The sequence below is a fragment of the Musa acuminata genome, chromosome BXJ1-4, assembly GCF_036884655.1.
Source record: "Musa acuminata AAA Group cultivar baxijiao chromosome BXJ1-4, Cavendish_Baxijiao_AAA, whole genome shotgun sequence".
NCBI lineage: Eukaryota > Viridiplantae > Streptophyta > Magnoliopsida > Zingiberales > Musaceae > Musa > Musa acuminata.
Window position 1 is genome coordinate 11,734,775 of NC_088330.1, and position 70,657 is coordinate 11,805,431.

At 39.9% G+C, this 70,657-nt stretch overlaps 5 protein-coding genes and 1 long non-coding RNA gene across 16 annotated transcripts; 4 read left to right on the forward strand and 2 right to left on the reverse strand.

The window, feature by feature from the left end:
- Positions 1–1,900: 1,900 nt before the first annotated feature.
- Positions 1,901–7,601, forward strand: LOC135649022 (uncharacterized). Its single transcript, XM_065167118.1, has 9 exons — positions 1,901–2,172; positions 2,273–2,482; positions 2,661–2,758; positions 3,598–3,676; positions 3,775–3,975; positions 4,047–4,303; positions 6,365–6,455; positions 6,538–6,754; positions 7,161–7,601. Exons 1-9 carry the CDS (start codon positions 2,023–2,025, stop codon positions 7,370–7,372), a joined length of 1,515 nt encoding a protein of 504 aa, XP_065023190.1. The 5' UTR covers positions 1,901–2,022; the 3' UTR covers positions 7,373–7,601.
- Positions 7,602–7,826: 225 nt separating this feature from the next.
- LOC103981454 (lysine histidine transporter-like 8) lies at positions 7,827–10,450 on the reverse strand. Its single transcript, XM_065180915.1, has 5 exons — positions 10,019–10,450; positions 9,230–9,363; positions 8,713–9,140; positions 8,508–8,639; positions 7,827–8,429 (listed from the first exon to the last, which is right to left on the reverse strand). Exons 1-5 carry the CDS (start codon positions 10,423–10,425, stop codon positions 7,944–7,946), a joined length of 1,587 nt encoding a protein of 528 aa, XP_065036987.1. The 5' UTR covers positions 10,426–10,450; the 3' UTR covers positions 7,827–7,943.
- A 967-nt stretch (positions 10,451–11,417) lies between these two features.
- LOC103981455 (uncharacterized) lies at positions 11,418–12,116 on the reverse strand. Its single transcript, XR_010501164.1, has 2 exons — positions 11,812–12,116; positions 11,418–11,739 (listed from the first exon to the last, which is right to left on the reverse strand). It is a non-coding gene; the product is annotated as an uncharacterized LOC103981455 (long non-coding RNA).
- Positions 12,117–12,281: 165 nt separating this feature from the next.
- Positions 12,282–21,578, forward strand: LOC135583739 (inositol 3-kinase-like). 4 transcript variants are annotated; one of them, XM_065167131.1, is made up of 3 exons: positions 12,282–13,333; positions 15,909–16,089; positions 16,167–16,332. In XM_065167131.1, exons 1-2 carry the CDS (start codon positions 12,449–12,451, stop codon positions 16,086–16,088), a joined length of 1,065 nt encoding a protein of 354 aa, XP_065023203.1. In that variant the 5' UTR covers positions 12,282–12,448; the 3' UTR covers position 16,089; positions 16,167–16,332. The 4 variants fall into 4 exon arrangements, with proteins under 4 accessions (XP_065023203.1, XP_065023197.1, XP_065023208.1 ...); XM_065167125.1 differs by having other exon boundaries at positions 15,909–16,332; XM_065167136.1 differs by lacking the exons at positions 15,909–16,089; positions 16,167–16,332 and adding an exon at positions 21,226–21,578 and having other exon boundaries at positions 12,292–13,333.
- Positions 21,579–21,705: 127 nt separating this feature from the next.
- On the forward strand, positions 21,706–22,786 carry LOC103981457 (putative RING-H2 finger protein ATL69). Its single transcript, XM_009398187.3, has one exon. The coding sequence runs from the start codon at positions 21,887–21,889 to the stop codon at positions 22,508–22,510; it is 624 nt and encodes a 207-aa protein (XP_009396462.2). The 5' UTR covers positions 21,706–21,886; the 3' UTR covers positions 22,511–22,786.
- A 920-nt stretch (positions 22,787–23,706) lies between these two features.
- Positions 23,707–38,555, forward strand: LOC135583752 (replication factor C subunit 1-like). Of its 8 annotated transcripts, none has more exons than XM_065167193.1 (24): positions 23,707–23,919; positions 24,055–24,108; positions 24,192–24,249; positions 24,371–24,496; positions 24,948–25,451; positions 25,531–25,598; positions 25,767–25,842; positions 25,922–25,983; positions 26,068–26,219; positions 26,907–27,070; positions 27,152–27,340; positions 27,465–27,586; positions 27,664–27,874; positions 28,924–28,977; positions 29,246–29,415; positions 31,579–31,669; positions 33,129–33,310; positions 33,420–33,459; positions 34,901–35,025; positions 36,360–36,432; positions 36,531–36,623; positions 37,652–37,895; positions 38,059–38,127; positions 38,247–38,555. In XM_065167193.1, the coding sequence occupies exons 3-24, from the start codon at positions 24,247–24,249 to the stop codon at positions 38,381–38,383; spliced, it is 2,955 nt and encodes a 984-aa protein (XP_065023265.1). In that variant the 5' UTR covers positions 23,707–23,919; positions 24,055–24,108; positions 24,192–24,246; the 3' UTR covers positions 38,384–38,555. The 8 variants fall into 8 exon arrangements, with proteins under 8 accessions (XP_065023265.1, XP_065023258.1, XP_065023273.1 ...); XM_065167167.1 differs by having other exon boundaries at positions 23,737–23,919; positions 24,942–25,451; XM_065167173.1 differs by having other exon boundaries at positions 23,835–23,919; positions 24,062–24,108; positions 24,942–25,451.
- Positions 38,556–70,657: the final 32,102 nt, after the last annotated feature.

Sequence of the window (70,657 nt, forward strand, 5' to 3'; positions counted from 1 at the left end):
GCAACGTCATCTACTAGAATTCGTCGCTTTTTAGTGCTCCCAAACGAGGATAAGTCTTCTTGTTGAATTGATTTCATTAGGTTTTATTCTGTCTTGTGAAGATTCTTATCTGATAACTTTATTAAGTTAAGCATTTGAATCAGAACCATCCAAATTAACATACCAATTATGAGAGAGATATGGGCGACTAGAAAAGGCAATAAATAAAACAGGGATCCAATAATAAATTTACTACTAATAAAATACTAATATTTTACTCGTATAATATTTCAATTAAATTCTACAGTAAATTAATGAATATACTATCAATAACCTAAATGTAACCCATCTAAATTCATGATTCGTATTAACGATTAATATGATACGTTGAAGTATCTATATAAGTTTTTAGATAGAGATTTCTATCAATCATGTAATAAAAAATTATACAGTCAAATCAATTATTTAAATCTATGATTAATAAAAAATTATATATTCAAATCAATTATTTAAATCTATGATTAATCCTCGATAGAACAGTAGAGAGATTACTATCATCGGAAAAGTTTTACTCGACGCAACACAAGAGAAGCTCTAATACCATATTAAATCTAAGAATATGTTGTGAAAGAGATGAAATCATATATTCAGATCAATTACTCAAATCAGATTAATTATTCAAATTCATGATCCTTAAATCATAAATTGATTAAAGATATAATATATAAAAAATAATATAAAAAAATATCATAACATATGTACCCATGTATCTTCGATTATTACGATCAATCTTGATGATATAAAATTTATAACAAAAAAAAATATTTTTTGGCCATACATCGTGAGAGGTTTAGGTCAACATATTACATTGCAATTTTCTGCAAAGCTCGATCGACCACCTATGGCAGGAGTGGAAAGGCCTCATGTTCGTTTCTTCGTCACAAGGCCCAACAGCTCTTGCTTATTTAGTGGAACAGAACTCACTAAGAAACAGAGTGGCGCAAATTCCAGCTTCAAGTGCCCAGCAATCAGATAAGAGATCAACCCATAGATATGTATACAGAGATAGATATCTATATACAATGACTCTGAGCTCTTAGCAGTAGCAGTAGCAGTAGCAGTAGCAGTTTTGCGGGCGCACTCCAACCTATGGGCTGACGCAGTCGACGAGCATGGACACGGCAGCTTCCGTGCAAGGCAAAGGCAGCCAGGGGCGAGGCTTGATCCTGATCGCCTGGCTCAAAGGAAGCTCCTGCGGCTCACCGCCTCCCTCCATCTCCGCCTTCGGTCTCGAACTCCCTGAGAAGGCAGCACGACCCTTCTCCCGAAGCTTCGCGAGCTCGGCCGTCCACGTATCCACCAAGTTGGACATTGTGATCAGAGACTGCAGCAACGACGACGATGGCTGACAAGCGACAGTCCAAGGAGAAGAAACAACACCAAGAGGAACAACTTACGATGGAAGGATGAGGCCTAGGGAGGTTGATAAGGAGCAGCAGACGAGCTTATCCATTCCAAAACCAGGGCCTTTGGAATCCTGGAGCCGCCAGTCTATGGGAGGGAGCCCGCAGCTTCATAAGAGCCCGAGGTATATGGCATCAAAGCCATTACAGAACGAGTCTTCCTTTTGTGCATCACATCACATCCATCATCTCTCTCTCTCTCTCTCTCGCGTCTTCTGATCCTTTCAGTTTTCGGTAAATATAAAAATGTGGTTAAATTGTCTTAAAATTAGATTCAAGTAGTTGTAAACTGAAGAAAATCCCAGACCGTCGGATCTGCGGAGCCTCCTGACGACTAAGTCATGTGCTTTATCCACGTGTCTTAGCTTGGCGCGTTGGATCAGGTCAGGCACTCCTTAATCACCCTCCATCCAACGCCAAAAGATTACACGGCAGTAGGCCACCTGCACCGCCTCATGGGGAAGCAGGAGAAGAGATCGGGGGATGCAGATGGATCCTTCTCGTGAACGCCTAAGGCGGATAGGAGGTGGGTGAGAAGGGATCGGTAGCGAATCGATCGGGTAGATCTAAGCCCTACCGAATGGAGGAGGAGGTGGGTGAGAAGAGTCCTCGCAAGAATCAGGAAGACAAGCCGGAAGGGGGCGGCGGCGGAGGATGGGGCGGCTGGGGCATCTCTTCTTTCTCCATGTTCTCGGATCTACATAAGGCCGCGGAAGAGATCTCCAAAAATGTACATGATCTCTTGCTGTTTCTTATTCGATTAATTTGTCTACTGTTACATCCTAAAACGAAGTGAATTTGGTAAAAGGATTGTCCTTGTTTGGGATCAGGCAGTTGAAGTGGTCAAGAATGCGGCCAAAGGCATCACTGAACTGGAGATTGCGGATTCTGATTCTGAATCGGCTGATGAGGTTGCGAAGAAGGGACCCGAAGGGGGAGAAGTAGAAGAAAAGGAGGAGGAGGAGAGTGAGGAGGATAGGCTTCGCAAGTCCGCGCTTGATAAACTGGAGAAAGCCAGTGAGGATTCTCTGTTCGGTCAGGTGAGTCAATAAAACAGAAGATTGGAGATCCACTGCAGTGGTTTTAGGTGACTTCTTATTGGGATACATGTTTTCTTATTAACTTTTACATCTTTTAGGAACGATGAAGTCGTTGTTATATGTTGCTTCCTGTCCTTTGGTGGTGATTCCTTAACATTCTCGTTTTTGTGGCATCTAGGGTCTCAAGGTGCTCGATAGTTCAGTGGAAACTTTTGCTTCGGGAGCTTGGAGTGCATTGGGTGGTGCTTGGAAAGGGGGTTCAACTCTGGTCAGCAGGTATGCAATGTCATTTCTTTTGTATCTAGCCGTTCTGCAGTACAATTTACTACATTGAGTATGTTATATATTACGTAGTCTCCAAAGCAGAGACGCGTCTCTGTTAAAGAGATGTGATAAATATGTGGATTGTGCATTTTTAAACACCTGCCGCTCCGTAGCCCTATTGTCCCTGATTGGTCTACTGCATCAACTTCTAGAGGATCTGTACTTTGTTACAGTAATCCTGTAAAGTCTGTACATGATAGTGGACTAACCTGATTGGTGTGTCCTAATTGATACAAAGGGCCTGCATTACATGATGTACCACATTGTAAAGTTTGCCGGTACTTTTGCCCACTATTGTTTAATCCTTTGCAGTCGTTACTGTCTAAGTGTCACATTTGGATAAATTTACTTAAGTTGAAAAATTATTTTGACAGGCCTTGGTGTAACCCAATCTATTATTAACCTAGCCCTTCATTTGGAGAATGATTGACAATTGGCTTTAGGCACATCATATGCTAAGTACCAGGAATGTTGGTTATGAATTTTTATTTCATGGCTGACATTACAATTGTCAGTTGTCAAACTTCTATGTGCTTTTGATTACCTTTCATGTTCAAACCAGCTGGTTATGGCTGCAAGTTATTCGAAAATTTTTAAATGCAAAATATATTATTAGCATATATTCTGTATTAGAGCAACAGTTTCTGGATAGGTTCTGCTTTTGGAGCTAATCAGTTTTCACTAGTACCTTGTATGCTGCAATCGCTACTTTCTTAAACTGTAAAACTATATGGGTTTTATACATTGATTTTTCAGTAAATTTAACCATTTATCATCAAGCTGTCTTACAGGTTGGAACATTCTGCGGTGAGTCTAGCTGATGCCATTCAGCATGGAAACCTTCCTGGCCAAACCCCATCAATTATAGAGGTTTTTCAATTAACAGATACAGTGACATGTATCACTAGTGTTTTCTCTCTCTCTCTCTCTCTAGGTTGATCCTTTCATTCTTGTTTTTTGCAATATAGACCGGGAGGACTTTTACAACTAAGGGCATGGAAGTGCTTGAGCGGGTTGGAAAAGAAGCCATAGAGTTGCTCATTGCAGAGACTGGTCTTGAAGTTGAGAAAGATCCTGGTGAGGTCGACCCTCAAGATGATGAGGAGCAGTTTGAGGAAGTTACATTTGACAGGTGCTTTTACATTTATGGAGGTCCTGATCTGCTCGAGGTACAGTTTCTGTAGGTTTCTTACCAGCTGTGGTCGACTCTTCCTAATGTTCACTGAATATTTGGATGCAGGAATTGGAAGCATTGTCAAGCCATCATGCGTTGTTATTTAACAGGAAAAAGGCAAAACTTTTGGCAGAACAGAAATCTCTCTATGACGCTAAACTGCAACAGATCCAGCAAATCTTCAGTCTGGGCACTGATGTTGAAGAAAATGAAGTAGATTCAGATAAAGGAAAGAATATCGAGTCATTAGGTGGTGACAATGATGTTGAAATGATAAGGTTGCGTGACTCAAGTGTCAGGAGGGCTGCTGAAATTGCTTCAGGGTAATACAAACAGACTGATCAATGGATAACGTATCGACAGTCTGTTGCTAATAAATTCACTTGATATTGTTTTTTAGCTTAACTCAAATTCATGCTAGTTAACTGATTTTTTCATGTGATTGCACCTGCAAAATTGAAAATTATGGCTTACTAAAAGTAGCATGCGATTGCAGGTATCCAATCTGAATTTCGTCTGCTGACCATATCTAAACAATGATACTTAGAATACAGGCTGTAACAAGGAAATTTCATTAGGCATGGAAATGACAAGGGTGCACATTGCAGTGTCTCTTTCTGCATTCCTTCTAGTGTTGACCCTTACTGGCTATTCCCTGAAAGTCGTGTTAAGCTTTGATTCATGCGTTTGATACGCCTATTATTTTGATATTCTACATTGATAAAGATATGTGTTGACAATGGAAATATGACTGTGGTGTTAATGCACAAGAAATATTACAAAAGATTATCGGTAGAATACGTTCGTCTTTTTTCATGATTATGCATCTCGATCTGTTAGGTTCATCGTGCTTTGTTTCACACTCAATATTATGCTGCAATACTCACTGTGAAAATTGCCACATGTTGAGTTGACTGGAATGCAACTAGCAAAAAGCTTGAAAGTGCATGGTGAGTGATTCAATAATGTGCTGAGAGGTCCAGATGCTCTCACCGAGACCTTTTGCCCATAACAAAATATTTGTTCTCTCTGTTGGATGTGCATGATCAAAAGAAAACTAAAGTTAAGGGCAACCAGTAATTATGAGAAGGGACCAATGAATGCTTGAAAAGCTCAGGGACTGGGATCTTCATGGCCATGCTAGCTTCTGTTTAGTTTATTTTCACTCTGCAGAAGTTCAGCACATTAAATATGACTGTTGATTATAAGTAAAAGAAGCTTTCTCTAATGGTTGCTTTTGAACTTACTTTTAATGTGCTTACCGAATGACTTAAGATTCTTTGTTTCTTTCTCAAGAATTTCCTTCTTTGTGTGATGTCTGGTGTCACTTGTGAAGTCTGTTTTAGTTGCCTATGTATTGGCTACCCTAGCATCTCATTTTTTATTTGTTTTACAATCTCAAATGATTGTGTTGTTTGTAGTTGTTTTGTTCTTATGGCAAAGGATTTCCCCTGTTTAGGTGCATTATGTGATAGTTTCAAACATTCAACTTATGGAAGCAACTCATGAATTCCAAACTTTTTGCATCAAATTGTCAAACAAATTTCAAATGACACCATGAAAAATTATAGTATCTGACAGATATACATATTCCTATTTGTCAATTTCCTTAGATTTGATAACGCACTGTCGGCTTCGAGATTTTTCTCATAATTAAGGATATTATGGACATGATCCAATTATGTAGTTGATGTTCTTTGCTTATCTTTGATGCTCAATGTTGTTGTACCAATATACTTGCATAGGCAAGCCAGACTGATATTCATAATCTTATCTTGCTCAAGAGAGTACTACTATGTTGATTCAGACACCATATGCTATCTTTTGATGAGCTAATATAATTTCATAAACACCTTCAGAGTGGTTCATAAAGTCATTTAGGCTGGTAGTTAATTCACTCCTAATCAGTTATAGTTAGATTTGAACTTCTTTCTTTAAGCCCTTCAGATGGCAGGTAATAGTGTGGCACTGTATGTTCAATTCTAAAGGGCAAATCAGATGTTCCCAGCAAAATTTTGTTTTCAATAACTATGTGTCTTTGATTAATTTCATAATGTACCTACTTCGCTGATCTCATCTTACAAGTTACAAGCATGTACAAAGCGGACATTCTTGTCAGGGTATTTGAAGCTTGCTTCCAATTTGCTTATTTTAGCTATTTGTTTTACATTGCTGTGCTGTTAATGGAATGTTTACATTTTTGTATTGATTGTTCATTCATTGTGTATTAGCATCATCATTTCTTCATCATCATTGTTAATGGCAACCTCATTGAGCTCGAAGTAGCTATTAGCTATTATATCACATCCTGCTAATTTAAGGATTCCAGAAAGTTAAATTTGCTCGCCCTTCTTTTTTTATTATTATGGTAATTCCTTGTGCAGGTTCACATCCGCTCTCGGGGGACTCTCTGCAAATGATACAATTCAACGAGCTACTGATAGACTCGAGACAATTCACTCAGAGTGTATCCATGTACAGATAATTTGGTTAACTATATTTTCTTTAGTACTTCTGTATTGTACTAAGTTACTGATTCATTGCATTTCAAATGCAGAGACTGTCAGAACTCTGTTGTTCTGCAGTATCTCAACTTCTTTTTCTTGGAAAATCGGTCATCTCTAGTGCAAACAAAGGAAGGAGTGAAGAGATAGACGGAGATATCCCAAAGATTGATTGGCCTGAAGACCCTCTCTCAAAAGCTAAGATTATCAGATACAAGGCCAAGTCCATGTCTGCAGACATGGAAACAATTTCAAAAAGTTTTATCACAGGTGAGTGTTACAAGTATGAGTTAAATTAAGTTGTTTATTATACCCGTTGTTTGTGCTTTCTTTGAGAGAACAATCACTAGTAAAAGTCTTTTTCTGCTTATGCACTAAAACCTTAGGACAAATTGTCTTGTAAATGCTTTCAATAATGAACAAGTGCGTCGATATATTTCTCTTTCAAGGAGTTTTTTTTTTCTGGTATAAATTGCTGCTAACCATCCAGACAGAGTAATAGTTATGGAAGCAGATGCTAAGTAGCACAAATAGCATCACTAACTTGTACTCTCTTTTCATTTATTAACTTTTCTCTTCCTGCCGGAATGATCTAAATAAGGTAGCTATTTCCTTGCTCCATTTTGGATTGGAGTGGACTTTTTCTAATTAGCATTTATGGGTGTTATTTTTGTAGGAACCTCAGACATAGTAGAAGCTTTCTTGGCAACCATACAAAGTGTTTCTTCTGATAAACAAGACGGTGTCCCACGCGCTGTGGTACAGGAAAAGGCAAATGCTATTACGGACCATCTTCGAGCTGATGGAACCAGTGCTGTCGAGAAGATTCAGGATGCTGTGCAGTTCCTGGCGTATGTACTTCTCTCTACATCCATGCCAACCGTATGATATTATTCCTCACACTGGCGTATGTGGTTCTCTATTGATGTCTCTGTACATGGTTTAGTTAGCCACATTGGAGTCAGTTGGATTCCTCATACGAACTGGCTTCCAGTTGTAGATTATGCTTCTGCATGGTTTTGTCGTTCTTTAAATCTTGTTATGGTTTGTGATTGTTGCTCTAGATGATTTGTTTGAGACAAACTCATGAAGAGATATGGTCTATATATTGATCTCATATGGTGGATTATTTGGTGTCCGAAACACTCATGGATCGTTAGTTTATTGAACTTATAGCAGAATAATAATCGTGAATACTAAGTCGTCTTAAGATTATGTGGTCATTATTGTCAATTAATCGGGATTCCACATCTTCTAGGATGCAGTAAGATGGATTCTTCTTTTTCTCTCATGTGGCACAATATTTACGGATCATGTTTCTGGTCGGCGGTAGGCGAAGTGATTTCAATACATCTAACGTTTTATGCAGAATCTATCAAGCCTGACTTCATCAAAAGTAAACGTCCGACATGATAAAACACCAGAAGTTACCGCGACGAACATCCAAAGTAACTGGAGCTTAGTTAGGCTTGAAGAACTTAAGCTGGATCCCGCTGTTGATCATGCTCCAAACACCGCCTACAGAGAAAGCTAAGCTGAAAGCCATGCCGACGATGCCCAGGCTCCAGTTGAGATACCAGTCGAAGCTGAACCTTGGAGGCTGCTTCATGCGAATCCACATGAAACAAGGGTAAGCAAACGTGACCGGAAGAGAGAGTCCACCCAACAGCCCAGCGAGGCTCGAGAGGAAGGGAAGTGCCACTCCGACGAAGAAGGAGATGAGGCCGTAGAAGACTCGGAAGCCGGATCGGACCCAAATGGAGCAGGGCCGGTTGGTTCGACTCGTGTAACCCGCTTCGAAGCTGTCGAACACCGGCATGGAGTATATCTGGAAACTGGTGAGGCAGTGGAACACAACCAACAGAAATGTTGTGGCCAGAAGTCCCCTGGAGATATCACGGCTGTGAAATGCGTATAGAGCATTCAGTATTCCTCCTGCGGGCATCTGGAAGAGAGATTAATGGGTTTATACATTTCGATACTCGCCAACCTGCAGCGTGTTAAAGCCTCGATATATACTCACCAGGTTTCCATACGCCCAGAAGCCTCCGATGGCAATGGGGAAGAAGCACATGGCTATCAGCAGGTAAGCGACTTTGGCTCCTCTCCACATTGGAACATGCGCAGGATGCTTGAAGGTCGACGGCATCGTTGCCTGGAGATCACGCAACAGCAGTAAGTCCATAAACCTTTCGAAAGCAATTACGGCATCGAGGGAGTCGGACGACCTGAATCTCCAACGCAAGGTTGTGTCCTCTGAATGCATATGCTATTATGCCGAGAGCATTCGAGACCGAGTAAGCTGCAGCCCCCAAGGAAGGGGATGACAGGGGCTGATAAGAGACGGAAGGTGGCCTTTCTTGGCCAACGGAGAGTAGCCAAGCCATGCAAGTGTAAGTGATTGCTGTGAGAGCTCCGATGAGAGAGAGGCCAGCGATGGAGTTGAGATTTGGGAGCTGAGACAGGACGATGCACAGAAACGTAAACACTAGATACCATTCCACGGTCGAAAGCGGGTTCGATGAACACAGAGATCCACAGACTATCTGGAAGAAGAGCTTCAAGGTTTCCCCTCCGATCAGAATCAGTGCTGCTGCAGTCCCTGCTGATAAGTATATTGTCGGGAACAAAGCCAGCCAAACACCAAACCTTTCTCCTGAACAAAGAGATAGTTTAGTCATTAGCAGTGCAAAAGATCAGGGACAAACAATTCAGAAGGAAGAAGAAGAAGAAGAGCGGTCTCACCAAATGCAGCCTGTGCAAGTTCCACATATCGATTGTATCTTCTACCAGGTAGAGCTTCATGTAGCTTAACCAGAATCCAGAGAGTGTAAAGTTGCCAAAAGTAGGCAACGGTCAGAGCTATTATCCCCCAACTCCTGCAGTCCAAGAGATAGCTTAGAATGGCTCACCTTTGACATCAGACTATTTCTGTTCACTGTGAACTCTTCTATTAAAACAAAGCTTTCTTCTTCATGTAAGCTACAAAAAAAGATGTGCAATTTGTCATTCTTGTGGTGTTGATGAACTCACTCAACACATAATAACTCTGTCGAAGAACTCTGAGCTAAGCCTCAGATCGATGCTGAACTCTCACCAACTACTTACAAGAGCTACAGTCATGTAGGCAACTGTAGGAGGTGATCTTTGGAGTGGAATATGGCTTTATCAAAGCAGCTAAAAAGTACAAGAAATCCAATTCTATTGTATTTTTCATCCATCTCATTCAACTCGTGACGACTTTAAGCTGATGACAGCACGCAATCAGACCCATCACATCTATCCCACAGTAAAATTAGGCATCGTTCGCCATCTACCATGGAGCATCAATTTACCGGGTGGACTTCTCTTGCTCATGCACAAAATGTGTTGAACCGATCTACCGCTTCTCACCATGCATGCCTAAGGCCATGTGATGTATGGAAGTATCATGTTGTGTTCAGCAGCAGAGAAGCCTGATGATGGAAGTAGGAAAGAAATGGAAAGCATTAAGCGGATGGAGAAGAGAAGAGGGGGGGAGGGAGAGAAGGTGACCATCCGAGGAAGGCGAAGGCGACGGGGAGGAGGAGCGCCTGGAAGCCGATGCCGGCGTTGAGGTTGTGGAATGCGGCGTAGTGGGCGTTGCCGTGGCGGGACTCGGTGATGGGGAGCCATGCGTCCTGGGGGTTGAGCTTCGTCAGGTGGCCCACCTCCTCCAAGTAGCCCCGTAGATTCACCAGCACGCGCTTCATCGGCGTCCCCAACGCCGAAGACATCGACGGGCTCAGGAACCGCGGCGATGCCGTGCCCGACTTGGCCGAGACGGGCTCCCCTTCGCCACCGCGCGACCGCTGGCCCGTCGGGGTCACCGCCTCCGGCGTGGAGGCCCCCCGAGGGCTCGCCGGGATCGAGACCAGCTCCGGCTCCAGCCCCTGCGACGTCCCCATTCCCCTTTCCTCCATTTGTCTCAGAACGAAAGAAAGAGCGGTGTGAGAAGAGAGCAGAACGCGGGTAAAGGTTAATAAAGGTATTCTTATTTCTAATACGAAATGACCAAATCGTCCTTCTATGAGATGGGTGATATGTTACGTGCATATAATAACCGTACGTACATTTTAGTTCAGGTCATGTCAACTCTGGTCTGAAGTAGCATTCATTAGAATCAACGTGACATGTTTTTGATCAGCTTAAGATCTGATTCGGTCAATTCAACCCAAAGTATCAGTTATTTAAACTCGATTTGGTAGTACAGAATTCTTTAAGCTAATTGTGGTTTCATTCGTGCACCCATCCATTAGGACGACAGCCATTGGCCAATTCTTTACGTCGCAGAGTTGACTTGGTGGACACAGAATCTGAGAGGAGATCTGACATCACGCAACCTGCTTTAATGGTCAATTCTATTTATGATTATTAATAATAGAATGAGAATAGATAATACACCCGTTAATAGCATATTAATGCATAACAATTCTGTAAGAGGATGTATACTTGATGGTGAATGGTTTGTATCCCGATGTCGTCGAGGCACATTTAGATCGAGTTGGTGCATCAGACATGCTGGCTATAATTTAGACCCATGGAGTTATCGACAAGTTGCATGGACAAACAGCCGGCCAAACAGGGAAATGCTAGTAGTAGATATGGTCCTGACCGAGATGAAGCTCCAAACAATTAAGTGTGAAGGCAATAATGCGTGTACAATTTTTCAAGTAGATGACATGATTTATTTATTCGGGTTTTAAATGTGCAAGATACGGAATTTTGTCTGCATAGCAAGAGAGCTCCTAAGAAACTTCCTAAGGGGTGGTTAAGGCATGGAGTAAATATTGTGCAATAGTTACAATAGATTTTTGAGTATTTAACATTGGCGGCTTAGATTCCAAACCGAACCAATTGTGTTCACTTCTGAGCTCGCCGTCAGGTTTCTGTATGATGATTTAGATCAAAGGTGTACCCAATAAAATTTCTCTAATATTTAAATTAGTAAAGATTTAGAAAGTTCAATCAAATATTGAGTTCAGCAAGTGATAATTAAGCCTATGTGAATTAAGAATACACCATATTTTTCACCATGAAGAAAAGTTCAAGCAGACGAGGGTGGATGATTCACTGCAGGACCCAAGTGCCGCAGGTCTCGTTCACTTCCCTTGAAAGACGAAGAGCCAAAATGGCAATTAAGTTACCACGACGAGTACTTCCCACCATCGACGCTGCGCTGCCCAGCTTCCGTGAACGCGTCGTCCTGAGCGCACAGGATGTAGATTTGCTCCACCCTGGAAAAGGGTGGCCACTGTGAGATCCTTTGGGGCATTCATGCAAACACATGTTGGACAAGGATTACGTACGTATTGCGGAGCACGCAGACACGGATGTACACATCCCTGGAACGGACGACGCTGGTAAGGCTTCGACGAATCCATTCAAGGTTGTGGCGGCAGGTCCTCTCTGCGCGAATGAGATGCTTATATCGCCTCCCAAACTCGAAGAAGACCTGTAATTGTGGGATCCAATTTCCACTGAAACAACCGACCACGTCGAGCACATTCATCCGCCGGTGGTCGGGCAATCCATTCGACCAGTGATGGAGGAGTCGTGTCATTACTCCTTCCCACGTAGACACCTCGACGGACCGACGTTATTAATTGCATATGGAGGCGTGGGCCCGCTAGGGGTAATTGTAAATGGGCCAAACATTGACGGGAGAACGTTGGGGCTCACCAACATTGACGGCAAAGGCCGACTCGTGGGTCGATCCACATGTTTGGCACCGCCTCATTCGAACGGACGAGTGAGCCGCATCTGTCAACCTTCTTCTATCTTTGCGCGGTGCGCGTGTCGTGATTCTTCTCCTCTTTAGAGAAACCGACGGCCGACGATGGTCCCTCGTAATGGAGGATCGCCACCTCCTCCAGTCTCGGCACCGCCGCTGCAGACCCCAACGAGACCAGCCCGAGTAGCCGCAGCCGCCAGCTGTGGTCCGCGATGGTGCGTGAGGAGGGGGCGGACGGGGAGCTGCATCAGCACAGGTGCCTGGGCGGCCTAGTCGTCGGCAGCTACTGCCACGACGTCCTCTTTCGCGACGGCGTCCCCGTCGGCGAGACCCTCGGCGGCGCCGCCGCCTTTGTCTCCAACGTCCTCGACGGCCTCACCCCATCCCCTCCTCTCTACGTCGCCAAGGTCGGCGCCGACTTCGCCTACGCCGCCTCCCACTTGCCCCTCCTCGCCGCCCCCTCCGCACCCACCACCCTCTTTCACGCCCACTTTCCACCCGCCTCCGCCGTCGGAAGGTACCACGGAGATCGTGTTCTTCGGCGTCTCCGAACGTGCGACCCGATCTACGCCTCCGACCTCCCCGACGACGCCCGGTTCGACTTCGGCCTTGCGGTCGGCGTCGCGGGGGAGATCCTTCCAGAGACCCTCGCCCGCATGATCGACCTCTGCCGTGTCGTCCTCGTCGACGCCCAGGGGATGATCCGGTCCTTCGACCCGATCGATGGCACCGTCGGGCTCCTGCCGCTCAGGAGCTCCGGATTCTTCCACCTCCTCCCGCGAATTGGGTTCCTCAAAGCCTCCGCGGAGGAGGCGCCCTTCGTGGACGTCGAGGAGGCGCGGAAGTGGTGCTGCGTCATCGTGACCCATGGGAAGGACGGGTGCCGAGTCTACTGGAAGGACGGGGAGCTTCGCGTATCCCCGTTCCTAGCAGAGGAGGTCGATCCCACGGGCGCAGGTGATGGTTTCTTGGGTGGGTTTGTCGCTGGGTTGATTTGGGGGCTGGCGGTGTCGGATGCGGCGCTCCTAGGGAACTTTTTTGGTTCGCTCACTGTTACGCAGATTGGGGTTCCCAAATTTGACCAGAGGATGTTGCAGGTTTGTCTTCTCGCCCTTTTTCTGATTCTTGATTGTTCATTAGAACTATATGTCCCTTGCGTACTTTTCTAGGTTACTTCTTCCTCTGCAAGCTGCTGGCTTTGAAGTGCTTATACCGTGTATCATTACTTGGTGGATTCAGATTGAAAGTCCAGTTTTACTAATCTTGTCTCAACGTTAATAATATATGAAGCAGATGGTGGGTAATCAGATAAATTAGAGACAATGTAGTGTGTTTCCTTGAAGAACAAGCATAGAAGGTGCAACGAAGGTCATAAATTGCTTTTGATCATTTTGGATTTCATCTTTCTCTCAGTATTTAGACTATAGATGCTACCCATCTATCTTATTTACGTTTAGGATAGTTTTTGCAGTTGTTGGTTCTTGGTAGGTCCATTGGAATGACTTTGGTACATAATATCAAAATGGCTACCTTTTATGGCAAGGTTGAATCTTGAAATGACTTTGGTACATAACTTCTACATGACTTCAAGATGGACACTTTTAAAGCATGTCCTAATCGTTGTATGGAGAGTTGATTTGCACTTTGCTTGGTGAAAACTAAGCATTCAGAATGCACCCAATTCATCTCTTAAGCTGAATAACAGATATTAAGATTACTTTGTAAGTTCTGTATCCAAACCTGTTAAATGCTTGCATAACAGAAATTGAATAATCGTGTTTCCTATCAAATTTCACAAAGTGCAAGACCGGAATGATTTACCTTAATGTAGAGTCTTAGATTCTAGATGTGAATTTGACAAATTTAAGGCATATTATGGTGATCATAACAATTTCCAAATATATTATATGTTTACAGGAGTTGAGAATTGCTGGGAAAATCGGGATTGTGAAGATTATAAAAGGAATAAGTTAATAGATCAACCTACAGGCCACAACCATCAGGTTGCAATAAATCAATCCAAACAGAGCAACTGTTTGATCAATCAGCTTGGTTATCATGTTTAAGATTGTAATCATACACTGATTGGTAATTCATCACTTCATATGTTATTATCATATGATTTTCATCATTTCAAGAGCCATTGGATTAGTGGTCACTTTTGTTCCCTAATTTCTTCCATCCCATGGCCATTCTTGCAAAAGAATTTGCGGTATTAATTGGCATACTTTTGTGAATGTAGAGTCCTTACAGGTGCTGGTATCCCTTGACTGTACATCTTTGGCTCTATTCATAAGTCATCAGTTGTGAGAGCGATTCTTAAGTTTGAGTGATTTTTCATAGCGTTAAGATCTTTACCCTAGAACATGCCAAGTTTGCTTTAGATATTGTATGGAAGGTCTATTCTATACTGATGGAGTGCCAGAGGACTATAGCGGTGTCGATGTTTAAACTTCATAGGTTCACCTGTGAATAAAATTTGGTTGGGTGGTTTGATATCCTTATGAAGAGGCATTAAGAAGTCATGTAGGGCATGCATATCAAAGCACTATAAACACTATTGTTTCTTTGGTCTCTCTCTCTCTCTCTCTCTCTCTCTCTCTCTGGTCTATAAACACTATTGTTTGATATCCTTGACTATTTTCTCACTTGAATATCAATTTATGCTTTTAGGTTGGTCTGTTTATTGTTGCTCCAATTATAAATGTTGTGTGTTGTGATATGAAATTATCTTGATCATTCTTTTTTCTCCTTTATTTTGTTTACTTGAATTTGTGCTGCTTAGCTTGTTAATTTATGTTGCTAGAGTTGAGTTGTATGGCTAAACCTGCATTGTTTTTATTCAATCTAATCCCCTGCTCCCTCTTAGGTTCTTCTAACCTGACCAACTATAAAATGTTTGAGGCTGTTGTCTCATAGTAGATGTCGTTCTTTTATAGTTATCCTCCATTTTTTTAGGCCTTTGCATATTGTAAGCTTTTCTTATCTCAAATATATTCTAAATGATATTAGTAAAAGATGTGGGACTTTTGAGATGTCTTTCAGAAATTGAGATTTATATGTCACTAATTTCATGTTCCAGAATTTGACATTTTATACTCTCTAACTGAAAAAGAAAATGTTAGTTGGTGTTCTTCGTGATGATTGAAGTAATGAATGTGTCGTTATGGGATATATAAAAGAACTAAGGTGTTCTTTTTTCAGTATTTGTGTTAGTGAAATGCCAAGCATTTGTAGATGCAGACATTTGTTCAAGCGATACAACACCTTGACATATGCAACTTTGTTTGTGAACTTAGTTAATTTTGTTAGTCATTCTTCGATGAGCAATGTTGGATCTAGATCTACTAGACAGATAGTCAACAAACTTATGTGCACCTGTTGCAGAAAATGTTTGGTTATATGACCTGATTATGGAGTTGTTTCTTCAGATATTATGGTTCCGTGTAAACCAATTTTTTTTTACAATCATTTGAAGCTTGATCTAATATGCTAAATGCTCTCTCGATTTAAATTTCAGTATGAATCAGACATCTGACTGACTTTTACTATTTTAAGCAAAGTCAACTAGCGTTTGGTCTTCTTATCATTGTCATCGTCATTGATTCAAGATAATTATGTATTTTTTTAGTTTTTGTTACAAAGCCTTTTTCTCATTTGTTTTTGTCACAGCATGTCAAAGAAGAATTAAAGAGAAGGGCAAATGAGTGTGATGGATCATGTAGAAGTAGTATTTCATTGGATTTCCAGAAGTCAGCTATGCATGAAGCCTTCCGAGAATCCCTTACTGAAGTGGCCAAACTAACATGCACCAGCAACCCAACTTGCTTGCCTACTGATCATTACAAATAATGTCAGTAAATGTTTAATCTTCAACTTCTAGAGGCTGTCGATCAAACAGTATGTTAACTTATTAATAATTTGAAGCAGATCTAAAGGAAAGTGATGCACATGCTTTAGAGACCTGGAGATGTCTTGAAACTGAAACGGAAAAACCAGAGTTCAAGATGCCCTAATTGTCACTGCGTAAGCAATTTCACTTGGCTATTCACTGATTGCAGGAGAAGTAATACTTATCTTGAATTTGTCCCTCCCATCAATTTCTTCCTTTTATTTTTTTTTTCTTCTTTTGTCAAGAATTTTGTTGTCATTTCTATGGCATCAGTTATCTACTCCCCATGTGGCTCCAGGTATATAGCTCCGTGAAGCTACAAAACTCATTAGGCATTAGTTATATTCCGTATTGTCACGGACTTAGCTGGTTTTGTCTTAATCGTGCGGCACCCTTGCGTGTTCATCCGTAAAGGTCAGCCTCCCCGAAGCCTCCTATGTCCCTTAGGACCCACAAAATAGAGAACGGGTTAGAGAAAACGTCTCATTCGGGATCCACAAGCAAACATCTTCGAAAACACTTCATAGACAATGTAAATTACAAACAGATTTTACAAGCTCTGAACAATTGCACAACAAAGGGTAAAATGGTCTATTATAGACCGAACTAAAATGAGACTATTAAGCCTTCGGTTGTCCCTCTACATGTTAGTCAAAGTATGAACATACCAATAGACACGGACATACATAAGCATTACATCAAACATCCTGTTTAGAAGTTTGTCTGTGACATTCTCCCCCACTTATTCCTTCGACGTGCTCGTCGAAGCCTTTGTCGTCACTGCAACTCCTCGCCTTTGTTGAGTCTTCAATCTTCTGCTCCAGTTGCAATGCGTCTCTTGGCTCCCAACTGCTCTTCGCTGCTGTTTTTGAGTAGTCGAACCTTTGATCCGCCATGTTGCTTCAACTCGCCAATGACTCTGACTCTGGTGTGGGGTTGGCTGAGTTGTGTTGATCCCTGTTGATTTCTGTTGATCCCTGTTGATTTCTGTGGATCCTCCAGATGAAGGAAAAGACCATCCTTACTGTGCCAGTCTCTCAAATGCCTCATGCTGTTTAAACTGGGTGGATGCTTGTTGGAGCTTTTAACGAGCATTGTCTCGCAAACTTCTGAAGTTTTGGGTCCTTCCTCAACAAAATTTACCCATTGACTCTTCTTTCACTTAGTTGTCGCTTCCAAGTAGGTTCGCATCACTCCCGCTTTCGATTGGCATTTCGTTGGGAAATGAAGCGGACAATCTACTCTCAGTAGTACTACTGATCATCGTTGGTGAGGATTTGATAACTATTGTCTTCCATTATCTTCGAAGAGTCTTTGAACTTGTGCAGAGCTCCTCTGCTGGATAGATAAGAGAATTGGGGTACTCGGTTTCTCCCATTCTCTTAAGGATTGAGAAGGCAAAGGTTACTTGACTTCGCCCGCCTCCTCGAGGTTGTACTCCATGCATCGAGCTGGTTACTGGCCTTCGCCAGCTCTTTACTCACACTTCTGAAGCACTTGAAGTGTTTACACTCCTTGTGTTGAGTTAGCTACTGTGATTCACCTTCTCAATGCCATCGAACTTCTGGAATGCAGGAAGTTTTCACCCCAACTTGGAGTAATTCTCTAATAGATTTGGTCGTCTCTAGGATTGTACCGTCTTCTCCATCAACCCTGTCGCCTACTCCCTTGAGTAGCAAAGGTACAACACCGCGTACTGCCTGCTTCGTTCCTTGGTCGTGCACTCTTGCATGACCCGAAGTCCTTCACTTTTGGCTATCTTGATGAGAAGCTCGTTGACATCGGTCTTACGAAGTTCCTTGGCCTCTGCCCTTCAGCCTTGTCTCGGTACTTGGAGATTTGCCTCTGCATGCTCCGCCTCCTCGACCCCTTTTACGACCATGCGCTCTCCCTCCATGAGAGCAAGGGATCAATGCCTTTCACGGAAGTCCCGCCTCTGCGGTACCATAGCGCTGCCATGCCCATGACCCTACTATCCGTCGCCTCGCATTTGCATCCCTTTTCTTCACGATCAGTAGATATGTCTCCGTGGCGCTCCTCTGAGTCCACCTTCATTCTAACTGATGCTTGATTTTGGGTAGCTAAGTCTCTCTGGACTCATCGTTGCTTCCTTGCCCTTTTCGACCCCCTACTTCAACACCTCTGTGTTATCCAAGCAGCTCCCTTTAGTCAATGGAAAGACAGACTGCAACTCTCTTGCATGGCCTCTGTCATCACATTGTAGGGTTTGCACCGATTCTGTTCTCCTTAGCTTCCTTGGTAGCAACGTTCGCTTACTCGACCTTGTCCTCTAACTTGTCAGGCACCCTTAAGCGAATATGAGCTCTGGAGCAATCCAATTCTCTAGCTGCTTCAATCATACCTCTGTATGATCAAGTCTCTCCCATGGGACTCACTAGTACTTGCATTCGAACTTTACCCTTGGTGGAACACATCCCCCATATGTTGATGACCAAGGCTTTCATCCGATGCAAAAATCGATGCACGCACGGAAGATCCACATCTGCGGTACCATGGCCTTCACTCCTTGAATCCATAGCCATTCTTGCCATCGTGTTTGTTTACCGAAGTGGAACTTCCAATAGCTCCCGATCATGCCTCCGTATGATCTAGTCCCTCACGGGACTCATTCATGTGTATCGCATAGTCATTCACGGGACTCCGTATGATCTAGTCCCTCACGGGACTCATTCATGTGTATCGCATTGCCATGAACTGTTTCACCACGATCCGCTGCACCATGTCGCCTCCTAGTGATATCTCCATTGCATTCTGATCCTTGTGGGATGAACTCGAATTATGGTCCCTCCATGTGTGACCTCTGCCAATACATCGCAGGGTCTCTTCCACCTTCGATTTTGTTCGCTCCTTTGGCAATCGACCTTCATCCACTCACTCTTGGGTCACACCTAGATGAAGCACCGCTCTAGGACAGTCCGTCGCCTAGTAGCTCCCGAAGTCCCCCGACTTCGCTGCAATTAGTGCACCATTGTCTGGATCCTGGGCCTCTGCCCCTACCAACACAATCTTCGTTGCACACCGTTTCCTTCATGGCAACTTGAATGACAACACTATGGCATATTCTTCAAGAGTGCCCGCTTCTGCGTCCTCTTGCCCCGTGCTAAGGCCTTCCGAACCCAACTTCGCCTCCGCAAATTGAGTCGCCTTAGTTCCTCCATCACATGCTTTTCCGAGATAAGGTGCATGTGCCTAGAAGCTCCCTTCGTCTTTGGCACAATGCAAGATGAGTCCGCTCCGTCAGAATGAATGACCCATGGAACAACATGATCCTACTCTTGCCTCTACAAGAGTTCATGTCCTTGACCTTTATCCAAGGAAATCACTATGCCTCTGCTCCATGTTCCATCTTCTATGCTGGCTCCCTTCATGCGGCTTGGGTACATTGCCAAGTTACACCCAAGTTGCTCCGCTCCTCGTTTTTGCATTGAGTTGATGGTGGCTCTCGCGCCCACCATTCCACGGGTCAGCCCTCCCTTGAGTCCGATCTCCATAACGACTCCAAGTGTGCCTTCATTTAAGTTGCTTTGGGTCGCTCCCCCACTTGATCTCGCAATGCATCCACCAATGCATTCTCTCAAGCGAGATCATGCGACGACTCCTCGTCGCTTGCTCAGTCCATTGAGCTTCGTGGAGTTGTTGTTTGTTGAGGTACTCCTCAACATGTGAGGTCCGTCCCATATGATTCTCCCTCTGGAGAGCCAAGACTTATCCCTCCTGGATAACTGTCCCATTGGAGCAACATCTCTCTTCGTTTCGAAAACCACCATCTTGTTCTGCCTCCTACAAACGCACTTGCTAGATTGCGACTCCACGGCAATACAACCCCCGCTACACCACTCAAGGCCTAGCAACATGTTGAACTCGTTGCACACTTCAGCCTCCTACGGACGTATCCTTCACATGCCGAAGAGAAAGTTTCAATGCTCCATGGCGCCGAGTTTCGGTCGCCTTGGGATGGCCGCGAACATTCCATCGTCCGCATACAAGCCCATGCATGAGTACCGAATTCTTTGAGTTAGCAATTCCTCTCATCTCTATGAGTTTTGCACAACTCTTTCGATCGCTGAGCAACTCATTCCACCTTGCATAGTCTCATCCTTTACCAAACGCCTCGCTTGCCTTGAGTACCATCAAGTATGGTTGTCAACGTTGAGCCGTAGCTCAAACTCAACCATCCCAACCTTTGTGCGCTCCGCATTCTTCCAGGCTTGCCTGTTCTCGTGGTGCCTCTTGCGCGAAGGGTTGGTCATTCCTCTGAATGCCAATCTCATATGCCCGCTCCTCCGAGCGACTCATTTTCCCTACATCTCCATGCCCGTTTTCCCCCAAACGGTCGTGCGTGTGCTGACTGCCCTCAACGCAGCCCCACTAGGTCCCCCACATTTGCATGCTAAGTGTTTCTATGAGTGCTTGTCCCGCTCTGATACCATCTGTCACGGACTTAGCTGGTTTTGCCTAAGTTGTGCGGCACCCTTACGTGTCCGTCCGCAAAGGTCAGCCTCCCCGAAGCCTCTCATGTCCCTTAGGACCCACAAAAGAGAAAACGGGTTAGAGAAAACGCCTCATTCGGGATCCACAAGCAAATATCTCCGAAAACACTTCATAGACAATGCAAATTACAAACAGACTTTACAAGCTTTGAACAGTTGCACAACAAAAGGTAAAATGGTCAATTATAGACCGAACTAAAATGAGACTATTAAGCATTCGGCTGTCCCTCTACATGCTAGTCAAAGTATGAACATACCAATAGACACGGACATACATAAGCATTACATCAAACATCCTGTTTAGAAATTTGTCCGTGACAGTATATTCTAACCTTTTGTCATTGCTTTCTAAACTATACCTTCCGAGAGGCTTTAGTACACAATACAAGAGACTTCCAAGTTTTAGATTTGATACTATCCGGGCATAGTTTTCATTAATGTCTTAAGTTGGTGTCCCCAATTTTTTTCGGTGTGATATGGTCTTCCATCATCTGAACTTAAAAAATTGTGCTTTTGGTTCAAGACATTCTTTATGCAAACATCATGGCAGGAGGACAATTAGTACACTTGGTTTAACTTGGACCAGGCTATTACTTCTCCAAAGCCTCGTGGAACATGCATCTGGAAAATTCACAGATCGAGAACTGGGCATGCAGATGACGGTGCTTGTGATCCTTTTCTTTTGAAGTTGGTGGGGAGTGGTTTCTTCCCATGACTCGTCAAAGTTAACATCTTTGTGCAGATTCAACTGTTTTCCAAATTTTCAGATATATCCACCAAATTTAAATGCTTGTTATTTGATTTGCTCCGTAGATCGAGTCAATTTGACTCGTTTGATAATACTTTAGTATGACATATGGCAATGTCAAATTACTGTACTCCTGAGGACTGGTTAAGCTTGTGAAGAAAGAAAACCAATTGCTCTTTCTTTTCCTTCAACTACTCATGAATTGCCTTTACGATGCTTGTTTTCAAGTAAATGTTTGTGTGGATGACAATTGTAGATTTAGAAAAGTTTTCTCCTTCAAGTGAAATTCTTCCTTCTGTTCATTTGACTTTTGTGAAGTCAAAGTCAAAGTTCTTGAGCAGAGGCGTAATTCCATGGGAGGGAGGGAGGAAGCAGAGAGAGTAACAGATGGGTCCACAAACACAAGATAACCGTTGACTTGTGGAGTTTCCAGCGGATAACCGGTGGTTGTGTGCTTCTCCACGACTCTTCACATCTTGTTTACTGCTGCGTCTGCGTCATGTTGTTTTCCTTTGACCACAAGAAATCTAGCTTGGAGTTTTTTAGCCTACTTTTTCGCGAGACGATGCCGCGGTGTTGCCAGTGTTCCCCTTCTTCACCAAACTCGATGAGTGGCAGCGGCGTCAACGGCTCGAGCTTCCTCCCGCCCGATGACAACTCCAACGGGCGGCCGGCTGGGTTGGCCTACGGCCTCCCCGCCTCGGTGGGGATCCTGATGGTGATCACCGCCGCCCTTCTTGCGTCCTATCTGTGCACCCGAGCAAGAACCACGGCCGCGAACCGGCGGTCCGGCGACGTTGCAGCGACGCCCACTGACCTCGAGGCCGGCATCGACGAGGCGACCCTGACGAGCTACCCGAAGGTCACGTACTCGCAGGCTAAGCTGGAGGAGAAGGGCACCACCACCGCGGCGTGCTGCTCCATATGCCTGAGCGACTACGAGGACGCTGACGTGCTGCGACTGTTGCCGGACTGCGGGCACCTCTTCCACCTCGACTGCGTCGACCCGTGGCTGAGGGCGCACCGGTCGTGCCCCAACTGCCGCTCGTCGCCGGCCCCCAGCTCCATGCCCACGCCTCTCTCGGAGGTGGTGCCATTGGCACGGGCGAGACAGTCGCAGTGAACGTGATCGTACATAACACGCCTCAAATGTGTCGTCCGGTGTCTTCGGTGAATCAAATGATCGGTATATGCTGGAGAAAGAATTCCTTCTTGCATCATTCAGCCAACCGGATCATTACTCGATCCATACTTGCATAGTCTTTGAAGAACACCAGTTCAAATTTAGGAGGTTCTCCGAAGCTTTTTGGCTGATACTTCTTGTATGCATACCAGCTCAAAAACCTGCTGTTTTGATTTTTTCTTCGCAAATAAATACGAAAAAAAATAAATTTTGTTAATATTTTTAAATAGTCAAAGGAATATATGTAGTTACTCAGCATCTATCTTTTATTCTTATATTTATTTTTATGACCAAGTTTTTGAAAAAACCCTTACTTTTTAAAATTTTTAACATAGTGCCCTTTGAAAATTTTATAAAAGATAAAAAGATCATTTTATCTTTTTTTCGTCTGACCCATGGTAGCATAAGAGTTACCTCTACTAATCTCACTAGCTTTATCATTACATGTCTCGCTTACTACCCATATATGAGACAATGACGGTGAGGGCATGCAGACCGCTCATTTTCTTTTCTTGCCCATAGTTGATGATGTGAGAGGGGCTCGTAGGTGATGGCAAAACCCCCCACCCCCTCTTCCTTCCTCTCTTGTGGTTGATGACGAAGGTGTTTTGCCTTCTCTTATTCCTCACTCATGTTGATGACCCTTCTATCATCCTTTATAATTGATGATAAGGGTAGGTTGTGAGTGAGAGGAGAAGACGAGTATCCAAGAGTTACGAGCAATGAGTCAAGGGTTGTAAGTAATATGAGCTCTCGTATGAGAGTTACGAGCAATTATGATCGATGAGGCAAACGAGCACGATAATTATTTACAAGAAATTATAAAAAATAGTTTTTTTCATGAATTCGCCCCAATTTTATTCTTGGACGGCTCGGAAATTGTTATGATCATGGTTATCGAACTCGCGATTTGGACCGTGGGATCCTGCGATCATACGGTCCAGATCAAGTCCGGCCAGTTTATGTGCTGCGTCGGGGCATAACGCAGGGCTCTTGTTTTAGGCGGTTCGATCAGTCCGGGGAAGATCGCATCGCGGCCGTTCGATGCGATGATTCGTCGATCGCCACTCTGCCTGACCCAGATCAAGCCATCCGATTTAAGGAAGGAGCACCTGGGAGCCGATTGATCCGGTGGGCAAGACACGGGCACGAATCACCGTCCTTGGACGACGATGGGCATCGAGATGCGCACCACGTTGTGATGGTACCTCCGGAAGGGAGAAAGCAAATATTGTATCTCCGTCGCCTTAAGCCGTCGAGTGTTTTTCGTTCTTCCCGTCGCCTCGCGTTGTCGACGAAGCCATAGGAAGACGACGAAACGATCGATTCGTATCGCCTTCGTGCAACGGGTTTCCCTTCAACTGGCGTTCGATTGGTTTCTTTAGATTCTTTCACGCCTTGTCTTCCTCCGTCTCTTCAAGAACCCTAGTTCTTTTCTCCTTCTTCACCACCTTATCTCGATCGTTTTTTCTTTGTTTATGGAGCCTCAAGAATCCGCTAGGTGGTCATATAGGTGCTAAAGATCCGATCTTTAAAGGGTTTGTTCTTTTTTAACCCTTTTTTTGGGTATGCATTCAGTGCAGACTTCTTTGCCATTTTATGGTGTCATCTCCTTTATTAGGGCTTTTGATAAGAGAAAACTAGCCCGGCGTTGGTGAGCGGGACTGAAGTTGGAAATGGTGAGTCGTGTATCAGGGTTTGTTCCTGCATCGTCTTCTGTTGCTGCGGATTTCTTGATAAATTTGCTTTCTTCTCGTTCCATTTTGTTGTTTTAAATCTATATCTCTTTGTTTGATGCAGTCGTCCGATATAAGGAAATGGTTCATGAAGCAACACGACAAGGGGAGTGGGTCTGTATCAAAGCCTGCGTCAAAGCCTGCTACAGCTGTTCCGGATAAACCTTCTCCGCTGAGCTCACAGAAACCGGTAATTGGCATGGTTTCTTTGCCCTTATTCTCCTTCATTTGCATATTTATATGATTTTATGCGGCTGTAAGGTTAATTGGCATACACCTCCATCAGTTTTTGTTACCGTGCATCCATGTCTAGATCGATGCCAATTATTGAGCCTCCTTCTTCCAACTCATTCATTTTCGCCTTTTTCTGTATTTTGTTTATGTGTGACAAGATGATAATAAGGCACAGCCATTGCATTACTAGTGGGTTTTTTTTAAAAGAAGAGTGACTAGGAAGCAGAAGAATATGTTTTGTACATTCCACAATAATTCAATGTGGTTTACATGTCTAACGAACAAAGGAAAGCTGAACAAATTATGACTGATACACTTTGCCTTTGTAATGGTGTGCTGGAAGATTTATGTTTATACTTTATAACATGATATGAACAATGTCGTTGACTTTTTCATGGAAGAATCAGGTGCAAGCAACACAAGAGAACTCTGGCAGAAGAAAAACTAGCAAATATTTCACAACATCTACAGCCAAGGAAGTGAACTCAAAGGAAACGGTAAAGGAAAAAGTAGAAGCTAAAACACCACCAAAAAGGAAGACTCGAAAATCCATTGAGGATCTCCCAGATGATATTAAGCCGTCACCTGCAAAGAAGTTGCATAGGAATGATGATGATGATGATGATGACTTTGTGCCACCTAGTAAGGATAAAAGGTCAGCTGAGGTCAAACCTACCAAGAAAATGAAGACTGGCTCTGGTATACAGATTATCAGTAGTTCTCATGAAGTTGATGATCATCTTGAAGATGAAACCGATGAAAATGATTATGAAACTCCTCTTAAAGCTGGTGGGAGGGGTAAGGGTGGAAGAGGGTCTGGAGCTACTGCAGGAGGAAGAGGGAGAGGTGGTGGCAGAGGTGGGTATATGAATTTTGGAGAGAGGAAGGATCCTCCACACAAAGGGGAAAAGGTACTTGATATTTAACATACTGCTGTATCACCAAATTGGCAAGTTCCAAGGTTTCACTCTTGTTTTTCTTGCTGATTAGGAAGTTCCGGAAGGTTCTCCTGAATGTTTAAATAGTCTGACATTCGTCATAAGTGGTACACTTGACAGGTAATCTGCATCAATGATAAAGATTTTCTTGATCTTTTGTCTATGAGATTTATACACCTTGTTTGCTGATTTCCTAGTATAATTGATGGGTGTGTAGTGTTCTTTGCTCCAGAATATGTTAATATTATTGCACCATTATGACATTCAGACGATACATGTAATTTGTAGTTTGGAACGTGAGGAAGCTGAAGATTTAATTAAACGCCATGGTGGTAGGGTCACTAGTGCTGTCAGCAAAAAGACGGTAATTAACATTCTGAAGATCTTTATTTTGGATTTTGTATATGATGTTATAAGTTATAACCATCTTGACTTTGCTGTAGAGTTTTCTTTTAGCTGATGAGGATGTTGGTGGGAGGAAATCTTCAAAAGCCAAGGAGCTGGGGTCCGTTTTATTAGCATTGTCTTTATAGATACTCTTGGTCACTGGTCATCAAAGTTTCTTTAACCTAGTCTGTGTTCTTGGTAGTATTCCCTTCCTTACTGAGGATGGATTATTTGATAAGATCCGGAAATCAAAGCCTGCTAAAGCACAGATGCAAGAAGAGAAAAAGAAGAGATCCCCAGAAAAGATGGACAAACCAATTATCAATAAAAGCCCTCGCAAAGTTGAAGTGAAAGGTATTTTTAATCTGTCTTTTTTGTTCGTGGCATGGAAGACATGATATTTGTTTTCATAGTCTACATATGGTACTTGATATATACATTGATATTACTTTACATAGTATTGCTTATTTAAAAGGTTTTTTTCTTTTGTTATGATGGTGATATCAGCTAATGATGGCTAGACCGTTTAGTATTAATTGACTAGCTCATTAGGATTTTATGACTTATTCTTGTGGTTTTATGGGAGAAGACAGAAATGATATATATCTAAAAGCGAAAGAGAAAGAGCATGGCTTATATAGTTTGGTGTGCCATGGTAGCTGGTCCCACAATCTGTTTCAGACAAGTACTTTGTTTAGGTTCATGCTATATTACTAGATTTGAGATTTTGGAATATTGATGATATAAATCATTTAATTGAATGCAGCAACTTGTTCTGCCATACAGTCATGCAAAATTCAATCTTTGATGTTCTTCTATTGTTTCCTATTATTTGTTGTTATATTTAAGTAAAAAGCTGACAGTTTTTACAAATATATGACTTCAATGCTGAGCCACGTATTTCTTTGAACACTTTTTAACTCACTAAACTAGTTATCCTGTGTCTGACCTCCATGTAAGTGCTATATGTTCTTTTTTAGCAGACTATCGTTGTTCATGTGACCACTCTAAATATGATCAATGTCCTTTATCACTTTCTAGATGATAAAGCTGTTTCTATTGGAAGAAAAGATGCTGCAAAAAATGTTAAATCAGGCATCTCGCCTGACAAAAGAAAAAGTCAGTCTGGTGATCGGAGTTCATTGACATGGACTGAGAAGTATCGTCCGAAGCTTCCAAATGACATCATTGGCAATCAGTCAATCGTATGTTGATCTTTGTTTCTTTTTCCCTATGTTTCTTTAATCTTTGTTTGCAAACAACTTGAACTTGGTTACTATGAACAGGTTAAGCAACTTCATGACTGGTTAATGACCTGGGATGAACATTTCTTGCATGCTGGCCAGAAAGGAAAAGGGAAAAAGCAATCTGACAGTGGATCTAAAAAAGCCGTGCTGCTGAGTGGATCACCTGGAATTGGGAAAAGCACTTCAGCAAAGTTAGTCAGTCAGATGATTGGTTTCCAAGCTATTGAGGTGCCTTTTGTTTTATTTCTTTTATTGTACAATCACTGTGGTTCCAAGAAAATGTTTTTGGCCAAGTTGGATTGTGGTAAAATTAGTTTTCTTGTTGATTTTTAATTTACTTAAATTTTGCTAGGTTAATGCAAGTGATAGCCGTGGCAAGGCAGATGCCAAAATTGGTAAAGGAATTGGTGGAAGTACATCAAATTCTATCAAAGAACTTGTTAGCAATGAAATAGTAAATTCTAGCAGTGACTGGTTAGTGTTACATGATTGACTGTGGGTTTTGCAAAGATCAATTGTCTGTTTGATATATGTTTTTAGAATTGAAATAGCAGGTCAAAGCGTCAAAAATCTGTGTTAATCATGGATGAGGTTGATGGCATGTCTGCTGGAGATAGAGGTGGAGTGGCTGATCTTATTGCTAGCATAAAGATTTCTAAGATTCCTATCATCTGCATCTGTAATGATCGCTACAGTCAAAAGCTCAAGAGTCTTGTCAACTACTGCTTGCCACTTAACTACAGGAAACCTACTAAGCAGCAGGTTACATGCATTTAACTTTTTTTCTTTACATAGCAACATTTATTGGTTGTCTACTTCCATCCTAGTCACTTGAATACCTATTGTATCTAGTTGTCTGTTATGTTCCTGAAGATGTAAATAAAGGTTAAAACTTGGCAAATACTAGAGGCCTCATGTTAGGAGCCACACATCCCACCTTGCATGAATTGATTGGCTAAGTGACAGGGCCTGTGGCGCAGGCCTTCTTTGCTTTCATTTGAAGAGAAGTCGCCCCTAGAAACTTTTTTTAATGGCAAATTATGGCTAGCTTGCTCTACAATTGGGATCGGGTTGTGGCCAGGTGTTTGACTTTGAGGGCCGAGGATATGAGAGAAAGAGATGGTGCTTTTAAATGAGCTGTTGATTGTTTCTGTTTCTCCCCAAACCATAAAAGAATCTCTGATTTGTCAAATGCACACAATAAGATAGAAGCCCAAAATCTTTGGTTTTTTTTAGATAAAAAATTGTAGACAGTTGCGACACTGGCTTGGATCCTGTATTGTAACAAACTATGGAAATTGTGTTGCTGAGTTAAGAGTGTTGAGACAGATGATTGGTACACTAACAAATTTGAGTAACAGTTGTCTACGTATTACCAAAACCAATTGTGAATAAAGTGGGAGAAAAATGATATTGGGGTATATGTTTATAAGGAGGTTTATGAATGGATTAGTGAGAGGTGAGTTAATTCAGGTTAGTGATCCAAAGAGAGGTGAGGAAGTCCTATAAATTTTTTTTAGAGATTGATTTCTCTTAATCTGATTAAGTAGATGGCCACCCTGTAGCTCAATGTTGGGGAAGGATCCATGATTTGACCTCTAGTGTGGTTTACGTTTTGCATGTTCTTACTATAATTTGCTTTATCCATGCATCATTGCCACTGCTGAATGATAGTTGACCAGGAACTTCTTAATTAATTTGTGGGTGTATGTGTAGCCTGGTATGTCAGTATGTTCATATTAGTGTTTTAGCTGTATCTTATGTTGGAATTTGGAAAGATGTGTATCTGATTTGTAGATTTTGCTATGCAGATGGCTAAAAGGTTGAAGCAAATTGCAGATGCTGAAGGTCTCCAAATTAATGAGGTACACCACAAAGCTAACATAGTTTAATAATTTTTCTCTTAAGGTGTTACTTACAAGAGGCCATGTAAAGATGAACTTGGATATAAGTAATGTGTAGATGCTTTTGGCTTGTGTTTTTAATCTTCCTATCTCATTATGTTGGAAGTTGTAATTAGCATTATGATGCACGATCTCTTTTGGAGTTGATGTTGCATAAACTTTATGTTTAGGAGACAATAATTATTTCTTTATTTCTTCATGTTTGTTGGTCTCTCCGTCCACATAATAGGTTGCACTTGAAGAACTTGCAGAAAGAGTAAATGGAGATATGCGCATGGCAATAAATCAATTGCAGTACATGAGCATCTCAAAGTCAGCAATCAATTATGACGATATAAGACAGCGCCTTCTTTCTAGTGCAAAGGATGAAGATATTTCACCCTTTACAGCCGTTGACAAGTACTTTCTGCATCCTGACTTCTTCGCAAGTTTGCTTCCAATAAGCTAATTGCAATTGCCTGGATGAGGCTTGTTATTCACTCATTGTTATATTTTAGGTCCTTTTTATGTTGCTGATCTCATGAGCTAATATGTTGTAACTCTTTCACGATCTTGATCTTGAGGTAGCCAACTTTTTATGAAATTTGATAGCATTTACAGATATCTGGACTAGATTATTCTTAGATGATGATAGGGACATCATTTGGTATTCTTAGATTATCTGGATACTGGCAATCATTTGGTATGCTTCTTAGTTCTTTTGGGATTCTTCATAAAATATTGCTTCTAGTGAAAGTGTTCAAGTTTGACAGTGTTTTGAGAATGGTCTTTTGATGTCAAATCTCGGCGCTGATCGCCAAAAGTTTGGTTATAGACTAAGTAGCCGCAAAGTTGGGGAAAATGACATCTCAATTTTTGAAGCCAACAAGAGCAGAAATGAACCCAGTAATTCCTAATTGGAGCAGATAGAAAACATTGTAGTAGAGTATGTGGATTTGAGACAGCTGTTTTTTGTGCTGAGGGTAATTATGAGTGTTTTTCCTTAATGTGGTTCATATGGATGTCTAAAGCCTATATAATGAGGATCTAGGAAGCATATAATGCTGTTGATGATTCGAACAGATGTTTATGTTTTAGAGAGTATCAACATCTATAAGGTCTTGAGATTATAAATGGGCTCATGTCCAGCTGGAAACATGTATTTTCACACCTGTTGGCATGTTGTATATGCTTTCTAAACTCTTGAATTTTGTTTCAAAAATTAGCTGCAAACACATTTTTTTCCTCTTTATGTTTTCACTTAATTGGGCTGGATCTTGGTTGATGATATATGGGTATTAACTATTAAGTACTTTGAGGATGGTTGCAAAATCTTGAAACTGCACCAACTTATCCATTCATGTTCCTTCACTTTGGAGGGGTCAGGTTAATGACAGCTTGTAACAGAAATGTATTGAACCATATCTGATATCACATTTCACTTGGTTGAGCAATTTGAGCAAAGATGCTTTCATTTTCGTCATGATTCAGGCTCATGTCTGGTTGAAACTTATTTGAAGTGGGTTGTTTGGCTGAAATTAAAGTCATGATAATATGTGAATCATCTGCATTATGGTAATACAAGGCCTTCTTGATCTGTTTGGAATCAAATATAAGATCGACTGAATATATATTTTTTTGAAGATGTGTCAGATTTAGTGATTGGCTTTTAACCTCAGTGTTGTGAAGTCCTAGCCAAAGCCAAGTTTAACACATGGTGATGCATAGAGGCTTTCAGGTTGCCCTAATATGATTTTAGTTTTATACAAGTGAGGCAGTAACATTATGTGCCAAATGAGGTAGGTAGAAAATTAGAGATGGAAGCTGGAAGTATAAGAGCTAGCCAGCCCTTGGTTATACATTATTAAAGAAATTCAGTCATCCTGTCTACCCGATTTGGAAAGGGTCACATTCTATCGATCAATGATGTAAGTAAAAACAGTTAAAATTTGGATAATATTTATATGAATTCTTATGATTTGATACCTTAAAAACCCTGATTCTCGTATTCGAGACATTCAAATCCCTGAAGATAATATCTCTTAGGCGCTTGTACATGAAATCATAAATATTTAAAATCTGTCTATTGTTAAAACTCAATTATTAGTCAGTGTAATGACAAATGAGACTCAAAATGTTGAATAAATACACCATATACAATAATGTGGGTATATACAATATATTCTTGGAAAACAGTTGTTAATTCTTTTACTATGTGATCACATATCATGCTCTTCTACTTGATGTTCCTATCTATTGCTGAATATTGTAGCTTAACACCTTGCATGATGTGTTACTACTTACTAATGATCTGCCAATTTTGTTTGCTGAATTCAGACTTTAAACTGGAACTTTCTGGTAAGGTAACTTGTAGGCTCAATTTGCTCAATCTAGTGAGAGATGGTCTCTAGCATGCTTGAGAGCCTCTTCTCTAGTTCTGTTATTTGTTCTCTACTAACAGAAGTAAATTGTTTGTAGAATTATCTGTTGATAGCATGATTGAAATAGCAACTAGACATCCTAAAATCATTGGTTCACATTTTTTTTTTTCAGAATTCTATTAACATTGCCTTTGTATCGTAGGCTCTTTGGATTCAATGGTGGGAAGCTGCGTATGGATGAAAGAATTGATTTAAGCATGAGTGATCCTGACTTGGTTCCCCTTATTGTTCAGGTTTGTTATGTGTTCTAACTTGACTAACTTTTTAGGTCATTTCATATTTACAACAATGCATGATATTGTATCTTCCTTGGTTGGTTACTTAAGTGGATTTTATATGTGCAACTATATGTGACATCTTATGCATCTGAAATATAGCTCTTATTATGTGAGGTTGAGTTTGCCTTAGGCCATTGTAGAAAAATACAAATCATATGTTTAGTTCTTACTGTGATATCTTACACTTCCATCAATTGATATGGAGGGCTGTATTATCAAAAACACAACTGAATCACTTTAGAAGCAGCATTTTAGCAACAAACATTATGTGCTGTCACTTGCAGAGGTTCCTAGGAGAGCTTTACCTGGAATACTATGCTAGGACATGTAATTGTTTGTTGTTTGTTTTTATAAATTTGTGAAAATGTTACAGATATGCTGGATTACTAATAAGGTAAAAACCATGCTGGACCAAAAGGGGACTTTAAGTTAGACATTAAAACGACATAATGATAACTAATGTGTTTACCTTTTTGTTTCATGCTCTGGAGCATTTATAAATTAATAATCCAATGAAATAACATGAAAATATGAACACCATAGCCAAGTAGTAAAATATGAATGATCAAGTGCTTTTGTACTACATTCATCATCTAGGTGGCCTGGCGTTGACCTAAGCAATAGGATAGATCCATCTCTTTTTGGTGGCTTCAGCTATTTATTGATTACCCCGAAGGATCTGGAAATCATCAGATAAGCTTAGCTATTTGTCCTGCATTTATCTACCTATTGATTACTGTTCATAGATAGAAATTAACCGAGAGAAACGAATAGTTCACAACAAGCCCATGATCTCCAGTTTGTGGCTCTCTGAATGTTTTTTGTGCTTTCTTTAGGTTTTCTTTTGTAATTATAAGGGAATGTCATTCCTCGTATACATTCTTTGGTAGGATGGAAATAATGGTAGTTCTCTCCATATTACCAGAAAAATTTGAAGGCCTTAATTATAAACTTGCAGTTACATATTCTCTTAGTTTGTTGTATGTCACTATTTTGTAGCAATGTTACGAGCAAGGTTTGTCATATCGTGACGTCTTGCTCGATATGGGTGGTATATATCACTTGGATAGGGGACCGGTATAGGCGGTACATATCAGTTTATTAGTATGCCCCGTCATATAATGTGTCAGTATGTCGGTACATATTATACCGATAGCCGGTCAGTACATTGGTACTAACCGGTAAGGTGAACCATGATTACGAGAATTGATCCATGGATCATGCATGACACTCGGCTTGGTAATTTTGCCAGATGATTATTTTTTTGTTGTCATTACAAGTTTCCCAGAAAATGTCATTGACCTACCAACTATAAAAGTGTTTTTGGCAAGGAATAAACAATTATATAATTTAATGAATATTTTATATTTTCTGAACTTTGTATTACATAACTGACTTTTTTATTAAATGCCAGGAAAATTATATCAACTATCGACCAACTTCTATTGGCAAGGATGAGAATGGAGTTAAAAGAATGCAATTCCTTGCACAGGCTGCTGAGTCTATAGGGGATGGTGATATATTCAATGTTCAGATCAGAAGATATCGGCAGTGGCAGCTTTCGCAATCTAGTTCATTTGCATCCTGTATAATCCCGTATGTCAAACTATAACTTGACGATTCTCTCGTTCGTGACATTGCTCAACTTACTGCATAGGATGACGAATCTTAAGTTTGTCTATTTGTTTGTATTTTATTTTGCCAGGGCTGCTTTGATGCATGGGCATCGAGAGACCCTTGAACCGGTACTTTTCCTTGTTCTTATTCCAACTGAAAACTCTTACCTGGAAATGAAAGTCTCTTGAAGTTTTTTTTCTCCTGTAGTTGCTTAGTTTATCAGTCATCTCTTGGAGTATATCATCTTGACTCTTGAGGCATTTTTACTGCCAGCATTTGTCTTAATTTTGCATCAGGAAGCATGCTATCAAGATTCTTCTCACATAATAATTATCATAGGGTCACCAAGAAAATTTTATATGATTGCCATTCGACATGGGCTTACGGCTGCTGCTAGATTTTACCTTCAACCCTTCATGGGTTTACTAAGAAAATTTTATTGTGACGTTGGGTTTTATCTGTGCGACTACTACTATAATAACCACCTTATATACTTTTAAGTGAATTTTATGGAGACCAATGTTGTTTGCTCATTCTATATTGAGGTTGAATTCATGGTAAAAAGGAAATTGATATTTCTATTCATAGGTATCTTAACATGTTGTCTTGACAGATTGCCTTGCACCAGTGAAATTATTTGATAAGATTTTGGTAGCCTCATTCTAGTTGGGGTTCAACTTTCCTATTTCTCAAATTATTTGTTCTTTTGAACTTATTTCCATGCTTTGTGTCAGTGTCATCACTAGAAATTCTACAAATCGGTACCTTTCATGTTATTTTCTGTATATGTCAAAGAATGCATGATTCTTTTTCGAAAATCTGAACAGCAATATGAAACTCAGGCATTTTGAGTTTAACATGGTCTAAAATGAAAACAGGGTAAAACATCTAGTTGTGGTTTAACCAGCATTGATATCTTGGTCTGATAATTACTGTTGGGATACAGAATTGTAAATTCGTGTCAGTTTGTTCTGTAAATTATGAACTTCACATACTTTTGTGGGTTGGTTGGATTTTTCTTTTCTTTTTTTGGCAGATGTTGAGTGGTGAGGATGGGATTTAATCATTGGACCATGCTATCAACAGTCAAAGTGGTTGTATTTTGATTCTATGTGCCTATTTGATTGTCTTGCTTCTGCATATCATTTCCTCATCCTGGTAGATGTTTCAGATATGTGACCAATGAAGATGTTCTTCTTGTTCATAATTTGCATTTGCCAAGTTTTCACCCTCATTAATTAACTTCTATATTATACAAGCTTACCTGCTGGCAATTGCAATTATGAAAAATTGCTATAGCCTGCTTTAGTAGGAGCATTTCTGTAGCTGATCCAGCCTAATGGGAGGTAGACCTGATAATGATGAGATCCAATTCAATACAAAATACGACACTTTGGACTAAATTCACGATGCAGGAAATATGATCTCTTGCTTCTTGCCATTATTGGACTGATGTAATGCTTGTTTATTTTTCTGTCTTCTGGTTTTTGACTGTCTATGATTGTACCAATTTTGTAGGTCTGTGTGAATCAAGAAGTCTTTTTACTCACAGATTTACTTGGTTTGCAGGGAGAACGCAACTTTAATAGGTTTGGCGGATGGCTAGGGAAGAACTCGACAATGGGAAAGAATTTGCGACTTTTGGAAGATGTTCATGTTCACTTTCTTGCATCACAGGAAGCTAAGTTGGATAGGTAGCATATATGATTTCTCATATTAAGTATGTTTACTGTATATGTTTTGAGAAAATGAGTGTCTTTAGAATCTTCTGGTTCTTTTTTGTTATTGCTATCGTTTGCAAAGTTATGGTCAAAATGTAGTTCTTTATTTTGATGTGTCTGTTGGTTTTTAGTCTTTTGAAATCAAAAGAACAGTTTTCCTACCTTCCAATGACTTACCTGCCTCTCCTAGCTGCCTCATGACAGGAGTGGGCCTTACATTGGACCACACCTGGGGCCTTTGCTGCGTCCAAATACAAGGCTGGTAGGTGGGAATGGAGAAGTATATTTCAGATTAAAAATAGTGGTTTACTATCTGATCATTTGTTTTTGCTTCGAGCACATCGTGCTATTTTTTTTGTTCTTTTAATAGTTTATCCTTTTTGTAGGACAGACTTGTGGAGGGATTTATTAAGGATTTAGGATTGAAGAAATGTGAGAATATAACAAGGAATTTGCTGGAATTTTTAAGCTAAATTTATTCCAAAAATCAGATTCAGTTGGATTGTCAGCGAAAACTGTTGTCAGAAAACACAATAGATAGAATGTCAAAAAGGTGAAATAGAAAAGTTACTGGAAAGGGACAGAGAATGGTAGGTTACGACTCTAGTGTAACAATAGAATGATGGACAAAAAATCATTAAAAAATAATTTGAAAAATAGAAAATACAATTTGATTTGACTTAAAATACACTTTACTAATTCCAAATTCCAAAGATTAACTCCAGAGTTTGGCTTGGACTCATCCGTTAGCTCTACTTGAACACTATGATCTTCCTTTATAAAAAAACAAAAAACAAAATTTCGGATGAAACTCAATAACTATTGGCATCCATTTATTTTAGATCAATCATGAGTTTTAGATGATTCACAATAACCATGGACAAAAGTATTTGCCTTTTGATGCAATGGTTTTGGCCACCTCATGTTTCTGCTGTGAACTTAGTATACAACAGCATATCCTTTGTTGATATCCAGAAATTAATTTTTTTGACTGTCCTTGGATCTCATGGGGTTGTCAAGTTTGTGGGTACTTTAAGCAGTAATAACAAAGACATGTCTGAATGAGTCTTTTCAGACCTCAGTAACTGATTTCTGCAATGCCACCTATTTAATTCATAGTAACTTGTATTGTTTGGAGTTGATCTCCTGACTGACATTTATGTATGCTATCCAGTGTTAACTGAACTGAACATCTATATTTACCTCAATACATTAATTTTTTCAAATGAAGTGGACTTTTATCTTTTTTAGCCGTCATTTAATATATTTGTCTTATGCAAAATTGTATTCAATATATAAACGGTCAGGGCAACCTTGCGGGTGGACTACTTGACTCTTCTATTGAAACAGCTTACAGATCCTCTTCAAATGATGCCTAAGGTCTGATTACCTTCCATATGCTTCATTTACAAAATATGTTCTGTTTATAGGATAGTGGAATATTTTGAAGTATCTAATAATATCTGGAACACTATCAGGAAGTTGCTGTTCAGAAGGTTGTGGAATTCATGGATGCTTATTCTTTAACTCAAGAAGACTTCGACACAATTGTGGAGCTATCCAAGTTCAAGGTTTGTCTGTCTCATGTCACATTCAGGAATCTAAGAAATGGTCACTTTTCAATTTCACTAGCTAGTAGTCGATGTATATTCTTCTTTAGAGATCCTTTTTGTATGTGGTGCTAATATTTATCCTTGACGTCAATCTAGTTACAAAATGTTTGTTTGTTTTTTCTTATTCTGATGGTTGTCATTTGACATAGGAAGAATTTGACATCATGGGCTAACAGGTTGAGTTTCTGTTTTGAACAAACTGTCCTAGTAACATAATAATGTGAATAAATGGCTTTTACTGGAGCTACTTTAAGATCTAAAGACATCCATACATATTTACATGTGCACACAAACTCGTATGATTAGTTTTCATATTTTTATTTGTTCTCTCTGCATAGGCAGTGTTGTAAAATTAATGTGCCAACAGGGTACAGGCTGGCAGTTACATTTTGGTGTGTTCGATCCCTGTCTCTAAACACAGCATATGCTTGAAGGTGGGTTATTGTTTGGCCATTTAGCTTATTGCACCTACTGGCTAGTTCAGCACAAGCTATATTTTATTATTTTTGTGTTTGACATCACATACATGTAATTGGGCTCTTTGGAAGTCTTGTAGCTGGCCTTCTAGCTTATTGTGCATGATGGTAGCTCCTTCGCCTAATAGATTTGCTCAATCTTCCTTTAACACTTGTGGAGTTTTCATTGGTTGCTCAATTTGTTGTTTGAGCTTTAGTTAAATCAAGATTGCATATCTCTCAACTTTAACAGGTTTTATGTCAGACCTTTCTAATGTGAACATGTGCCTTAATAATGCATTTATGTATTTCCAAGTTGGAGATTTATTTAATCGAAATATTATCTATGTATTTAAATACATGTATACTATATGTGATTTGAGGATCTGTTGTGTGCATGATGCCAACAGACAGAATAACTAATCCAGTAGTGGTGGTGCACTTATTATATTGCATACCATTTCAAAAATGTGTTTATAATTTAGTTCTGCTAAAATTCAAAACTGAATCACCATAATTGTTCGATTGCAGGGACATCCGAATCCCATGGACAACATTCAACCAGCAGTGAAATCTGCACTAACCAAGGCATATAAGCAAGGAAGCAGCTCCCGTGTTGTGCGATCAGCAGATCTGATAACACTTCCGGGCTTGAAAAAGGCTCCGAAGAAGCGTATAGCGGCAATCTTGGAACCTGTGGAGGATGGTGTATCTGAAGAAAATGGAGAAGCTCTAGCGGAAAATGAAGAAGAGAATTCTGATTCAGAAGATGCAGGTGAGCGTTTTTCTTCTGTACTACTTGTACACTTGCTGAGTGGCTGTGTGCCCGTTTTGTGTTGTCTGCTTTACATTTTCATGATCAAACTGGTTTAGAAATGTATCTATATGATTCAATGTCACTTTCTGATTGTGGATTTTATATCTACTACCTGTTTCAGATGATCTTGGACTTGGTACAAATGCCGATCAGAAGCCACAACTTGATCTTCTGAGCAACAAACCGAAGGGTTAGTTTTGAATCTTTTAGATACATTTTCACTCACTCCTTCATCATTGAATTGGATATTTTTAAATGTGTACATAATTCTTTCTCACGGTTCATCTTCCTGATTTGTTTTGTGATTAGGAGTCCAAGTGCAGCTTGATTTGAAGAACAATGGAAAGTCAAATGTGAAGAAGAAGACCCCTGCTAGCAAATCAAGAGCTTCGGAGCCTGCTGACAAGGGGGCACAAATGTCTGGAAGTAGAAAGAGGAAAAAATAGACTCTTGCTTATGTCAAAGGTGAAACATGTTTATCTTCAAATTTTGGATGGCTGCAGACACACCCAACATGCTTGTTTTTATTGTAGTTTCCATGTTCCAAGTTTAGTGTACATCACCTTTGAATTGACCCGAGAGTCGGCAGACACCTTCTTCTGCCTTGGTTCTTTTTCATTTCGTTGTCCTATATTATTGACAGATGCTGAAACGATCACGCTGACCCAATTCACCGAGGATCCGTCACGCCGTTTCTGTTGTCTTCCGTTCAAGCAACCACAAGAAATTAATTCTTCCTTGGGCGGTTGGGGAAGTGGAATGCACTAACCTCTCCTCGGCATGGCAGCCTTGGCCTGCGTGTCCTTCGTCGTTGACCCTGCACCAGTTTGATGCTGCCGCTGCCGCCGCCTCCGATGGGAACAGCTTGGCGTCAAACCCCTGCACAGATATCCTCCCATCGGTATAGATGTCGGGACCCAACAAGTACGCCAACTCCTCGCCAGACCCGAACTTGATCAAACCCCCCACCGCACTGCACTGCAGTGTGGTTGATTTTTTTTCAAAGTAGTACGTCCGTAAAGGATTAGCTTTCTTAAATCTCTTATCATCCTTTAAAGATTTATAAAATAAATAAAGAAAATATTTAACTTAGGATTCTATAAGTATATATTTCAGTAAATATTTGATATGTAATTTAAATTATAAATATAAATTTCGTAAGTTCTGAACGATTATATAACAAAAGGTCTAAGGAAGCTTAAAAATTTTTCGCAACTACTCATATAACTGTTACAAAATAAGACTGTGAATCAATTTTAAGGACTACCCATCCGTGTGTGTTGAGTGACACTTTGTACAACTCTATAGAGATAGAAAATTTCTAAAATGATTATTTGGATAGTTTATTTTTAGGCAGTTTTATCTTTTCATGACGACCGCACACAATTTACATTTATAAGAGTAAAACGATCACAAAGTTAATCAAAATAGGATTGTTAAGCTTATTACATGCCCTGTACATGCCGTGCAAAGCATGAATAAAACTGAAAGACTATAGACGTTACATTTCCTCTCCTTTGTTGAATATTCAATCTTTTGCTCTAGTTGCAATGTGCTTCTTGGCTCCAATTTGCTTTCCACTAGTGTTGTTGGGTAGTTGAACGTTGATCTGTCCATTTTGATTTAACTCGCTAATGATTTTAACTTTGGTATAGGGTCGGTCAAGTTGTGTTGCTCTTTTCTGGTTCTTACGAATCCTTTAAATGAGGGAAAAAGCCTTGCTATTCGTTAGTCTCTTAAACGTCTCATGTCGCTTGAATTGGGTGGAGGCTTGTTGAAGCCTTAATGAGTATTGTCTCATAAGCTTTTAAGTTTTTGAGGTCTTTTCTTCGTAAAATTTATTCATCAATTCCTCTTCTACTTAGTTGTCACCTTTAAGTAGGTTTGTATCACTTACACATTCGATTGATATTTTATTAAAAAATAAAGTGGCAATTTATTCTCGGTAGAATCGATCATTATTGGTAAGGATTTGATAACTATTGTTTTAAACTAAGTTTTTTCGAATGGTCTTTGAACATATGTAGAGCCCCTTTGCTAGATAAATAAGAGAATTGGGGGTGCTTGATTTCACCCATTCTCTTAAGAGTTGAGAAGATAAATGTTACTATACTTCATGCATTAAGTTAGTTATTAGCTTTTGCTTACTCTTTACTCATACTTTTGAAGCACTCAGAGTATTTACACTCCTTACATTGAGTTAGCTACTATAATTCGTTTCATTATCATTAAACTTTTAGAATGCAAGAAGTTTTATCCAAAAACATAAAATTTTATCTTGAGTTAGAGAAAGTCTCCGATAATTTTGGTCACCTTTAGAATTATATCATCTTCTCCATCATTTCTATCTCTTATACCTCTAAGTAGAAAAATGTACAATATCATATACTACCTACTTCATTTCTTAGTTGAATACTCTTATATTAACCTAAAGTCCACTTTCAGTTATCTTGATTAGAAGCTTGCTAATATTGGTCTTACAAAGTTTCTTAACCTCTGCTTTAGTACTTGGAGTTTGCCTTTGTATTATCTACTTTCTCGGTCTCCTTCCACAACTATGTACTCTCTTTCCAAGAGAGCAAGGGATTGATGACTCTACAAAAGTCCCACCTTTGTGGTACTATGTTGCTACCATTCTCATAGCTATACTTTTTGTCACCTTACATTTATGTCCCATTTTTTGCGATTGGTAGATTTGCCTTTGCAGCATTATAATACTCCTCCGAGTTCACCTTATCCTAACTGACACTTAGTTTTGGGTGGCTAAGTCCCTCTAGACTCGTTGTTGCTTTCTCGTCCCTTTTGACCACTTACTTCAACACTTTTGTATTCTCCAAGCAATTCCCTTGGTTGATGGAAAGACAGATTACAATTCCCATGTATGGCTTTTGTCATCATGCTATAGGGCTCGTGTCGATTCTATTCTCCTTTACGTCATTGGTAGCAATGTTTATGCAGTCGACCTTGTTCTCCAGCTTATCGAGTTTTCTCAAGCAAATATGAGCCTCAGAGAAATCTAACTCCCTAATTACTCTGATCATACCTCTGTATGATTAAGGCCCCCCCTTTGACTTACTAGTACTTGCACTTAAAATTTTTGATTAGTGGTACACAAACCCGTCTCTTTTACTCCTTCAATTTATAGCCCTTCTTACCATCATGTTAATCATCGAAGTAGAGCTCCTAGTAGCTCTCAATCATACCTCCGTATGATTAAGATTCCTCATGAGAATTCTCTCATGTGTGTTGTATTGCCTCAAACTGTTCCATCATGACCCACTGCATCATGTCACCTCTTAGTGGCATCTTAATTACATTATGATCTTTGTGTGATAAACTCAGACTATGATCTCTCTATGTATGACCTCTGCCAGCACATCGCAAGCTTTTGTCACCTCTGATTGTGTTCGTTTATTTAACAATCAACATTTATCCACTCACTCTTAGGTCACACATGGACAAAGCACTGTTGAATCTCGGATTTTGATGATGAAACCAATTGACAGTGCTTATTTGATCTACATTTTGAGTGACGTAGGAAGCTTCGATTATGGAGAGACAATTAAGGCAGAAAGAATCATGTTGGGCTGGAATGGAATATGTCAGAAGATTGGACGTCGAGCCGGAGGATCGATCGACGTATCGGCAGAAGGCTACGGGCCATGGGTTTAGGCATCGAGCCAAGAAGAGTGAAAATTATGCTACGGAAATCGAAGTTGCGGAGGTCAACTGGCCGATTGGGCAATTAGTTACGAGAGAGGACGATGCGTCGAAGAATCGGACGAAGCATCGATGAACCAATGACATGCCGGACAATATTTGATTTAAGCCTTGTAATAATTATCTAGATCAAAGTAGGTTTTAAGTGTGCATGATTAACTACAATAGCAATGCATAAAGTAAAATGAAGTCCTGGAGTTAAGAACGAGATTTCGTTGGGAGTTCGAGAGTTTGTCGGAAGTCCGGACGTTCATCGGAAGTTCTATCAGAATTGACCGAGAAGTCCAAGAGCTTGCCAGAAAAGCTCGTCGGAACTCGCTAAGAAGATCATTGTGAAGTCCAGGAGCTTGCCGGGAGATCGCCGGAAGCTCACCGGAAGAGACATAGACTTATCAGACTTATTTAGCTTTGTGCATGTCTTAAAATTCGTAGTTAGCACATTTGGGTTAGAAGTGGGCTAAGTCAATTAGGAGCCAATTGGGCCCAAGTTTAGGCTATGTTGGGCCAAGTGGAAGGCCCAAATAGTGACCCAACAAGTGGAACCATCGTGGCATAGTCTCCGAGACTATGTCAGGCAGTGGTACCGCCGGTCTGGGCGGTGGTACCACCCAGACTCAATCTCCGAGACTGTCAAGCAATGGTACCGCCTAGACATAGTCTCTCAGGCGATGGTACCGCCAAACTGGTGTTAGGATTAAGAGAGACACTAAGATGGGGGGTGAATTAGTGCAGCGAAAAACTTTTTCGATTTCAAAAGTCTTTGTTTCGATTAAAATTGATTCCGAAGAAAATCGTTTCGATTCAATCCGTTTCGGAGAGAAATTGAACTTGAAATTTTTCATAAAAGTGCAAGAGAAGATTAAGGAAATTTACAGTAATGTAAATTGCACAAATGGAAAGCAAACCAGAATTTAGAGTGGTTTGGTCAATGTGACCTACATCCACTTTCGGATTCCTCCTCCATCGAGGTCACTGACGTCCACTAAAGGCCTTCCTTCAATAGGTAAAGACCAAACACCTCTTTATAGCGCTTTCTCCTTTTTCCGAGTTTAGGAGATAACCCTTACAAATCTCACTCCACTTTCTTGGATGTTTACAAAGCTAAGAGAGGGAGGGGAGGACTCTTTCTAACTTTTACAATACTTAATGCCTCAAAGATTCAAGAAGATGTTTAACACTTTCGTGCCCTTTCATGCAAAAAATGGTAGGGTTTTTATAGGCCTCAATGACTTTAAAATTGGAGCCAAAAAGTGTCATATCCCTGGATTTCGGGGTACTGGCGGTACCACCATCGTTACTGGGCGGTACTACTGTCGTTGGTCTGACACTGGGCGATACCACCGCTGGCAACATTCACTATCGGCAGTACCACCGCCCAGACAACCTAGGACTCTATTTCCTAAGCGGTGCCACCGCCGACCATGTTTTCAAGGGCTGAATGTGGTACTCATTTCAGCCCTGTTAAGGGCCCAATTAGCCCTTAATTAAGTTAGTGGGATTACCTCTCAATCCTAACTTAATTTATGCTCTAACTACGATAATTATGACATAATCATAGCACTTCTTGTTCCGGTGCGTTAATTGCTCTTCTGGTGAACTTCCGGCGAACATTCGACGAACTCTCGACAATGTTCCGACGGACTCCCAGCAAGCTCTTGGACTTTACGACGATCTTCTTGGCGAGTTTCGATGAGCTTCTTAAGCAAGCTCTTGGACTTCTTGATTGGTTCCGATAGAACTTCCGACGAATGTCCGGACTTCCGATGAACTCTTGAACTCCCAATGAGATCTCGATCTTGACTCCGACATAACACCTGCTTTATGTCTTACTGCTATTGTAGTTAATCTTGCATACTTTTCTCAACATATAGATTATATCAAACAATTTACAATTGACTTCATCATCAAAATTCGAGATTCAATAATCTCCCTCTTTTTGATGATGACAATCAATTGATGACGGAGTTAATTAACTCCCCCTATCTATATGCCATACTTGAGAAAATACATTCTTGAATTCAAGACCTTTGAATTCAAGAAATAAACTTTTAAGATAAGTTCATTAAACTTATCAACATGCACATCATGATTCCTATCATGATCTAACATTCTCAAAATACGATGCCAAGTATTTATCAAAATGACGTCAAGACATGACATTTATTTTCAAGTACGATATTTCAAATATGAAAGATGACAAAGATAGCAATTCATCATTTTATGGCAAGATATTAATTGTAAAATAGCTCTAGATATCTTGTTATTTTATTAAGCAAATATTTCAAGTATATATGATGAAATACATTACATACATTTGTCATCAATTTACCATATTTTGGTATTATTTCTCCCCCTTTGTCGTCAACAAAAAGGAGAACAATTCAACAATGCAAGTGTGGTAAAAAAAAAAATTAAAGCATGTTTCACACTCAAAAGTTCTCATCATTAAATGTTATCAACATTAAAGCGATAGATTCCATCAACTTCTTCCCCTTTGTTATCACAATTTTGCATGAAGAAGAGGAAAGAAAGTAAGGAGGAAATCCATTAAGAACTAAATTTGTAAAATGGTTTGAATCAAGTTAAAAACGATAAATAAGTTTTCATTAAAACATGCTTTCATTTTGACAAAGAGAAGGGATTCATAAAAAGGATCGAGATATCCATATGAAATCAAATCCCTAATCTTGCAAATAATTATCACACATGTAAATTCATCTTTCAAGGATTAAGATATCCATTAAAATTCATAAAATTCATCTTTCATTAGAAGAATAAAGAAGAATTCATGGGAGAGGAGTATCACATGAAGGAGAAATTCACAAATAAAACTTCATAGTGAGAAGAGCATTACATCAAATCCATTTCTCATTGAAAATTCATAAGAGTGAAATCCGTGAGAGATGCATTTGTCAATGATTTCCATTTATCAAACATCAAGATATTTAAATGCATAATTACTTTATATATGATAAAATGTTTCGACATAACCTTTCATCACTCTTTATATGAAATATTATTATTATAGTTCACAATATTAAGAATCTCATAATGCATCATTTGTATGATAAAGAGATCAATATCATAAAATTTTCAGCACAGATTTTTGACAACAAAGTAAGAGTTATAACATCTAAGTAAGCATTTTATTGTTGTGAAGCATACAACCTTATTTACATCATAATGTAAAATTTGCATCATAAAAGGAGAAGATTCGTATTCAAACATCATATGAAACTCGTATGGGAAAATGCATATGAATCATTGTGCATACTATAAGATCATGATACAACGAATCAAGAAAGTCCGAAAATGAAAATTAACAAATTCATGCATTCAGACAAATTAACATTCCTAATTCTCTTCTAATAAAATCAAATTATTCTTCACTGAAAGGCTTTGTAAAAATATCGGCTAATTAATGTTTTGTATCAATAAACTCTAAGATTACATCATGATTATTAACATGATCTCGTATAAAGTGATGCCTAATATCAATATGCCTAATATCAACATATTGCACTTGTGTTATCACATTTTATGAGAATATTTTTAAGATGAATATTATAATCCTCTAAAGTGTTTTTTATCCATACAACTTGTGCACAACATGCACTAGCTAATACTTAGCTTTGGTTGTAGATAGTGCAACCGAGTTTTATTTCTTGGAAGACTAATAAATAAGTATGTGTCCTAAAAATTGATATGTTCCGGATGTACTTTTTCTATCTAATCTACATCCAGCAAAATCCACATCAGCATAAGCAATTAGTTTAAAGTTATCGAATTTTGGATACCATAATCCTAGGTTAGTGGTACCTTTAAGATATTTAAGAATTCTCTTAACTGCTTTAAGATGAGATCTTAGGATTAGATTGGAACCTAGCACAAAGTCCTACACTAAACATGATATCCGGTCTAGTTACGATGAGGTATAGTAAACTTCCTATCATACCCCTATAAGCTTTTTGATCAAAGCTTTCTCCACTTTCATCAATATCTAACTTAGTGGAGGTACTCATGGGAGTATCGATAGCTTTTGAGCTATCCATATTAAACTTTTTTAGCAAATCTAAAGCATATTTTGTTTGACTAAGAAAAATACCATTACTTAATTGTTTGATTTATAAGCCTAAAAAGAAAGTTAACTCACCCATCAAACTCATTTCAAATTTAAGACTCATACTTTTAGCAAATGATTCATATAGAGATTCATTCGTGGAATCGAAAATAATATCATCAACATAAATTTGAACAATAAAAAAATTATTTTTAAAATTTTTGATAAACAATATAGTATCGACTTTGCCTTAACTGGCCATTTTTGGCTGCGCTAGCGAGCGGCGAGCGGCGAACAGCGAGCGAAGCGCGAGGCAGCACCGTCCCTGCTATACGAAAGCCCCATCCAGCCCTGTGCCACCCGGGGGGTTCCAGGGTGCTGAGATGGCTGACATTTTGCTCCGCTCACGACGGTCACCGCGCCACACAAGAACAGCCCAAAAACAGGCCAAAACAGCCCAAAAACGGGCCAAAACTGGCCATTTTTGGCTGCGCGAGCGAGCGACGAGCGGCGAACAGCGAGCGAAGCGAGAGGCAGCACCGTCCCTGCTATACGAAAGCCCCATCCAGCCCTGTGCCACCCAGGGGGTTCCAGGGTGCTGAGATGGCTGACATTTTGCTCCGCTCACGATGGTCACCGCACCACGCAAGAACAGGCCAAAAACAGGCCAAAACGGCCCAAAAACGGGCCAAAACTGGCCATTTTTGGCTGCGCGAGCGAGCGGCGAGCGACGGACAGCGAGCGAAGCGAGAGGCAGCACCGTCCCTGCTATACGAAAGCCCCATCCAGCCCTGTGCCACCCGGGGGGTTCCAGGGTGCTGAGATGGCTGACATTTTGCTCCGCTCTCGACGGTCGCCGCGCCACGCAAGAACACCCCAAAAACAGGCCAAAACTGCCCCAAAACGGGCCAAAACTGGCCATTTTTGGCTGCGCGAGCGAGCGGCGAACAGCGAGCGAAGCGTGAGGCAGCACCGTCCCTGCTATACGAAAGCCCCATCCAGCCCTGTGCCACCCGGGGGGTTCCAGGGTGCTGAGATGGCTGACATTTTGCTCCGCTCACGACGGTCACCGCACCACGCAAGAACAGCCCAAAAACAGGCCAAAACAGCCCAAAAACGGGCCAAAACTGGCCATTTTTGGCTGCGCGAGCGAGCGGGACCATTTAGCAAGATACCAAAAGACATGATCGTTAGTTTGGCAAGTCCCATAGTCCCATATCGGGAAAATCATACTTGTTATCTCGTCTTGAAACTATAAATAAGGGCCTAAGCTTTGAAGTCAGATGCACCAAAGAGGTACCATAAGTGGTACCACAAGAAAACCTAAGTATTTACTTTGGTTTAAGTCCATACTCAGTTAAATAGTTTGGACTTATACTTTGGATTTTTCTGTTTAGTATTTTCGGGTATTTTATGGCCTAGGAACATCTTCCTAAGGTATTTATAATTGTCCCTTTTCATAGTAGTGATTTGCTCCGCTCTAACACACACATCCCTTTCCTTTGAGAAAAGGACAATCAATGCACTCATTAAGAAATAGCATGTTGGGTTGGCAGAGCTTTCGCCATGTGCTTCCTGTGAAATATGGATCACCCAAATGCTGCCTCTTTCAGCCTCTACACGTCGCAGTGCAACCCTTCCGCAAGCCATCTAACCTTGCATGAGCCAGCTTTGAGATTGATGGAGCTTTCCGAGTGCAGATTCTATTAATGGCCAGTTTTGGCCCGTTTTTGGGCTGTTTTGGCCTGTTTTTGGGCTGTTCTTGCGTGGTGCGGTGACTGTCGTGAGCGGAGCAAAACGTCAGCCATCTCAGCACCCTGGAACCCCCCGGGTGGCACAAGGCTGGATGGGGCTTTCGGCGCAGCCAAAAATGGCCAGTTTTGACCCGTTTTTGGGCTGTTTTGGCCAGTTTTTGGCCTGTTCTTGCGTGCCGCGGCGACCGTCGTGAGCGGAGCAAAATGTCAGCCATCTCAGCACCCTGGAACCCCCCGGGTGGCACAGGGCTGGATGAGGCTTTCGTATAGCAGGGACGGTGCTGCCTCACGCTTCGCTCGCTGTCCGCCGCTCGCCGCTCGCTCGCGCAGCCAAAAATGGCCAGTTTTGGCCCGTTTTTGGGCTGTTTTGGCCAGTTTTTGGCCTGTTCTTGCGTGGTGCGGTGACTGTCGTGAGCGGAGCAAAACGTCAGCCATCTCAGCACCCTGGAACCCCCCGGGTGGCACAGGGCTGGATGGGGCTTTCGTATAGCAGGGACGGTGCTGCCTCTCGCTTCGCTCGCTGTTCGCCGCTCATCGCTCGCTCGCGCAGCCAAAAATGGCCAGTTTTGACCCGTTTTTGGGCTGTTTTGACCTGTTTTTGGGCTGTTCTTGCGTGCCGCGGCGACCGTCGTGAGCGGAGCAAAATGTCAGCCATCTCAGCACCCTGTCTTTGATTCTTGGTCTCCACAGTATACCTCTTTCCCACTCAATCCACAAGTAAGGTATAGTTAATGCTCATCAGCTATACCTAAGACAATTAGTGCCAAGCCATCATGAATCTGTGGCTACATCACAAGTAGGCCACACATGCCAATTCTCATTAAAGAGAAGGTGCAAAGCACCCTTCAACTTTCAACCATATGATGCTGATGTGCTTAGATATATAAATATATATATTTCGATGTAAAGAATGGCCCTTTTTGATTCTATTGTTGCCAAATACAAATGTTATTTGAAATAAATTTCATCTCCTAAACATGTTTCTAAACTTCAAATTTTCTCCACAAATTGACTTCGTCGTATCGAGATAGAATATTCACGTGCCAAGTAAAGACCGAAAAAGAAACGATGATAAAAAATTATTGAAAGAATCAGATGACATAACTTCACAATTGAATTGGTATGATGCATATTAATCCTAATCGACTCTTACATGAATAGAAAGAGACATTAAGATCACATATGTGTGAGGTGAAGACTATAGAGATAGACTTAGAATAATTTCACATTAATAAGTATTAAACCAAACAATTATATATTCTAAATAAAGCTTAGTTTTTGGTGTTTTTTTTGTGAAAAACACCAAAAAGAAAAAAACACTTGACTTGTTAATATAATTTGCCCTTGGGGCTTGTTTTAATCCATAGAGAGCTTTAGTCAATTTAAACACATGATTAGGGATATTATCATTCTCAAATCCGGGAGGTTGTTCAACATAAACTTCTTCAGAAATAAAGCTATTAAGAAAAGTACTTTTAACATCCATTTGAAATAACTTAAAATTGTTACTACTAGCATAGGCAAGGAGTATCCTTATGACTTCTAATCGTGCCATAGGAGCCAAGGTTTCTTCATAATCGATACATTCTTCTTGGTTGAAGCCTTTGGCCACTAATCTAGCATTGTTTCAAACTACGATACCAAATTTATTTTGCTTGTTTCTAAAGATCCATTTAGTACCAATAACTAAATAGTCATTTGACCTAGGAACAAGCTTCCACACCTCATTTCTTTCAAATTGATTCAACTCTTCTTGCATTGCGATAACCCATGAATAATCTTTCAAGGCTTCGTCAATGCATTTTAGTTCAATTTGGGAGAGAAAAGCGGCGTTGGCTCAAAAATTCTTAAGAGAAGAACGAGTTTGAACCCCTTTTGATGTATCTCCTATGATTAGCTCCTTAGGATGAGCATCTATATACTTCCATTCCTTGGGTAAGGATGTTTCAGAAGAAGATACATCCAAGTTACTAGATGGAGAAGGGGTTTCATTTAAATTCAAAGCATCAAAATTAACATCATCATCAAAATCATTTTTCTTGACTTCGGAAAATTCATTGAAAACAACATGAATAGACTCTTCTATAATTAAAGTTCTTTTGTCAAAGATATGAAATACTTTAGAAATAGAAGAATAGCCAAGAAAAGTTCCTTCATCGGATTTTGCATCAAAATTTTCTAAGGCATCTTTTTCATTTAAGGTAAAACACTTACACCAAAAACTTTAAAATATGAAACATTAGATTTTTTGTTGTTCCACAACTCATAAGGAGTTTCGGCGAGTAAGAGTCGTACTAGAACTCTATTCATGACATAGATTCATAAAATTATTGGAAATTATGATTTTGAAATTCACCACCGTGATCACTCCGAATTAATGAAATCATAAAACTCTTTTCATTTTGGACAAGTTTATAAAACTTAGAAAAATACCTAAAGCAATCACTTTTGTGTGCTAAAAAGTACATGTGTATCTACTATAATCATCTACGATGACAAATGTATATTTGCTACCTTCTAGGCTTGATATAGCAATTGGTCCAAATAAGTCCATATGGATTAATTGCAATTGCCTAGAGGTGCTTATTTGATTCTTTGATTTGAAACTACTTTTTATTTGCTTTCTTAGTTGACATGCATTATACACATTGTCTTTGGCGAACTTAATATGAGGAATTCCTCTCACAAGTTCTTCAGATGAAATTTGAGAGATTAGTTTTATGCTTACATGACCTAACCTCCTATGCCAAAGCCAAGTATCGTAATTCAAAATCGAAAAACACATTTCATTACAAAGATCATTAATGTCGATAGTATATACATTATTTTGTTTTAGAGCAATCATATATGTGTTTTTGTATGGTTTTTCAATAATGCAAGCATTTGATTCAAATCTAATGATATATCCTTTATCACACAATTGACTAATGCTCAAAAGGTTATACTTTAAGCCATCAACTAACAACACATCTTCACTAGAAAAGGTGGATTTAATATCTATGGTTCCTTTGCCAATAATTTTACCCTTGTTATTATCTCTGAAGGTGACATATCCTTCGCCTATGCTAGTGAGCTTAGAGAATTGAGATGGATCTCCAGTTATATGCCTTGAGCATCTACTATTAGGGTATCATCTCTTGCTCCTAGCTTATGATGGTAAATGTTTCTACAAAAAAGGATGATTTTTAGGTACCCATTTGATCTTGGGTGCCTCAAAAATCGATCTACATAGCTTATCATATTGCATTGAATCATTTGAGGTTGTTTTAGGAACCCAAATCAATTTGTATGGACTACATTTCTTAAATGAACAATGATAAGCTATATGCCCAAATTTATAATAAAAGTTTCATTTGTTTCGAGGTGAAACATGTAAAGTAAGGCCTTTAACAAAGGTGGTTGGATTTTAGTGAGAGCTACTCACAAATCCGATTCTACCTTTTTCTATGAACGTGACCCTTATTGGCAAGGATCATGTTCAAAGATTTGCTACCAACCTCAAACTTTTTAAAGGTTTTTTTAAGTAGCAAGTTTTCCTTTTGAAATATTTCTAATTCATCACGTTTCGTACATAAAGCTAAACTATCATTGTGCTCAACTTTTAATCTATTGTAATCACTAACAAGAAAATCATGCTCCTTTTTTTAATAATTTATATTTTTTATTAATTGATTTGTATTCATCAAATAAATCATGAAAAGTATTTAATAGTTCATCAAACGATAAATTTGTATCAAATGAACTTGTTATCTCATTTGCAATAGCCATTAGTGCATAGTGAGCAACTTGCTCGGTGTTGATTAACTCCTCTTATTCGGATGAGCTTGAATCGTCCCATGTTGCTTTAAGAGTCTTCTTCTTTGGTTGTCTCTTTTTTGCTTAGGGACATTCGCTCTTGTAATGTCCTGGCTTCTTGCATTCATAGCATATCACTTATTCTTTCTTATATTTAATTTTATTTTTAGTATCATTTTTGAATTTATTTCTTTTTATAATTTTTTTAAACCTTTTTGTTAAGAGTGTTATGTCCTCATCAAAGTCCTCATCACTTGAAATTTCTTTCAAGTGGTTTTCTTGAGTTCTTAAAGCAATGTCCTTCCTGTTTTTTGAAAAGTTATTCTTAAGCTCTTCATGAGCATTACAAGTAATCTCATAGGTCATTAGTGACTTGATTAATTTTTTAAGTGAAAAGTTAATTTGGTCTTTAGCCTCTTGAATGACCGTGACTTTAGGGTCCTAACTCTTTGGAAGAGATCTTAAAATTTTATTAACAAGTTCAAAATCCAAGAAACCTTTACCAAGTCCTTTTAGACCATAAATGACATCTATAAATCAGGTATACATGTCTCTAATGGTCTCACTCGGTTTCATTCGAAACAACTCATAAGTATGCACTAAAAGATTAATTTTTGACTTATTCACTCTACTAGTGCTTTCATGAGTCACTTCGAGTGTGTGCCAAATATCAAATGTCGTTTCATAAATAGACACACGATTAAACTTGTTTTTATCTAAGGCACAAAACAAGACATTCATAACATTGGCGTTTAAAGTGAAAGTATTCTTCTCCAACTCATTCCAATCATTCATTGGAAGAGAAGACTTTTGAAACCCATTTTCTACAATATTCCATAATTCAAAATCTATTGAAATTAGGAAGATCCTCATTCTAGTCTTTCAATATGTGTAATCCGTCCTATTGAACATGGGCAGACGTGTAATTGAATGACCCTCTTAGTTGCCAGCAAATGTCATCTCTCTTGGGTTTAAAACTAAATGAGAGTGAACCTTGCTATGATACAAACTGTTAGGATCAAGAGCGACACTAAGAGGGGGAGGGGTGGGTTGAATTAGTGCAGCAGAAAATTTTTCCGATTTCAAAAGTCTTTGTTTCGATTAAAATCGATTCCGACGAAAATCGCTTCGATTCAATCTGTTTCAAAGAGAAATTAAACTTGAAAGCTTTCGTAAAAGTGCAAGAGAAGATTAAGGAGATTTGTAGTAATATAAATTGCACAAATGAAAAGCAAACCAGAATTTAGAGTAGTTCGGTCAATGTGACCTACATCCACTTTCAGATTTCTCCTCCGTCGAGGTCACCGGCATCCACTAAAGACCTTCTTCAATAGGTGAAGACCAAACACCTTTTTATAATGCTTTCTCCTTTTTTCGTATTTAGGAGATAACCCTTACAAACCTCACTCCTCTTTCTTGGATGTTTACAAAGCTAAGAGAGGGAGGGGAGGACTCTTTCTAACTTTAAGAATACTTAACACTCCAAAGATTCAAGAAGATGTTTAACACTTTCGTACCCTTTCATGCATAAAAGGGTGAGATTTTTATAGGTCCCAATAACTTCAAAATTGGAGCCAAAAAGTGTCACATCCCTGGATTTCAGGGTACTAGCGGTACCACCGCTTTTACTGGGCGATACTACCACCGTTGGTCTGACACTAGGAGGTACTACCGCCTGATAGGGGTAATACCACCACTAGCAGCATTCACTGCCGGCGGTACCACCGTCGGCCATATTTTCAGGGGCTGAATGAGCTACTCATTTTGGCCCAATTCTGCCCTATTAGGGGCCTAGTTGGTCCCTAATTAAGTGAGTGAGATTACCTCCTAATTCTAACTTAATTTATGCTCTAATTATGATAATTAAGATATAATCATAGCACTTATTGTTTCGGTGCATCAATTGCTCTTCCGACGAGCTTTCGACAAACTTCCAACGAATATTCGACGAACTCTCGGCAAGCTCCTGGACTTTATAACAATCTTCTTAGCAAGTTCCAATGAGCTTCTTTGTGTTAGGATCAAGAGCACTAAGAGGGGGGGGGGGGGGGTTGAATTAGTGCAGCGGAAAACCTTTTACGATAAAAACTGCGTTCGTTCGTTAAAAGTGATTTCAGTAAGAAAGCCGATTCATAAATCACTTTAACTTTTGTTTAAGCGAGATGTAGCAAAGATATAAATGCAGTTTGCAGTTATGATTCAAATCCGATAGTAGGCACAAACTGAAATATGATATTCGCACGAAGAAACTGATTTACGTCTAAATGCTGATCCGTAAATCACTTGATTAGGCGAGATGCAGTTTAAGCAAGGATATAAAGGCAGTTTACAGTTATGATAGAAATCAAAACGTAAACGCAAACTGAAATATGATGATCGTACGAAAAAACAGATTTACGTCTAAATGCTGATTCGTAAATTGCAAAGCTTGAAACCCGATCGTATATGCGCAGAAAGCAGTAAACTTTAGAGGAGGTTTGCAGTAAAGATAATATGATCAAAGTAAATGTAAACCGAGATTTAGAGTGGTTCGGTCAATCTTGACCTACTCCACTTTTGGCTTCCTCCACCGACGAGGTCACCGACGTCAACTAGAGGCCTTCCTTCAATAGGCGAAGGCCAACCACCCTTTTACAGTTTCACTCCTTTTGACGGGCTTAGGAGACAACCCTTATAGAATTTTCTCTCCTCTCTTTACAGTTCAGAACTTGGAAGAAAAGAGGGAGAAGAACTTTTGGCCTTTACAACAATTTTGAGCTCTAAAAATCACAGAACAATATCAGGATTTCGGTGTTAGTTGATTGCTCTTTCAGTGCTGAATGGGTGGGGTATTTATAGGCCCTAACCCAGTTCAAATTTGGAGCTCAAAACTGTCAATTCTCGGAATTCCGGGATCAGGCGGTTGCACCTCCTGACTGGAGCGGTTGCATTGCCTGGTAGAGCTCGAAGACTAAGCCTCTGGGTGGTGCCACCTCCTGTCAGGGGCGGTTGCACCTCCTGCCAGAGCTCGAAAATCGAGCTCAGGCGGTGCAACCTCCTGACTGAGGCAGTTGCACCGCTTAGCCAGTGCTCGGAGACCGAGCCCAAGCGGTGCCACCTCTTGTCAGGGGAGGTTGCACCGCCCAGTCTCGCTCGGAGACTGAGCCTAGGCGGTGCCACCTCCTGGCTGGGGCGGTTGCACCACCCAGTCTCGCTCGGAGGCTTAGCCCAGGCGGTGCCACCTCTAGCCTTGGGCGGTTGCACCTCCTGCCAGAAATCAGGGTCCGAATGGGTTGATCCATTCGACCCAATTTGGATTTTTCAGGGGCCCAATTGCCCCAAGATTAAGTTAATGGGATCACCTCCCATTTCTAACTTAATCATTATGCTAACTACGATATTTCCTAAGACATTTACTGCAACATGCTCCGGTGCGTCAATCGCTTCTTCCGGCGAACTTCCGTCGATCATCCGATGAACCCTCGGTGATGCTCCTGCGGACTTCCGGCAAACTCCTGGACTTGCGACGATCCACTTGGCGAGTTCCGACGAGCTTCTTTGGCAAGCTCATGGACTTCTCGGATTTGTTCCCGCAGAACCTCCGACGACTGTCCGAACTTCCGTCGAACTCTCGAACTCCCAACGTGATCATTGTCTTGACTCCGGCGCAACTCCTACTACATGTCTTACTTTCATCGTAGTTAATCCTGTACACTTATCTCAACATATAGATTAGATAACAAATGTCAATTGACTTCATCATCAAAATCCGAGATTCAACAATCTCCCCCTTTTTGATGATGACAATCAATTGATAATGGAGTTAACCTTAACTCCCCCTGTCTATATGCCATACTTGAGATAAGTCATTTTTGAATTCAAAACGTTTGAATTCAAGAGACATATTGATAAGTTAAAATCATTTAAACTTATCAATACTCCCATCATGATTCCCATCATGATGTATCTCTCTGAAGATGATGTCAAGGCTTGACATTCATTTTCAAATTTTACATTACAAATTTGAATGATGGTAATAGTAGCAATTCATCATATTGTAAGATATCAACATGTAAAACTGCGAAGTAAGATTTTGATATTATTACATGATGCACATATTTCAAATGTTTTAGCAATTATTGCATTTCATCACATGGTAAGATTTCAATACGTAAAATTACGATGCAAGTTTTTGTTTGATATCTTGACATGATACAAACAAGGCATAATGCAAATTATAGCAATCATAGCATCTCTTGGTGATGCAAGCATGACATTAATACTCATATATTTCTCTCCCTTTGTCATCAACAAAAAACATGGTAATTGTGATACTAGGAGAACAATATAAGCAAATTTTGAGCATAAGTATGATAGTCGTTCATGCCTTTACTAGGTTCAAGTTATTTTCCAATAGTAAGTGATATGAAATCAATTGTACAAGCATGATATGTAGATCACTTTGAATACTTCTTCCTTTGTATTTGTTATAATCTTTTTGCATGAAGGAGGAAGGTCATTTGTGATACCAGCTATTTGTGAGTTTACTTTGAGTTAAGTTAAAACCGATGAGAGATTAAATCATGAAGTTAAAATCGATGAGAGATTGAATCATGCTTCATTTTTACATGTATCAAGATATGTATGCGAAACAAATCTTTGCAAGTAAAAACACTATCATCCATATTTCAAGATGGAATTCATAAGCAGGAATCATTTCATCAAATCCATTTCAGAAAAATATTTTTCATAAGTGTATGAGAAAATCCGATTGTTAGGATACCAATTGTTAAGCGAATCCGAAAATGAAATTAACACTTCCATGCATTCGGACAAGACTATACTATTGATTTTTAAATACAATCATGAAGACAAAACATGCTTATTGTTATGGAAATTTTTGTATTCAACACATAATTTCCAATATGTTATTTAGGCATGTAATGGCAATCAAGTGATTTGATCATTCAATAAAGTCAGAAAGATAATTTTAACTAGTTTATGTACTCGGACACATCAACATTCCTAGTTCTCTTCTTATGAAATCAAATTGTTCTTCACTTAGAGGTTTTGTAAAAATATGAGTAGTTGATGTTTAATATTATGGCAATATAATAACATGACGCATCAACTGCATTGGTATATCATTTTCACAGATTATATTTATCATGGAAACCAAGACACAAGGTTTTCAAAAACATTTAGTTTCGATGTAAAATCCGACAGTGAGTAACGAGATTAAACAACGAGTGATGTTTGTAACTCTGCTCACAAATAAATACATCAGGTAACCAGATCAAGGATCAAGGCACAAGGCATTGTGATCATAGTGAGTAACATAAAGAGTTTACAATTCACATATAAGCTCATTCAGGAGGTGGAAAATTAAAATGCCTAAATAAAGAGTCAAATTGTCGATGAATTTGCTGCAGCTCAGATAGGATTTGATCTTGTCGATGTTCAAACCGTTCTTGTCTTTGTTCAAATCGGTCCATCCGAATTTCAATATCTTCGACAGATGATGTATGAGTTGGCTCAAATGAATGTGTTTCCTCAAAGGGACAGATCGAAGGAGATTGAGTACCCCTAAAGACTGGTGTTTTCGGTTCTGGTTTAGGTTGAGGGGGATCGGTTCTTCTAGGCATTCTAACCCAGTTACCGTTTCTATAAACACATCTTAATCGGTGAAGTAGATTTTTATTTATTATGCTAAACCTATCTACTTTTATTACTTCTTCTTCCGGTGGTATTAGAATATCGTAGGCTTTCAGTATTCTAGTGATTATACCACCATATGGAAGCATCATGTCTTTCTTAGATAGTTCTAACATGTTTTGCTGGATAAGATAACCAAGACAGATGTCATGTCCTTTCATGATCAAATACATAGTTCCTAATTCTAATTGGCTTACTTCATCATGATGGTATTGTTTAGGGAGAATGATGCTAGTTAGGATATGATGAAGTACCTTAGTGTTTAGTGGCAGTAGATGTTCACAACTTTTAGGAACAAATGTTAAGTTGGGATTGGCGAAAATTGTTCCTAAGGCTTCAACATATGTTGTCCCAACAGTTTCATCATCCCATGATCCTCTAAAGTAAAGTCCTCTACTTTTTATGGGAATGCCTATCATGTCGCAAATGAATTTATCCGTAATGGAGATGTGTTGTCCTAAGAGATAGGTAGACATTCTTTCTTCTTCATCTACTTGTATGTTGTTGTAAAACAATCTAACAAGTCTTGGATAGATGGGTTCATTAATTTGTAAAATAGGGAGTAGATCTAAGTTTGCAAACCATTGGATTGTCTTTAAGTCTCTTAGTTCATTTAAATCTACATGTTTTCCCTTATTGACACTCTTAAGTTCGAAAGAGGAAAACTTTTCAGCATGATATTTTGAATCGAAAAGGGTAAGATCAAAATCTTCTACTAATCTCCTCTTCCCTTTGTCCCTTAAGGATCTTCTAGACCCCATAACTGCTGTTGTTTAGGAGGACAGTAATGAGCAAGAGTAAATGAATCAAAACCAGAATTAAAGAGCTTCTTAGAGAATACCTTAGTGAGATCTTCAAGAGGGGGAAAGATTGTTGATCTTTTGCTTCGAAATGAGGAGTATTTGGGATGCTATGAGGGGAGAAATGGAGGTGGAGAAGCTTTGGAAGAGTAAAGAGGGGAAGGGAGTGAGTTGGGGTCGGTTCCACCGCCGGCCCTAGCTCGGGTTAAAAAGGGGCAGAGTTACGGGCGGTTGCACCTCTGGCTGGGGCGGTGCAACCGCTTGCAACACGTGACAGCCGGAGGTGCTACCTCCAGCTGGGGCGGTGCCACCGCCTGCAGGCGGTGAGCACTTGTTCTGACCGCAGTGTGATCTGATTTGAAAGTTTTTGACTTGAGAAGAATTTTCATTCAGAGCAATCAACTTTACTTACGTAATTACGTAAGAATTTTCATTGTAAGATAAGAAATTTTGCATGATCAAGATAGATCTTGTGACGTGCATACTCTAAATGTCGTGTACATGTTTGTGACAGATTGTTCAGATTGGTAAGCCTTGCAAGTTTATGACAAACTTAGTAAGTTCATGATATAGTTGGAATTGAAAGTAATGAACGGATGAAATCAATGAGTTTGAAAATCTACAGGATATGTGAAGTGAGGATCATGGGTTTCCAATTCTGAGAGATCAAATAGGATTATATCTATATCACATTTGTAATTTTAACTTTCTAATCCTCTTTTGTTATTTAGGCTAGAGAGCATCGCGAGTTCTTTTTGGATCTCGTGTCATGAATATCGAGAATCCAAAGAGCAGGATATTATTTCTTGCTCCCAGCTTAAGATGTTTTATGTCTTTATAAGAAAGGATGATCTTTAGGTACCCATTTGCTTTTGGGTGCCTCAAAAATAGATCTACATTGTTTATCATGTTGCATAGAATTTATCATGGTTCCTTTAGGAACCCAAATTAATTTGTTCGGACTAATTTTTTTGAATGGACAATAATGTGTTTTGTGTCCAAGTTTGCAACAAAAGTTGCATTTGCTTTGGTGTCGAACATGTAAGATGGGGCCTTTTATGAAGGTGGTTGGATTTTGGTGAGGACTTCTCACAAATCCGATTCCACTTCTTTTGGGAACGTGACCCTTGTTTGCAAGGATCATGTTCAATGACTTGCTACCAACCTCGAATTTCTTCAAGGTGTCCTTAAGTAGCAAGTTTTCCTTTTGGAGAGTTTCTAGATCATGACATTTTATACATGAACTTAAACTATCATGATATTCAATTTTTAACTTATCAAAATTACAAGTAAGACTATCATGCTCCTTTTTTAGCAATTTATATTTTCTACTAATAATCTTGCATTCATCAAATAAGTCATGGAAGACATTTAATAATTCATCAAATGATAAATCTGCATCTATTAAATTCGTTACCTCCTCTCCGATGGCCATTAAGGCGTAATGAGTAACTTGCTCAGTGTTGGACTCCTCTTCTTCGGACGCGCTCGAGTCATCCCATGTTGCTTTGAGCGCCTTCTTCTTTGATGTTCTCTTTTTGACGGGGACAATCACTCTTGTAGTGTCCCGGCTTTTTGCACTCATAGCAAATAACTTGATCATTCTTGGGTTCAAGTTTATTTTTTGTGTCATTCTTAAACTTATTTCTTTTAATGAATTTTTTAAAATTTCTTGTTAGAAGTGCCAAGTCATCGTCACAGTCCTCATCACTTGAGTTTTCTCTCAAGTGGTCTTCTGAAGTTCTAAGTGCCATATCCTTCCTGTTCTTTGGAAGGATGTCTTCTTGCTCTTCATGAGCTTTGCAAGTCATCTCGTAGGTCATTAATGACCCGATTAGTTCTTCAAGAGGGAAGTTGTTTAGATCTTTCGCCTCTTGAATAACAGTGACTTTAGGATCCCAACTCTTAGGAAGGGATCTTAGAATCTTATTTACGAGCTCAAAATCCGAAAATCTTTTTCCGAGTCCTTTTAGACCGTTGACGACATCCGTGAAACGGGTAAACATGTCGCCAATAGTCTCACTCGGTTTCATCCGGAAAAGTTCGAAAGAATGTAACAAAAGATTGATTTTTGACTCTTTCACTCTACTTGTGCCTTCGTGAGTCACTTCGAGTGTGTGCCAAATATCAAATGCGGTTTCACAAACTGAAACATGATTGAACTCGTTTTTATCAAGCGCACAAAATAAGGCATTCATAGCCTTTGCATTAAGAGCGAAAGCCTTCTTCTCCAATTCATTCCAATCGATCATTGGAAGAGAAGACTTCGAAAATCCATTTTCGACAAGATTCCAAAGTTCAAAATCCATAGAAATAAGAAAGATCCTCATTCGGGTCTTCCAATAGGTGTAGTCTGTCCCATTGAACATGGGTGGACGTGTAATAGAATGACCCTCTTGGTTTCCGGCATATGCCATCTCTCTTGGGTTTTAATCCGTTTGAGAGTTAACCCCGCTCTGATACCAATTGTAAGGATCAAGAGCACTAAGAGGGGGGGGGGGGGGTGAATTAGTGCAGCGGAAAACCTTTTACGATAAAAACTGCGTTCGTTCGTTAAAAGTGATTTCGGTAAGAAAGCCGATTCGTAAATCACTTTAACTTTTGTTTAAGCGAGATGCAGCAAAGATATAAATGCAGTTTGCAGTTATGATTCAAATCCGATAGTAGGCACAAACTGAAATATGATTTTCGCACGAAGAAACTGATTTACGTCTAAATGCTGATCCGTAAATCACTTGATTAGGCGAGATGCAGTTTAAGCAAGGATATAAAGGCAGTTTGCAGTTATGATAGAAATCAAAACGTAAATGCAAACTGAAATATGATGATCGTACGAAAAAATAGATTTACGTCTAAACGCTGATTCGTAAATTGCAAAGCTTGAAACCCGATCGTATATGCGTAGAAAGCAGTAAACTTTAGAGGAGGTTTGCAGTAAAGATAATATGCTCAAAGTAAATGCAAACCGAGATTTAGAGTGGTTCGGTCAATCTTGACCTACTCCACTTTTGGCTTCCTCCACCGACGAGATCACCGATGTCAACTAGAGGCCTTCCTTCAATAGGTGAAGGCTAACCACCCTTTTACAGTTTCACTCCTTTTGACGGGCTTAGGAGACAATCCTTACAGAATTTTCTCTCCTCTCTTTACAGCTCAGAACTTGGAAGAAAAGAGGGAGAAGAACTTTTGTCCTTTACAACAATTTTGAGCTCTAAAAATCACAGAACAAGATCAAGATTTCGGCGTTAGTTGATTGCTCTTTCAGTGCTGAATGGGTGGGGTATTTATAGGCCCCAAGCCAGTTCAAATTTGGAGCTCAAAACTGTCAATTCCCGGAATTCCGGGATCAAGCGGTTGCACCTCCTGACTGGAGCGGTTGCACCGCTTGACAGAGCTCGAAGACTGAGCCTCTGGGCGGTGCCACCTCCTATCAGGGGTGGTTGCACCTCCTACCAGAGCTCGAAAATCGAGCTCAAGCGGTGCAACCTCCTGACTGAGGCGGTTGCATCGCTCAGCCAGTGCTCGGAGACCGAGCCCAGGCGGTGCCACCTCCTGTCAGGGGAGGTTGCACCGCCTAGTCTCGCTCGGAGACTGAGCCTAGGCGGTGCCACCTCCTGGCTGGGGCGGTTGCACCGCCCAGTCTCGCTCAGAGACTTAGCCCAAGCGGTGCCACCTCCAGCCTTGGGAGGTTGCACCTCCTGCCAGAAATCAGGGTCCGAATGGGTTGATCCATTCGGCCCAATTTAGGTTTTTCAGGGGCCCAATTGCCCCAAGATTAAGTTAATGGGATCACCTCCCATTTCCAACTTAATCATTGTGCTAACTACGATATTTCCTAAGACATTTACTGCAACTTGCTCCGGTGCGTCAATCGCTTCTTCCGGCGAGCTTCCGACGAACTTCTGTCGATCATCCGATGAACCCTCGGTGATGCTCCTGCGAACTTCCGGCAAACTCCTGGACTTGCGACGATCCACTTGGCGAGTTTCGACGAGCTTCTTTGGCAAGCTCATGGACTTCTTGGATTTGTTCCCGCAGAACCTCCGACGACTGTCCGAACTTCCGTCGAACTCTCAAACTCCTAACGTGATCATTGTCTTGACTCCGGCGCAACTCCTGCTGCATGTCTTACTTTCATCGTAGTTAATCCTGCACACTTATCTCAACATATAGATTAAATAACAAATGACAATTGACTTCATCATCAAAATTCGAGATTCAACACTTTGGTAATCTCCTAGACTTCTCGGTTGGTTCCAGCAAAACTTCCGGCGAACGTCCGGACTTCCGACGAACTCTCAATGAGATCTCGATCTTGACTTCGGCACAACACCTGCTTTATGTCTTACTGCTATCATAGTTAATCCTGCACACTTTTCTCAATATATAGATTAAATCAAATAATTTACAATTGAATTCATTATCAAAATCTGAGATTCAACAATTGGGCGATGGTAGCACCCACTATTAGTGCTGCAGGCGGTGGTACCGCCTAGCACAAGCGGTGGTACTACTAGCACCCTGGAAACTCGAGATGACACACTTTTAGGTTCCAAGTTTAAATTAACTTGAAGCCTATAAATACCTCTCTCATCCCTGGTTAACTTATATACAACTGAGAGCAAAAAGAAAAGAAAATGTTGTTGTAATATTTTGTGAACTCCTATCAAATTCTAAGTGTTAGTCTCGTTTAAGAGAGGAGTAAAGGGGGCTGTAAAGGTTCTTTCCTGAACCTGTCAAAAGGAGAGTGGAGTTATAAGGATAGTTGACATTCGCCCATTAAAGGAAGATCATTAGTGGATGTCGGTGGCCTCGACGGAAGAGGAATCAGCGTAGTGGATGTAGGTCATGACACCGAACCGCTATAAAATCTGGTTTGCATTTATGCTTTGCTATTTACATTTATTGCAAATTACCTTACTTGCTTAACTTTTATATTACACTCTTCCGTTCTCTTTCAAGTTAAACTCACTTTGTCGAAATCGATTTTTATCCTATAAAGATTTTCGAACCGACGTATTTTTATCCGCTGCACTAATTCACCCCCCTTCTTAGTGCCAACTCGTTCCTAATAGTTGGTATTAGAGCCACGTTATTTCTCATTTGGTTTAACACCCAAGAGAAATGATTCTTTTCGGCTTTCAAGAGGGCTTTTCTATCATTCGTCCTCCCATGTTTAATGGGATGGACTACATTTATTAGAAAACTCAGATAAGAGTTTTCTTGCTTTCAATGGATTTGAATTTATGGAATATTGTCGAAAGCGGTTTTCAAATGTCTTCTCTTCCAATGAACGATTAGAATGATTTGGAGAGGAAGACTTTTTCTTTAAATGCTAGAGCTATGAATGCTCTATTTTGCGCCTTAGACAAGAATGAATTCAATCGGGTTTCTACCTGCGAAACGACTTTTGACATTTGGCACACACTCGAAATCACACATGAAGGCACTAGTAGAGTAAAAGATTCTAAGATAAATCTTTTTATGCATGATTTTGAACTATTTCGAATGAAGCCATGCGAAACCATTTTTGACATATACACCTGTTTTATGGATGTTGTCAATGGTTTAAAAGTTCTTGGCAAATCTTGAACTTGTTAATAAAGTTTTACGACATCTTTCTAAAACTTGGGATCCTAAAGTAATGGTCATTCAAGAGACCAAGGATTTGAATACTTTCCCTCTCGAAGAACTTATCGAGTCTTTAATGGTCTATGAAATGAGTTGTATGACACAAAACGAACATGAGAACAATATTTCAAATAACATGAATGATTTAACACTTAGAACAAATGAAGATCACTCGAATGAAAGCTCAAGTGATGATGAACTTGAACTTCTCACTATAAAACTTAAAAAATTTATTAAACAAAAATTAAAGAATAAAAATAAACTTAAAAAAAAGTTGCCAAAAAAGAAGAGAGCACTCAAAGTAACTTGAGACGAAACGAGTACATCCGAAGAAGATGAGCAAACCGATGAAGACGAAATGACAAACTTCACTTTGGTGACTCTCGATAATGAGATAAAAACTCAAACAAAACCCCCTTAGTTTATTTTAAAATTATTTTTAAATTAATTATTAAAAAATATTAAATAAATAAATAAATGGGGATCATGCTTTTCTTTTTCTAGCTAATTTTGAAAATGATAATTATAATTACATGTTTTATGAAAATGGAATAAAATGATAGATCTAATACTTGTATATCTAATAAGATTAATCTTATGTATGTTTTTAAAAAGCAATAGTGTGTATTATATTGATTTCCATATTGCCTTGCGATTATAAATGATGATGCATGGCTTTTCTATGGAAGACTAAGCATGAAAAGTTAGATTCACCTAAAAAGAAAAATGTATAACTACAACAAACAAAATGATTTTGATTGAAAATGTTTTATGCTTGATGAAATTAATTTTAATGATTTAATGATGCATAATAAAAATATTAAAAGTTTTAGTATCATGATTTTATACTATGCATGAGATTTTAAAGTTATACATATTTTTTTGTGATTTATGGCTTATTGATCTTTGTCACAATGAAAGTTACTTTTTCGGTTTTAAACATAATGAATCATTTTCATACAAAAAAAAACTTGAGCTTACTTATATGAAATCAATCACATAAAATGAAACACATAAAAAGGAAAATGTATTATCATTGGAATTAAATTGATAAATCAAATCTCTTGTTTAAAGAAGCCTTATGTTTAATGTGTTATATTTTTGGTCATGAAGATTTTTGTGATGAATCTTGTCTTTATCTTTTGGTTTTAAACGATGATGCATGTTTTGATTTAGCGTAAAAACTTAAGCATGCTTATAAGAAATCAAATCACTTGAATTGAAACACCAAAAAAGAGGAAAGCTTTCTCCTTGAAATTTTTTTTTTCTCTACTTTATTGATTTTTCGAAAAGAGATTAATGAATCTATTTATGTTACTTTTAATGAATCTTTTAAAAAGTGATTTTGATGATTTGATGATTTAAAATTGAATGAGGAATAATTTGATTTAATTAGAAGAGAATTAGGCATGCTAAATCTTCTAAATGTATGAATTCCTTTTTCGGATTTCTTGGTTCTTCATAACTTGGATTTTCTTTTTAAATCGAGATCATCTTTCTATTTGCAAAAGAAAAGCCTTGATTCATGGATTTTTAGATTAATGATTTAATTAATTCTTTTGAATCATTCTTCCTTCTATTTGTAAGAATAGTGATTTGATTTTGTATGGACATCTTGATCCTTTTAATGAATCCTTTCTCTTTGCTAAAATAAAAGCTTAATTCAATGAAACTCATTTATTATGGATTTGACTTGGTTCAAATCTTTTCATATATTTGGTTCTTGATTTTTTTGGAGAATGAATTTCTCCCTTACAATGACAAAGGGGGAGATTAAATTTACTTGCTTCCACATTTCAAAAAGATGTAAAAACATGCTAGCTTACTCATCTCAAAGAGAAGCAAAGATTGATAACTTGTATATTTCAAGAACCAAAAGTTACTTTCTTAAACATCTCAAATATTGCTAGCTTATATTTTCTAAAATAATGTAAAATTTACTAATTTGCACTTCTCAAAAGAAGAAAGAACTCACTAGCTTACATGTTATAAAATCATAAAAATTTACTAAATTACTAAGCTTTCATATATCTAAAACTTGATTGATGCACTTCTCCTTTTTATTGATGATAAAGAGCAAATATCTAAAAAGTATGATAATGATCATGCATGGGATGATATACTTGGATATTTTGATTATGCATGATTTTATGATATATGCAATGATGTGATAAATTAGTTATTTCAATACTCATGTTGCATGCAATGTTGAAATACTATTATTTCAAAGCCTCTATCAATATGACATATTGATAGGGGGAGTTTGTTTAAACTTTGTTATCAATTGGTTATCATCATCAATTGATTATTAAATCTTGGATTTTGATAATGAAACTAATTGATAGTGCTTATTTGATCTGCGTTTTTAGTGACACAGGAAGCTTCGATCAGGAAGAGACAATTAAGGTAGGAAGAATCATGTTGGGTCGGAATGGAACATGTCAGAAGATTGGACGTCGAGTCAGAGGATCGATCGACGTATCAGCAAAAGGCTTTGGGCCATGGGTTCGAGCATCGGGCCAAGAAGAGCGGAAATTATGTCAAGGAAATCGGAGTTGCGGAGGTCAACTATCCGATTGAGCAATAGGCCACAAGAGAGGACGATGCGCCGAAGAATTAGATGAAGCATCGATGAACCAATGACATGATGAATAATATTTGATTTAAGCCTTATAATAATTGTCTAGATCAAAGTAGATTTTAAGTATGTAGGATTAACTACGATAGCAAAGCATAAAGCAAAATGAAATCCTGGAGTCAAGAACGAGATTTCGTTGGGAGTTTGAGAGTTCATCGGAAGTTCTGTCGGAATTAACCGAGAAGTCCAAGAGCTTACCACAGAAGCTCATCGGAACTCGCTAAGAAGATCATCGTGAAGTCTAAGAGCTTGCCAGGAGTCCACTAGAACATTGTCGAGAGATCATTGGAAGTTCGCTGGAAGATCGTCGGAAGCTCGCCGGAAGAGACCTAGACTTACCAGATTATTTAGCTTAATGTATGCCTTAAAATTCGTAGTTAGCATATAATTGGGTTGGAATTGGGCCAACTCAATTAGGGGCCAATTGGGCCCAAGTTTGGACTGTATTGGGCCAAGTAAAAGACCCCAAACAGTGACCTAACAAGTGGAACCATCATAGCACAGTCTCTGAGACTATGTCAAGCGGTGGTACCATCGGTCTGAGCGATGGTACCGCCAGACTCAGTCGTCGAGACTATCAGGCGATGGTACCGCCTAGTATCAGTGCTGTAGGCAGCGGTACCGCCCAACACAAGCGATGGGATCGCCAGGACCTGGGTAACCCGGGATGACATACTTTTAGGCTCCAAGTTTAAATTAACTTGAAGCCTATAAATACCCCTCTCATCCCTAGTTAACTTACACAACTTGTTGAATCTCGGATTTTGATGATGAAGTCAATTGTCATTTGTTGTCTAATCTATGTGTTGAGATAAGTGTGCAGGATTAACTACGATGAAAGATAGACAAGCAGCAGGAGTTGCGCCGGAGTCAAGTTCATGATCACGTTGGGAGTTCGAGAGTTCGACGGAAGTTCGGACGGTCGTCGGAGGTTCTGCGAGAACAGATCCGAGAAGTCCAGAAGCTTGCCAAGCGAAGCTCGTCGGAACTTGCCAAGTGGATAGTCGCAAAGTCCAGGAGTTTGCCGGAAGTCCGCAGGAGCATCACCGAGGGTTCATCGGATGATCGACGGAAGTTCGCCGGAAACTCGCCGGAAGGAGCGATTGACGCACCGAAGCAAAGCTGCAGAAGTTGTCTTAGATTTAATCGTAGTTAGCACGTTGATTAAGTTGGAAAATGGGAGGTGATCCCATTGGCTTAATCTTGGGGCAATTGGGCCCCTGAAAGACTGAAATTGGGCCGAATGGAATGAACCATTCGGACCCTGATTGCACCAGGAGGTGCAACCGCCCAGGCCAGGAGGTGGCACCGCCTGGGCTAGGCCTTCCAGTGAGACTGAGCGGTGCAACCTCCCCAGCCGGGAGGTGGCACCGCCTGAGCTCAGTCTTCGAGCTAGACTGGGCGGTGCAACCTCCCTGACAGAGAGGTGGCACCGCCTGAGCTCAGTCTTCGAGCAAGACTGGGCGGTGCAACCTCCCTGACAGAGAGGTGGCACCGCCTGAGCTCGGTCTTCGAGCTCTGCCAGGCGGTGCAACCTCTCCAGTCAAGAGGTGCAACCGCCTGATCCCAGAATTCCGGGATTTGATTGTTTTGAGCTCCAAATTTGAATTGGGTTGGGGCCTATAAATACCCCACCCATTCAGCACTGAAAAGATACAGACCTACACCGAAATCTTGATCTTTTCTGTGATTCTAAGAGCTCAAAAGTGTTGTAAAGCCTTTAAGTCTCCTCCTTCTGTTCTTCAAGTTTTCAGTTGTAAAGTGAGGAGAGAAAGGTCTGTAAAGGTTGTCTCCTGAGCCTGTCAAAAGGAGAGAAACTGTAAAAGGGTAGTTTGGCCTTCGCCTATTGAAGGAAGGCCCCTAGTTGACGTCGGTGACCTCGTCGGTGGAGGAAGCCAAAAGTGGAGTAGGTCAAGACTGACCGAACCACTCTAAATCTCTGGTTTGCGTTTATTTTTGAGCACTTTATCCTTACTGTAAACCACCCTCATTACTACTGCTCTCTACGCTTTTACGAACAAATTCTAAGTGCTGTTCTTTCCGAATCTGCATTCAGACGTAAATCGGTGTTTTCGTACATTACAGTTTACGCTTACGTTTTCATTCTGCAAAACTGTCTTCTACGCCTTCACGAACAAGTCTTTAAGTGCTGATCTGTCCGAATATGTTTTCAGACGTAAACCAGTGTTTTCGTACGATATTTACATTGCAGTTCACGTTTACGCCTTGATTCTGCAAAACTATCTTCTGCGCTCTTACGAACCAGTTTCTAAAGTTCAGCTACCTTTGAAACTGCATCTAGACGTAAAATTGCATTTAGACGTAAAACTGCTCAAACTGTGTTTAGACGTTTTAGACGTAAACTGAGTTTGGACGTAAATCTGCGTTTAGACGTAAAAACTGCGTTTAGACGTAAATCTGCGTTTAGACGTAAAATTGCGTTTAGACGTAAAACTGTCCAAACTGTGTTTAGACGTTTTAAGACGTAAACTGAGTTTAGACGTTAAACTGCGTTTAGACGTAAAACTGCGTTTAGACGTAAATATGCGTCTAGACGTAAAACTGCGTTTAGACGTCAATCTGCGTTTAGACGCAAACTGTGCTTAGACGCAAACTGCGCTTAGACGCAAACTGAACTTAGATACAAACTGAGAATTAGTTTTTGCATCATAATAGTTTTGTTTGAACGAACACAGCTTTTGGTTTTTAATCGCTGTAAGATTTTCGCTGCACTAATTCACCCCCCCCCCCCCCCCCTCTTAGTGCTCTCGATCCTAACAATTGGTATCAGAGCCCGGTTAACTCTCAAAAGGATTAAAACCCAAGAGAGATGGCTTACGCCGGAAACCAAGAGGGCCATTCCATTACACGTCCACCCATGTTTAATGGGACGGACTACACCTATTGGAAGACCCGAATGAGAATCTTTCTTATTTCTATGGATTTTGAACTGTGGAATCTTGTCGAAAACGGATTTTCGAAGTCTTCTCTTCCAATGATTGATTGGAATGATTTGGAGAAGAAGGCTTTCGCTCTTAATGTAAAGGCAATGAATGCCTTATTTTGTGCACTTGATAAAAACGAGTTTAACCGTGCTTCAACTTGTGAAACTGCATTTGATATTTGGCACACACTCGAAGTGACCCATGAGGGCACAAGTAGAGTAAAAGAGTCAAAAATCAATTTGTTGTTACATTCTTTTGAACTTTTCCGTATGAAACCGAGTGAAACCATTGGCGACATGTTTACCCGTTTCACGGATGTCGTCAACGGTCTAAAAGGACTCGGAAAGAGCTTTTCGGATTTTGAGCTTGTTAATAAGATACTAAGATCCCTTCCTAAGAGTTGGGATCCTAAAGTCACCGCTATTCAAGAGGCAAAAGATCTGCGAAATTTCCCTCTTGAAGAACTAATCGGGTCATTAATGACCTACGAAATGACTTGTAAAGCTCATGAAGAGCAAGAAGACATCCTTCCAAAGAACAGGAAGGATATGGCACTCAAAACTTCAGAATGCCACTTGAGAGAAAACTCAAGTGATGAGGACTGTGATGATGACTTGGCACTTCTAACAAGAAAGTTAAAAAGTTCTTTAAAAGAAACAAGTTTAAGAATGATGCAAAAAATAAACTTGAACCCAAAAAGGACCAAGTAATCTACTATGAATGCAAAAAGCCGGGACACTACAAGAGTGATTGTCCCCAAGTCAAGAAAAGAACAACAAAGAAGAAGGCGCTCCAAGCAACATGGGATGATTCGAGCGCATCTGAGGAAGAGGAGTCCAACACCGAGCAAGTTGCTCATTACGCCTTAATGGCCATCGAAGATGAGGTAACAAATTCAATAGATGCAGATTTATCCTTCGATGAATTATTAAATGCTTTCCATGAACTGTTTGATGAGTGTAAGACTATCAGTAGTAAATACAAATTGCTAAAAAAGGAGCATGATAGTCTTATTTGTAATTTCGATAAGTTAAATGCTGAACATCATGATAAGTTAAGCCCATGCATAAAATGCCATGAACTAGAAACTCTCCAAAAAGAAAACTTGCTACTTAAGGACACCTTGAAGAAATTCGAGGTTGGTAGCAAGTCATTGAACATGATCCTTACAAACAAGGGTCACGTTCCAAAAAGGAGTGGAATTGGATTTGTGAGAAGTCCTCACCAAAATCCAACCACCTTCATAAAAGGCCCCATCTTACATGTTCAACACCAAACCAAGTGCAACTTTTGTTGCAAATCTGGACACAAGACACATTGTTGTCCATTCAAGAAAATAAGTCCAAACAAATTGATCTGGGTTCCTAAAGGAACCATGACAAACTCTATGCAACGTGATAAGAAATGTAGATCTATTTGTGAGGCACCCAAAAGCAAATGGGTACCTAAACATCATCCTTTCTTGTAGAAAACTAAACCATCGCAAGCTAGGAGCAAGAGATGGTACCTTGATAGTGGATGCTCAAGGCATATGACCGGAGATCCATCTCAATTCTCTAAGCTTACTAGCATAGACGAAGGCTATGTCACCTTCGGAGACAACAACAAGGGTAAAATCATTGGCAAAGGAACCATAGGTAACAAATCCAACCTCTTTATTAAAGATGTTCTGTTAGTTGATGG

What these genes read in the sequence shown, in the direction of transcription:
- LOC103981457 (XM_009398187.3), top strand. Translation starts at nt 21,887, where the DNA reads ATGTTGTTTTCCTTTGACCACAAGAAATCTAGCTTGGAGTTTTTTAGC.
- LOC135583752 (XM_065167161.1), top strand. An exon ending in ATAAGTGGTACACTTGACAG is followed by an intron (nt 25,599 to 25,766) that starts GTAATCTGCATC and finishes TGTAATTTGTAG; the next exon opens with TTTGGAACGTGAGGAAGCTG. An exon ending in TGGAGCTATCCAAGTTCAAG is followed by an intron (nt 36,624 to 37,651) that starts GTTTGTCTGTCT and finishes GTTCGATTGCAG; the next exon opens with GGACATCCGAATCCCATGGA.
- LOC135649022 (XM_065167118.1), top strand. Translation starts at nt 2,023, where the DNA reads ATGGAGGAGGAGGTGGGTGAGAAGAGTCCTCGCAAGAATCAGGAAGAC. An exon ending in GGTTCAACTCTGGTCAGCAG is followed by an intron (nt 2,759 to 3,597) that starts GTATGCAATGTC and finishes GCTGTCTTACAG; the next exon opens with GTTGGAACATTCTGCGGTGA. An exon ending in GAGGTCCTGATCTGCTCGAG is followed by an intron (nt 3,976 to 4,046) that starts GTACAGTTTCTG and finishes ATTTGGATGCAG; the next exon opens with GAATTGGAAGCATTGTCAAG.
- LOC103981454 (XM_065180915.1), bottom strand. Translation starts at nt 10,425, where the DNA reads ATGGAGGAAAGGGGAATGGGGACGTCGCAGGGGCTGGAGCCGGAGCTG. An exon ending in ACTTGCACAGGCTGCATTTG is followed by an intron (nt 9,141 to 9,229) that starts GTGAGACCGCTC and finishes CTCTTTGTTCAG; the next exon opens with GAGAAAGGTTTGGTGTTTGG. An exon ending in ACCTTGCGTTGGAGATTCAG is followed by an intron (nt 8,640 to 8,712) that starts GTCGTCCGACTC and finishes CGTGATCTCCAG; the next exon opens with GCAACGATGCCGTCGACCTT.
- LOC135583739 (XM_065167125.1), top strand. Translation starts at nt 12,449, where the DNA reads ATGGTGCGTGAGGAGGGGGCGGACGGGGAGCTGCATCAGCACAGGTGC. An exon ending in TTGACCAGAGGATGTTGCAG is followed by an intron (nt 13,334 to 15,908) that starts GTTTGTCTTCTC and finishes TTTTTGTCACAG; the next exon opens with CATGTCAAAGAAGAATTAAA.